The following is a 72,089-nucleotide window of genomic DNA, read 5'->3' on the forward strand; positions in this document are numbered from 1 at the left end:
ATTTATCTCAACTTTTACGTTTTGCAATTAGTTTAGCTAGTTACATTTCAATTCAAACAAACAAGTACTCTTAATACTTGGAATGATAATTGATGTTAAACTGTCCTTGATAACGCACTATTCCCTGTGGAGACGATACACAAATACTTATCTTGTTTGATGCTAAACACGACTTTCATCAGTACCTATTTTTTCTTCCTCCAATAGGGGTCCTCAATGGGGAGAGGTAATTTTTAAGTAAAGTAACCCTTCCACTGGACCTGTCCATTGGTCTAAGGAAAATCAAAATTGTGGATTCAACAAAGAAATTTTTAAAAGTTGGGCAATCGGAAATGAGTTATCTACAATGGTGAAACATTTATGAATATCCAACATTATGGCATGGTGGTAATTGCTGGAATTATTTGCCTACATGCTTGTTTTCGATTCGCCAATGCTCACTTTTTTGCAATTTATGCAAAGTACAAACCCTTCTACTGGACCATTGTAGTTTACATGTCACTAGTCGACGCGGCAAGTATACAATCAATGAAAGAAGCCTTCTAAATTTTTTTTGGCAATAATCTAGTGTGGCTATATGGGTATAGAAACAGTGGATTATTTTGTGTTGGTTAACGGTAATGTTGTTGGTCCGATTATTCTAGGTAGAGGATTGGGACAAGGTGACCCTCTATCGCCTTATATTTTCATTATTTGTGCAGGAGGGTTATCCGGACTTGTTAGGAAGGAGGAAGCAAGAGGTGAGATTAACAGTGTCAAGATTTTTACTAATTCTCCCATTATATATCATTTTCTTTTCGCTGATGACCGTTTCCTATTTTTTCGGGAAAATTCTAATCAAACTTCGAAAATGAAGAGTATTTTGACAATTCATGAGAAAGCATCAATTCAAGCTATAAATCTTCAGAAATCATAGATCTTTTGCAGTAGAAATGTTTCAAGTACTAATCATAATAATATTGCTAATGTTATTGGGGTTCAAGGTGTGTTGGGAACATGTAAGTAAGTATCTAGGATTGCCTTTTATGTTAGGAAGAATTAAGAAGCCAGCATTTAATTCCATCAAGGATGGAGTCTTGAAGAAGATTAGTTGTTGTAGCAGCAAACGTCTCTCGAAAGCAGGTCAAGAAGTATTAATCAAATCAATCCTCCAATCCATCCCCACTTACTTCATGAATTTATTTACTTTACATTCGTCCCTTTGTGATGAGATTAAGAAAGGAATTCATTGGATGTCTTGAGATAAATTATCTATGCACAAGAAAGATAGAAGTATGGGTTTTAAGAGTTTAAGGACTTTCAATTTTGCTATACTGGGCAAACAAGGTTGGAAAATCTTAACTAATCCTGAAACTCTCATTGCTGGAATTTACAAGGCTCGTTATTTTCCAAATTGTAATTTTTTTGAATCTTCCATAGGGCATAAGTTGCGTTTCGTTTGGAGGAGCATTTGTAATGCCAAATTTGTGCTCAAAGCTGACAGTAGGTGGAAAATAGGGGATAAGACTTCAATCCCAATTTGGTATAATAATTGGATCGTAGGCAATACATGCCTTACTCTTGATCATGATGGCACTTTGCCTTTTAATAATTTAAAAGTATCAGATTGTATCTTACCCAGGGAAAAAGCTTAGAATGTGCTATTCTTGCAGTCCATTTTTAATAATCAGACTGTAAATCATGTGATTAATACACCACTATATCCTTTTGTTCAAGAAGACATGCTTATATGAATGAAGGAAAACAATGGCGAATATTGGGTGCGGACCGCTTATCATCTTTGCATGCAATAACTATTTGATGTCCATCACTTTAAAGAACAAGATGCATGTGATTTGACTTGGAAACTTAAGGCCCTCACAATGTGAAGAACTTTATATGGAGATTGTGTCGAAATGTTATACCTATGTGTAAGCACATTAAAGATAAGGGTGTGAACTGTATTTCGAACTGTGTTTTATTTGACGTGAACGAGGAGGACATCTTGCATATTTTCTTCTGTTGTTCGAGTAGTTGTAATATCTGGAATATGTGGGAATCTTACTCTAAAATCTGCAATTTTCTAACTCAGGAACCGAGTAGTGCAGGAATAATTTTCCGGGCTTTGCAGACGCTGTGTGCGGAAGATGCAGCTGAGTTCTGTCGCATTTGGAAGCAAAGAAATAACACAATACGGAATGATGTAAATGCGCAACCTTTTCGTGTTAGCTCGTGCGAAATCCTTACTGCTTGATTGGAGGGCAGCTAAGTTGCTTATGCAGCCGTCTTCTAATTTACAAGGTAATCTGAATAATCTAAAACCATACGGTGGCTCCGTCTCTGTGGCCCGTCCCAACCCATGAAAAGCGTTGTCACTGTTGACCAACATACTATAAACATCGTTTACAACACATAATTTTCTGCTAAAACACAACTCATGTGATTTTTTTTGTCAACATAATAGTACTATTTGATGAACAAGACCAACAGAAAAAAATTGACATTTATGAATGGATATGCAAAATAAAAAGAGAAATGAAATTGACATTGTATTTTTTACATGGATTACATAATTTAAATGAAGTGCCTGGGGAGTTTGAAGGGCAAGAAAATGAACACTCCTTCTAGTCTCGATCTCAATTACATAAACAAAAGTTTACAAGAATCATTAAATAACCAATTTATTTGGTTTGCAAATTACTTGGTTTGTATTACTCCTTCAAGAATATTAAATGAATTTAAAAAGAAATTTTTGTTAATAATTAAGACCGGAGAGGTGAGGAAGTGCTAAAAGAGAAATGCAATCGTGCACTCCATGTCCTCAGCGGGTTTCCATAAAGAATGATTTTAGAGAGTTAAGTATAGGTGAACTATTATTATTTAGCAACGATAATGAAAATGACAGTGCAGCTCATTACACATTTACACAGCAAAGAAACCTACTCATAAACACAAACTCCATCATCACTATCATAACAACATTCCCAAAACTCTTTTGAAAAAAGAAAAAAAAAAAAAACCATGTACGAAAAAGTGATTCTAACATTCATATTCGTCTTCCTTCTCATAATCTCCTACTCAATCTTCATCGGAACACTCGATATCCGATCTTATTTCTACCAATCACCAACCCTTCAACCCGCTTCATGTAAACCCGACCCGCCTCTTCGCGTTTACATGTACGATCTCCCGCCCCGTTTCAATGTCGGAATGATCACTCGCCGGAACACGTCGGAGACTCCCGTCACCGTTAGTGATTTTCCACGGTGGCCGGGGAATTGGGGTTTGAAGAAGCAGCATAGTGTGGAGTATTGGATGATGGGATCGCTTTTACATGCTGGTGATGGTGGTGAAGCTGTGAGGGTTTTGGATCCGGAATTGGCTGATGCCTTTTTTGTTCCGTTTTTTTCTTCGTTGAGTTTTAATACACATGGACATACTATGACGGATCCTGCCACGGAGATTGATCGGAAATTGCAGGTTAGTGATTTTTGTTATAATGTGTCTTGAGATATTGGATGCATTTTAGTGTGATGTAGAAATAGCGGCTATAGCGTAGCAGAATTTGAACAAACCGATACGATATTTAGTAGAAATTGTTGTCAGATAGCTGCTATAAGGGCACTATAACACTTTAGCATAGCGGAATTTGTATAAACCACTATTTTATATGATCTGTGATTGGAAACATTGTTTGAGTATTGGTAATGGTGGGATACTTGCAAATGAACTATAATTTTATAAGCTAATTACGGGTTAGTGAAGTGCCCCAATGTATATCAATATTAAGTTTCATACCTGCAAACAAGGACAGTAGGAAAGTCACCTCTTGGTAACAAGGGGAAGTGGTTGCCTGGTATCTTTGTAGATATGTATTACGAATGAGAATAAGTTTTCCCGAGTAATATTAGGAGAGTTGGATCTCCCAGACAGAGGAAAAGTTATATCTTCATAACCGTTGTTTCTTTATGAGGAAACTCGAGTGTTCATGTATGAGAATGGCGGAGATTATAAATTTAAGTTGGCTAAGCTATGATCTCTACTGATATGGAGTTGCACATTCTGATGCAACAACTCATAACAGATACCTTAAAGTCAGTGTTACACCATAGAGATGTTAAGTGTCACTTAGATTATGAAATTGTTGTGCTCACTATTTGAACTATATGATGTGCAACCCTTGATCTGAAGTGATGGCCCTTTTTCCAGCCTTCTAGATAGTGTTATATTTTTGAATCTCAAGTGGATTGTATAATGAATAACTCTGGACCTGAAAGGGTTGTGAATTGTGATAGCTCAAAACTTTAAAACACTGTCTTAAAATTATGTGGAACCTTAAGGGTGTGTTTGGATTGAGGGTTTAGGAGGGGAAGGGAGGGGAAGGTTTGATTTTCATTTTTAAATTACGGACACAATGAAATGTTTTTTAAAAAGTTAGCATATTAACATGATAAACAATCATATAATACTCCAATCAAACTTACTTTATTTTAGAAAAACATGTTATATAGTCGGTAATTTAAAAAAGAAAATCAAACCCTCCCTTCCCTTCCCCTCCTAAACCCTCAATCCAAACACACCCTAAGAGGTTCTATTTGAATCATTTGTGCGACTTCTGTCCTCACTATTTGTCTTTTGCCTTTTTGTAACAACTAAAATTCTTGGCAAAGATCAATTTAAAATGATGCTGAAGGGCCTTTTTCAAACAAAAAAAGTATAATGCTGAAGGGTACTTACTTCAACCACTTCTTTTCCCTATATATATAACATAATTTTCTTTTACTAATCACAAAACAAATATGTAAGTCCCTTCTTGATGTTCTCAATCCCCTTAAAGTTTGATGAGGAATTTATCCATTGATTTAGCTGATCATTAGGCTAAAGAAATGGTGAGTGAACTAGGGAGTAGACTGTATGATATCAGATGGAGCTCTGCTCGCAAGATTATTTGCTTCATTGACAAAGATTCTTCGGTAAGCAGACTATGTAGTCTCTCAGAGGCTCATGTCATTACTGCTATGCTGTCCTTGTTGTTTTTGCCGGTATTCCTTGCGTTGACCATGATGGTGGGAATAGGACTTAATTAGGCTCACAAATATTAAGCCAATGTTCCTATGTAGAAATTAGGACCTGGGTTCCTTACTTCAGATGGATGTAGAATGTGTCCTGATATTCCCATGCGTTGGCAATCTGCAATCATGAGAAATATTCTCAAAGACAATTTGATACTTAAGCCAATAAGGAGGTATTGAAGTGTGGTCTATAGGGATAGGTGTCATATCCTAAGGGGGCATGCCCCTATGTATATTGATATTGAATGTCACAATAGGATTCCTCCATATAATAATCGAACGAAAGTCTGAAAGTCATATCCTCGTAATAACTAATGAATGAAAATGGTTGGCTGAATTCTTCATGAAGAATGAGTTCCTGAAGACTTTATGCGGAAAGTTGGAATTCCCAAAAATAAATAAAAAGGAAAATTTGTATCTTTATAATGATTTGATCTTTATGAGGAAAGTAGTACCTTAGTAGTCCTAGGAACATGCAGATAATGAAGGTAGTTTGGTTAAGCCAAGATCTCCATGGATCAATATAAAGAAATAGCGTAATCTAGTGTAATGGTCTAGAACATTTTTTGATTAATAGTTTCCTTACAAATTACTAGGGGACTATTACTAAAATGTTTTGGGAGTATGTCTCATTATTGTTTTAATCAGTTTCCCCTTTATCATGAATAGCCCATTAGCTATGATAGAGACTTGGGTATTGTTAAGTCCCACTGTTAAGAGTCCCACATCGGAAGAGACAAGGCCTGAACATGGGTTTACAAGTAGAGGCAGTCTTCACCTTACAAGCCGGTGTTGTAAGGCTGAGTTAGGCCCAACCCAAATTCCAATACCCACATCAAGTAGTATCAGATGTTTGGTGTCAAGGGGGAAGAGCCAAGCTACCTAAGTACTCCACCAAATATTCTGTACTTCTCGATGTGGGACTTAAGAGCCTCATCATTATATCCTAGTCCCCATCAAACTATCCTTTATGATGCATTAGAAATTAGAATGATTGTTTGTTTTTTGTTTTAAAATGTTCTATAAGTTGATTTTATGTAGTATCCTTCTGCACCTGCATTGTGATTTTTTAACAAGTGCAGGGTGTCGTTACTCATACCTGACGCCTATAACTGTATAACTCTTTTGTTTCTATTTTGATGTTATATTGGGCTTGTTTCTGGTGTTAGGTTGATCTGATGGAATTGTTGAAGAAATCCAAATATTGGCAGAGGTCTAAAGGCAGAGACCATGTATTTCCTATGACACACCCCAATGCCTTTAGGTTCCTACGAAATCAATTGAATGATACTATTCAAGTTGTTGTGGATTTTGGCCGCTACCCTAAGGGAATGTCTAATTTGAATAAAGATGTGGTGTCCCCGTATGTTCATGTTGTGGATTCTTATACAGATGATGAACCTCAAGATCCGTACGAGATTCGCTCCACACTGCTTTTCTTTCGAGGGAGGACTTTCAGGAAGGATGTACGTCTCACTGACTGTTAATAAAAGAATGGCACATTTCTTAAAAGGACAAGACTCTTAAAAAGTTTGTCTTTAAAAGTTGGCAAGTAAGGGTGTATCCATCTTTTATTTAATTTGAATTGTGCTGTGATCTCAACTCACCACGATTCAAGGTGGATACATACTTGCTCATTTTAGAGATAATATCACTTTAGAGGAGCTTTTTCCTTCTCAAATTCAATGAAATGTGATTTTGTGGGTTTGTGATGTTTGCAGGAAGGCATTGTCCGTGCTAAACTGATGGGTATATTGAGTGGTTATAGTGACGTTCACTATGAGCGAAGTGTTGCAACAGGAGCAAACATAAAAGCGGTATGCTATGTGGCTATATAATTGATCTTTGATTCATGATGCTTTTTTCCTTTTACTCAAACTATTACTGGTAATTATTTCCTAAAATGGGAAGATTGATTTTTCAAGTATTTTTCTTCCTCTTCATTATCAGTTGACAAAGGTGAGGATCCCTTTAAAAAGAGGAAAATAATTTTGGATAATTTAGATAAGGGACTGAACAGTTGTGTGTGGCGCATCTCTAGTCTAGACTTAATGTTTTCCCATTTGTTCTGAGTCTGAGCATTTGAATGTTGAGATGCATTTTGCTCTTTATGGTCAAATGAATCGTTTCCGAAGGGTTCTTTCCTTTTTATTTTTAGCTGGTAAGATGCAGGATAGATGCACTATGCATAAAAAAAATATTTTTGGTGAAAAAGTACTAGTTTTAGATTATTTTTTTCACTGTCACTTCTCACTAAATACATTGGTATAAAAACTGCTCTATTTCAAGGGTGCAGAGAACCTGAAACTTCCTTTTGGTAATATCAGTTACTATATTTCTTGATGAAGAGAGAGGAGTCATATAATCTACTGATTTTATTTTATTTTTCTTCCTGTTATTCCCCTTTTCTTATCTGCTAAGATCATGATTATAGTATTCATTTATTTACTGCTTATGATACAACAGTCATCTAAAGGAATGCGTTCATCAAAGTTCTGTTTGCATCCAGCAGGAGACACACCATCATCTTGTCGCCTTTTTGATGCCATTGTGAGTCACTGTGTTCCAGTCATTGTGAGTGATCAAATTGAACTCCCTTTTGAGGATGAGATTGATTACTCGCAGTTCTCTTTGTTCTTCTCTTTCAAAGAGGCATTACAGCCTGGCTACATGGTTGACCAGCTTCGTAAAGTTCCAAAACAGAAGTGGACTGAAATGTGGAGGCAGGTTAAAAACATCTCCCATCATTATGAATTCCAGTACCCTCCAAAAAGAGAGGATGCTGTTAATATGCTTTGGAGACAGGTCAAACACAAGCTTCCAGGGGTCAGACTCTCTATTCATAGAACCCGAAGGTTAAAAATCTCAGATTGGTGGCGAAAGAGATGATGGTGTTTGGAGCTTTCGGTATTGATCTTGTACATTCACTCTCTTCAGTTTCCGTTACTATCCCTTAAAGGGAATAGAAGAATATCATTGCCACGTCTTCTCATCTCAGCACCTTAAAATATAGGTCTGTGTAGAAGTTTTAATCCGTGACTTGTTTTGGTCATTTACACCATACCTCACTTGGGAGCACGATTAGCATGAATATTGCAATGGAGATCCAGTGGTATTTTGCAACTGTATTTTGGCAAAGGAAGATATGCTCTCAGGATAAGTTAAAGGAGAGAAGAAAGAAATTTCAGTTGACTTTGTCATTCCCCATTTCACCCAAATTAATGTACACCTCCGTTATTATTACATTCATTTGGATTCATTAACGTTTAAGGAGTTCAATTTACAGTCTCTATCCAATTCCGTGATATTAGTTCTTTGTTGTTTTAATTTCTTTCTTTCATGCTGAAAGCCTGTTATTAGTGAAATTGAAAGTTCTCATATATCTATTTTATTAAAGAACTACCGTAAATCTAATAAAAAACTACTACAGAGAACCATTAGCAATAGCCAATTACACACTACCCGCCAAACGAATTAATACAAAATTTAAAACAAAAAGATTAGACACCACACTACCCGCACCCGCGAATATTTAAAGAACCCACAACCGAGGGACATAGTTCATTCCTTGACGTAATTGTTCGAAGCGCAAAAGGGAGTCACAATTGAGGACTATTAACCGATCACTCAACCAACTTTTAAGTTTCACAACAAATTTGGTACACATGGTGGAATACTACGACCAATATCACTGAAAAGTTGAGTTGGTCAGGTCACAATTAAAATTTGCGTATGCACTTGCGTTATGGTAGAGTAGAAGTCTTAGCACCATAGACCAACTGCTAGCTTGAGCATCAAAGAGGTTAGGCCCCATAGACCAAAAATCCACCACAAATTTTGGGAACGTAAACCTTTGCGGGTCGTCCTAGTGACTCTGGCAATGCACCAGGCGTCCTCCCTGAACAATCAATGCTAATGACCACATCCTTCGTCAAACAACAAATATATATGGGCAAACATGACATCATGTAACAAGTCTCTTAACAACTAGTCCCTCCATTTCAAAATATAAGCAAAATTGATTTTTTAGGTTAATTCAACTAATCTAAAAAGTCAATTTTGCTTACATTTTGAAACGGAAGGACTAGTTGATGTTGTTACACTCATGGTTCATAATGAAGTTCAACAAACTACAAAATTGGAGGCCATACGAGCCAATTTCGATTACAATTTCGCCACTTCCACCATCCAAGAAATCTAAGGGTACCAAGGTTAGACAAACATTGCAACCCAAAGGCAACCAATCATTGCAACAACTTTGCTTTCACAGGGTCAGTCGAATCCTATAAAGCGGGTACCTTTTATTGGTGCTTAATAATTACTCCTCAGTAATCCTGCCAAGGCCGGTCCCAAGCCCGGGTAAAATGGAGAGGGTTGTGTTAGGCCTCGACAGCCAACGTAAAACTTTGTCGAATCTCTATGACATGGACCAAATACGAAATAGTGTGAATGCTAGGTCGTTGCCCGGAAGCAACGCGCTGTATGGCTCGAGTACAGTGTCAAATGAGCAAGGGCCGCTGCATCGCCGCCTGGATGTAGTGAAAAATAAGCAAGGGTTCCCACATCTTCGTGAACGGGTGCGGGTAAAGAAGCTAGTTCATGAGAGTAGGATTCGTTTTGGAACTTGGAATATAGGTACTCTTACGGGTAAATCTATGGAAGTAGTAGACACTATGACTAGGAGGAGGATTAACTTTATGTGCCTACAAGAAACTAAGTGGGTGGGGAAAAAGGCGAGAGAATTAGATAGTTCAGGATTTAAGCTTTGGTACACGGGTGAAGTTAGATCGAGAAATGGGGTAGGCATCATTGTGGATAAGGAGTGGAAGAAAGATATTGTGGATGTTAAAAGGATAGGAGATCGGATTATAGCCTTAAAGTGTGTAGTGGAACAAGACACCTTTAACGTAATTAGCGCTTATGCACCTCAGGTAGGACTAGAAGAACACCTTAAAGTAAAGTTTTGGGAGGAGCTAGAAGGATTAATTCAGGATATTCCATTAGGAGAAAAGATTTTTCTAGGAGGGGATTTGAATGGGCATGTAGGGAGGGTTTCGAGAGGTTTCGAGGGCGTGCATGGGGGGTATGGTCTCGGGGAGGTAAATGCGGAGGGAAATTCCATCTTAGATTTTTCATCGGCTTTTGATCTTACAATAGCAAATACGTGTTTTAGGAAAAGAGAGGAGCATCTCATCACTTACAAGAGTGGGGCCTCTTGTTCTCAGATCGATTTCTTTCTCATTAGGAGAACAGACAGGAAGATCTGTTTAGACTGTAAAGTCATACCGGGAGAGGGCTTAACTACCCAACATAGAGTAATGGTGATGGATGTAAGGGTTAAGAGGAGGGCAAAGAGAAGAGACCGTAGCGGGGCTCCGCGAATCAAGTGGTGGCATTTAAAGGGTGACAAACAAAGGATATTCCAACACAAGATATTAGAGGGAGGTTTCAGGCAACCACATGGAAGCGCTAATGATATGTGGGAGAGGATGGCTCATGAGATTAAGAAGGTGGCAAAAGAGACATTGGGAGAATCTAGAGGTTTCGGACCTAGGGGTAAAGAATCTTGGTGGTGGAATGACAGTGTTCAGAGTAAAGTTCGGATCAAGAGAGATTGTTTTAGAGATTGGTCTAAGTGTAAAAATGCCGAAACTTGGGATAAATATAAGATAGCTAGGAAAGAGGCTAAGAAGGCGGTGAGCGAAGCGAGAACTCAAGCATTTGAAGGATTATACCAATCTTTAGGTACCAAGGAGGGGGAGAAATCTATATACAAGCTTGCGAAGGGACGAGAACGAAAGACAAGAGACCTGGACCAAGTGAAGTGTATTAAGGATGAAGAGGGTATAGTTTTGGTGCAAGAGAGAGATATTAAGGATAGATGGAAGAAGTATTTCCACAACTTATTTAATGAAGGATATGAGATCTTACCAGACTCTAACAGGTTAGACATCAGAGAGGAGGACCGAAACTATAACTATTATCGCCGGATTCAGGAGCACGAGGTGAAAGAAGCGTTGAAAAGGATGAGTAATGGCAAGGCAGTTGGGCCGGACAACATACCTATTGAAGTGTGGAAAAGTCTTGGCGATAGAGGAATTGGGTGGCTCACAAAACTTTTCAACGAGATTATGAGGACGAAGAAAATGCCGGACGAGTGGAGAAGAAGCACCTTAATTCCAATCTATAAGAACAAGGGGGATATACAAGATTGCGCGAATTATAGGGGAATTAAGCTAATGAGTCATACCATGAAGTTATGGGAAAGGGTAATTGAGCGAAGACTAAGAAAAGAGACTCACGTTACGGATAACCAATTTGGTTTTATGCCTGGGAGGTCGACTATGGAAGCGATCTACTTACTTCGACGCGTGATGGAGCGATATCGGACGGATAAAAAAGACTTGCACTTAGTTTTCATTGATTTGGAGAAGGCGTATGATAGAGTACCTAGAGAGATTTTGTGGAAAGCCCTGGAGAAGAAAGGGGTGAGGATTGCCTATATTAGAGCTATCCAGGATATGTATGAGGGGGCTTCGACTAGTGTGAGGACGCAGGATGGGGATACCGGAGATTTTCCCATAACAATAGGACTGCACCAAGGGTCAACCCTAAGTCCTTATCTTTTTACTTTAGTTTTGGATGTACTGACGGAACACATCCAAGAGTTAGCACCGAGATGTATGCTTTTTGCAGATGATGTAGTCTTGCTTGGTGAGTCGAGGGAGGAGTTAAACGGGAGGCTAGAGACTTGGAGGCAAGCCTTAGAAGCGTACGGTTTCCGCCTGAGTAGAAACAAGACGGAATATATGGAATGTAACTTCAGTAAAAGGAGAAGTGGGTCTACCTTAGAGGTGAAAGTTGGAGATCATATCATACCCCAAGTTACACGGTTTAGATATCTTGGGTCCGTAGTACAAAATGACGGAGAAATAGAAGCTGATGTACATCATCGTATTCAAGCTGGGTGGTTGAAATGGAGAAGAGCCTCAGGTGTTTTGTGCGATAAGAAAGTACCACTTAAGCTGAAAGGAAAGTTCTATCGGACAGCAGTCAGACCGGCAATGTTGTATGGTACGGAGTGTTGGGCGATTAAGAGCCAACACGAGAGTAAAGTAAGCGTAGCGGAGATGAGGATGTTGCGTTGGATGAGTGGTAAGACTAGACATGATAGGATTAGGAATGACATCATTAGAGAGAGAGTGGGGGTAGCACCTATAGTAGAAAAGTTGGTAGAAAATAGGCTTAGATGGTTTGGACATGTAGAGAGAAGGCCCGTAGACGCCGTGGTAAGAAGAGTAGATCAAATGGCGGAGAGTCAGGTTAAAAGAGGTAGAGGAAGACCTAAGAAAACTATTAGAGAAACCATTAGAAAAGATTTAGAGGTCAATGAGTTGGATCCAAATATGGTCTTTGATAGAACATTATGGCGGCATTTGATCCATGTAGCCGACCCCACTTAGTGGGATAAGGCGTTGTTGTTGTTGTTGTTGTAATAATTACTCCTCAGTCCCTCAATAGATGATCTAGTTGACAATATACATAATTGACTTAACATACTTTGACCATATTTTTCTACTAATTCACAAAGATAAATAATATCATGTAAGATGTTGTTGGATTCGTCTCGATGAATATTTTTAAAATATTAAATTTTCATAATTTTTTTAATTAGAGAATTGAAGATATCAAAGATAAAACATATGCATTGGTACGTGTGTCGGAGTCAACTAGGTCATCTATTGAGGGACGGCGGAGTAAAATTTTATTCTATTGAATCTATCCATACATTTAAACAAATGTTTTAAATTTTCTTTCATAGATTTCTCCCGAATGTACCGTCACCCCCTTTTCCCATATGCACAGGCAAACCTTTCTTTATCCGTGAATTTTGTATTGAAAAACTGTCTTTGATCGAATCCAAATATAATTGGTCTAGCTTGTGCTTGTGAGTCTCTTTACTATACAAGGTGTAATTAATAATTTGTTATCACATTTAGTCTGTCAGTGCATGCTTTCCTCATCGCTTACTGGACTGTGCACACCAATGATGTGTGAGTTAATGGGGTCTCCAATACTTTGTCTACACAATTTTAATTTTATTCTATCATGAAAGTGGAGCCTTGATTGATAATACAAAATTATATATGAAGAGTAACTGGAATATACTGAGTGTGAGGTAGCCACGCATCATCTTTTTGTTTTTTGATATAAGCCACGCAACTTCTTCAACTATAGGATGGAATTATTTATATAAATATTGCTGAATTTTTTTTAGGGCAAAGGACAGAATGAAGGTACTTATATCCAATAAATTAAGAATTGCAAAGATACACTTTCCTCTGCCAAAATATTATTTCAAAGATCACACCTAATTCGCAGTCTTCGTTCTTTATGGGGCAACAAACAATCTATTTCTTCCTATACTTTTTACTTGTAATCTTTATCTTTATAGAAATTATGTGTTCGTACTTATTGTTTTAAGTGTTTAATACAATATTAATTACTGTTTTCATACCTTAAGGAGACAAAATTCAAGTGAGACAGTTGTAAAATGATCGTTAATGCAACCATTATTAAATAATAGAATGAAATAATAAATATACTATTAAAATAATATAGAGAGAGTAAAACAAGTAACTTCAATAAAAGTATGACATCGTATACGGACTAACACAGTAAAAAAATAGGAGTGTTGCTATTTATCGCGAACTCATCGCCGTATGGATGTGCCTTTGGTCGAATATAAGCATGGTTAGATATATAGATAGTAGGGGTGGCAAAACGGGTACGACCCGCCGGGCAGGCACGGGGCGGGGCGGGGCGCTTAACTCGTTGGAAACGAGACGGGCACGGGGCGTGGCGGGGCGGCCCGCTTAACTCGTTTTTCAATTTGTTATTTTGAGTCTTATTTCATGTTTTTGGATTTATTTTGGTTTTTAGATATATTTTGAGACTTATTTTATGCTTTTGAATTTATCTTGGTTGTTGAGTTTATTTATTTTAAGACTTATTTTATAATTTGTTGTTGGATTTATTTTATGATTTGTTTTATGTTGCGCATTTGCCTTATTTTGCTATTAGTTATGATGTTGAATTCGACAATTTGATAATTATCTTGTTTTTCACAAATTTACTTGCTACCTATTCTTTTATATTTTTTTACGATAAAAGCAACATAGTTTTTTTTTTTGTAACAATTAAGTTGTAAAAAGAAATTAAAAAAAAAAATTTGTTTGGCGGGCCGGCCCGCCAACTCGCAAGCCCGCCACGAAACGGGGCGGGGTGAGATTTTGGACTCGATCACAAAATTAGACTCGTCTCGTTTTTAGCGCTTAGACGGGGCGGGCCTAAATGGGACGGGCCGGCTTGCTTTGCCATCCCTAATAGATAGTAGACTTTGCTACGGTACAAATTGCATGATTGTGAATTCATGGCGATCATATTATTCGCATAAGTAGCATTTCTAAAAAAAATAGCCATAGCTACGATATTAGTAGCAACTCATATTCCAATATTTGAATATGTGCCAATGTGAATATGTGATGATCTCATTGGTGAATTTAAAATTTAAATGCACATGTAAATGTTATTTGTGCTTTGAAACTTTATCCTAGTGAGTATTTGGGACCAACTCATATAATTTATTTTCTATAAAATATCGTATAACACATCTTTCTACCTTTATCCTATTACCAACAAACAACAAATGCAATAGATATTCCTTACTGGGAGAAGCATAACTTAAAAAAAAATATGATTTGCGGGCAACTATAATGGGGAATCTGATTATTTTATACTGATACGTTTTAAAGTTTAATTAATTTATATGCGAGTCGATGTCTCATTTTGGCCAATGGAAATAAAAAAATACAAAGATTCCGCTTTAGAATTTTATAGTAAGCCTTTAATCTGAAGAACAAACGCGGTTTCTTTTCTTGAATGTATAGTGGTTTCAGAAATTCTATTGGATTTGGATACAACACATCTCTGTTCTAGAAATATATTTTTCAAGACCCAATCTTGTTTGACGTAACCAATTAGTGGATTCTACTACTAATTTCTACTGTGCACACATAAACCAGATGATAAATTGCAAAGATTTTCCCAATAACTCAGTCCTTGATAATATTGAATCGATCACATCATTAAAATGGATTCATGTGTCGTCGTTGATGCATGTGGAAAGGATAGCGGAGCCAAATGCATACCTAAGTATGTATGAGCATGACGCGGTGAAGCGCGCGAATGCACACACGTATGTATTATATAGGCGGAGATAGAAGAGAGATCGATAGTGACCATGTCCTTGGATTAATTTATAATCTATCATTGGTAGTTCATATTTTGGGATTTTTTTTTTTGAAATGACAAATATTAGTCGTTAGAATAATGTTTACTTTTTTTATGTCTCATTTGTGGATTGAGTGTTGATCGCATGACCTCTACCTCCTTTAATTCAAATTAGTTGAGCTAAATAGGTTTAGGTGGAGGATTGGTAATAGACTAGGATGCAAGTTTTGTTTTGCTTTACTTGCATTATCTATTGTTGTTGGTGGTTGTTGTATTCTATTGTAGCCTTGAGGAATAGAGGTGGTTATCATTTTGAGCTTAGAAGCTTGTAATCCATATCTATCCATCTAAACACGTCTCAGTATTATTTTGATTTGTTAAAAAAAAAAAAAACACGTCTCAGTATGCATGTTCCTAACTTTGCATCGATTATAAATCTCAATATGCGTATTTTTAGACGCTGAGAATTTTTCAGTATTATGTTTTGTAGCTTTGGTTCCCTTCAAATTCATTTTTTTCCTTTTAATTTTACTGTTTTTATGAGCGATTAAACTGTCCATTATTTTTTATTAATTAACACCATTAATGCCAAATCATAAAGTTAACAATTCACGTGGTTTAGTGAGAGATATAAGTTCAAAGACTATTGGTTAAAGGGACTAAAAATGTTTTTATTTTTTTAGGGACTCCACATTTTGTGTGAAGGACTACGGTGGATCTAAAATACTCTTTCTCATATTAAAATTTGGTTATGTAGAGCAAAGAGATTTCAGTAGTGATTGGTTTCAAAATTCTATAGGTTGCCCTGTTATCTTGATAAGGCACTTTTTTTTTTTGTTGAAAAATGTTTCTTAGACAAGTGTATATGCTTGGAGAGAGATAGAGATAAGAGAGAGTAGTGTGATAGATATAATAGGTTGATGACGGGATAAAAAGATAGATACTCCCATAAGCAAAATGAAATGTTAAATGAATGTAGGAAAATGTAAAATGTTTAAATATCATTATTTTTTTTAAAGGGCTAGAGTACTAGCCGCTTAATAATATAAGTTTGCTTACAAAATGAAGTACTGATCTTTATGCTATAGTAAATCATACTATACACTAGCGCATCTTGAGTAATTCTATTGAAGGTGCCAAAATTGTATGTAATATATATATTAAACCGTTTCAAGATGCAACAAGGAGTGATTCGCTGGTGAAGGGGTTTGTTTCATTTTATTATAGTGTGGGGGAGCCATTTCAACAGGGGCGGATGCTTTCATTAGTAAGGGGTGGCTATGGCTACCCCAAATTGAAAAACAATTATTGAATGAGCAGGCATATATATATAGTTGGCTACCCCTAATATTATGTAGTTGGCTGCCCCAAGTTTGATTTTAGATGGAATGACTCTCTATTTGATTTTACTTACTTTTCAATCGAACTATAGATTATTTGATCTGTCTTCTAAAAATCGGAGGGTTAACACCCAAAAAAGAATAATAACATTCTTTAATTTAACAAAGAAAATATGAGAACAACAAAAATCTATCACAATTAGTCCAAACAAATTTTATATAGACGCACCCAACTTCTTTTTATAGTATTATTAATTTATTAGTAAATTGGGAAAAAGAAAGGAAACAATGCTTTATTATTGTAAAAAAAATTAACTCATTATGTACACTTTTTTTTATAACTTAAAAAAAGTGATTAGTAAATTATAATTCATTCTTGTTGCTTTAAGTGTATTTTATGAAGTACATTTTATAAAATAAATAGTTGTTGTGATTTATTGTTTTGTTTATTGGTAAAATTTACTATTAAAAAAAATATATTTTACTTTACATGTGGCCACCTCATGAAAAAATTTCTAGCTTCGCCGCTGCATTTCAAGTCCCCACATTACGCTGAAAGAATGATAACCATTCCACTGCAGCGAGGAAAACATGTTGTTTATTTATGCCCAATATTATATATATGTATGTGTGTATATATATATATATATATATATATATATATATATATATATATATATATATATATATATATATATATATATATATATATATGGGGTTTGCTAGGATACATCCACTAGCTTTTATTAAGGTGTGTTTTAACAAAGATATAACTAAAAAGTTGTTAAATACACCTTAAGGTGAATGTTGCTAAAATACTCCTTCTAAAAAAATAAGTGGGTGTACGTTAGCAACTCCTACAGACATTTGCTATAATACACTCGCTTATTTTTTTAGAAGGTGTGTTTTAGCAAGTTATAACTAAAAAGTAGTTAAATACACCCTAAGGTGTAGCTTGCTAAAACACTCCCACATAAAAATTAGCGGGTGTGTTCTAGCAAATCCCTATATATATATATATATATATATATATATATAGCAAACTTGGGGATACCATGACACCAAGGGTCCCAACGAGATCCGCCCCTGATCATATACCTCACAGTCCACCATTAGAACCTGCCATGCTTTCGTCCTTAATTCTTTGATATTATTTGTTGTAAAACCTAATTAAGGACTCAATTTATTTCAATAGAAACTTTATCCTAATAAAAAAAAATGAAGGTATTACAAGGTTCATGCTAGATTGAACTAAAATTCATAAAGTAATTATTGTGTGTGGTTTTCATATCTTCTCACTCATATTTTATACTCCATCCGTCCCGGAATATCTGACCCATTTTCTAAAAAAAAATGTTCCAAAATAACTGAGCAATTTCAATTTTCAATACAACTTTCATCATTCCCAATACAATATAACTCTAATTAATACTACTTTTATCATTTCCAATACAATATATTCCACTTTCCCCTTTATTTATACATTTTTTTTAATCTGTGTGAAAAACCAAACTGGCTCAGATAAAACGGGATGGAGGGAGTATATGTTAGATGTCAATTATAGATAGGCAATAGAAAAGCCATGATGATTGTGAGTGTGACATGTTCAGGTTTGAGGTGTACTAAACTAAACAAAACTCACATGGTGCGGGCAAACACGTGAAGTTTATTTCCTCATTCCAAGTGCAAGTGAAATGAGTGGATGTGCTTGGCACCTGGATACATACATACCACTGCATTATTGTTGCCAACTGGGAAAATATCATTCCGTATGATTTTCTGTAACACATGGCGATGAGAATTGAGAAACATGATTTGAGTCATCATATGATTGTAAAGGACTATTGTCCTTTTCATAAAAGAAAAATAGAAGAAAAAAGAAAGTAAAGAAACAGAGAAAAAGCATGCCATAAAAGAAGGATTTATGATCTTAAAAGATAAAGGTGCTTGCATTTTCGCTAAAAAAATAGTAGACGCAGATTAGCATATTCGAATCGGTGTTGATCATCAAGTTTTTGCTACAATGATACAATCACAAGACTAAGAATAGTCTAGCTGAAAAACTCTAAAGGAAACAGAAACAGATTTTAACAAGTTAAGCATCTTATCTATAACTAATATGAAAATAAATGTCCATTGAATTTACCATTTTACCCCCAGGAGGGGCATTTTGGTAAATTAATTATTGGAAGGTTTTTTTTTAGGGTTGGCATTTGAATTTCCATTTTTGCCCCTAACCAAATTTTTTTAATTATTTTCTAATTTTTATATTTTTAATAACTTTTAATTATTTTCCAATTTTTATATTTTTAACTATTTTTCAATTTTTCCTCCCAAATTCAATTGCTTCTACATTGCCGTTGTGGGAGATTAAGGTATCGTTTGACCCGACTTTTTTCAAACTTCTCTACATTTTTAAGGAGAAGTTAGGCCGAATACAATATCAATTAAGTACTTACCAAAAAAAGTACTTTTTTTGAACGCATAAAATTGAATGGAATGAGTTTTGACCAGAAGCTGTTGAATGTTACTTTAAAAAACTACTTCTCGACAATTTATTTCACAAGCACCTCTTTTCAACACACGATGGGAACCTTTTCTTTATTTTTTAATATTATATTTCAATATGTTTTTTTCTTCCATTTAACTTTATTTTTTTTAACCGTTCCATTAATTTTTTAAGGAGGTTCCGTTTAATTTTATTACATTTTTTTTCAAAGGAATTTTATTATCTTTTTATCACTTATATATTTAATTTCAATATCGTTTAATCATCACAATCTCACAAATATTTTTATTCACGCTGTCATTTAATGATCCCAAATATTTTTATCTCCTTTCTTCAACCTCGTGAATATATACACACATTAACGTTTAGAGTAATATTTTATGTTCGTCTGTCTTTTTTTTGTTACGCTAATGCATATAATTTTTTTAGTGTTGCTTGGTTGAGTGCTACCTCACCAATTTTTTTAACTATTTTTCAATTTTTATATTTTTAAAAACTTTTAACTATTTTACAATTTTTTATTTTTAACTATTTAAAATTAAGTTGATGGTTCATGGTTTTTAAGGTTTATATTTTTACCATCTATCCTTTCAATGTAATCTTCCAGTCTGAATATTACTAAGCATATATGAAGAGACTGAATATTGCTCAGCTGATATTACTTTTTTGACGTCAAAGAGATTTTTTATTTTTTAACGGTCAAATTATTAATAACCAAATTCCTACACAAGACGCTAAAGAGTTTAATGTGTTTCTTTCGTTCATTTTGTATCATGTAAATATTGGTGTTAATCCCTTTTTACTAACTCTATGACAGTAGCGCTCACTTTTAAAATTTTAACTAATATGTAATTTATGATGTTTTCCCGCTCTTGATAAAGCTTTAATAAATATTTTAATAAAGATTTATAATTTTTGTGCAATATTCATTAATTGTTCATTTTTCCTTCGGAACAATTTTTTTACAAAATACGTTACTGAACCCCATGCCTTAGACCATGCATCACAAATATTTGGATTATGCGACCTTCATTCTCAAATTTACGAAGAATGGTAATATTCCGTAATTTGAACATCTCTCCTTTAAAATAAGTTTTTTAAAAGTGCCTATAATTCACATGAAAGGACTCGATACTAAATTGTAGTTAATATCTGCCTTTGCTATAGATCATGTGAAATGATTTATATACGTTGAAACTGAAAGGCAAAACGATATAAATCAAGTAGAGAGGCATTCAACCATCTATCTGATTCAGAAGTTTGTTCACCTGAAAGGACTGAATACTAAATTGCAGTTAATATCTACCTTTGTTGTAGATCATGTGAAAGGATTTATATACGTGGTACTAAATTGCAGTTAATACCTGCCTTTGCTAGAGGTGGCAAAAATACCCATGCCCATGGGTACCCGTGGGTAAAATCCGTCACAGGTATGGAGCGGGTAGCTAAACAGGTATCCACGGGTATAATAAATGGGTATTTGACTACCCATTATTATATGGACACAGACACGGATTGGATTGTATCCATACCCACGGGTACCCATATCCGATAATAAATTAAGTAAATTACTAATATATATCATATCTAATTACTTAAAGTTGGTACCTTATTGAAGAAAATTTTACCGCCCACCTAAAAATCCTCAATAATAACCTATTTTTATTTTAAATTTTTTTAATTCATCTTATTAAGTTCACCGTTTCCACTTCATTCACATCATAAAACATATAGATTATATAAGAATCATGAATTTTCTATGAATTATGTATGATTTATGAAATTTTGAGTGGATTATGTATGGATGTTTAAAAGTTGAAGTTTTTTGGTAATTAAAAAAGTTATTATTTGTACCAAAAAATAAATAAATTCAAAACTCCATGGGTACCCATGGATACCTCAATACCCACGGGTATCCGTATAGTGGGTACCCACGAGGATACGGGGCGGACACGAGTATCATATTTATCCAACGGGGCGGGGACATGTATCATATTATCCGTACCCATGGGTATCAATTGACATTTGTTGTAGATCGTGTGAAAAGATTTATATACGTTGAAGCTAAAACACAAAATGATATAAAGTAGGTAGAGAGGCTTTTAGCTATCTGTCTGATGCAGAAGTTTGTTCACCTGAAAGAACTGGATACTAAATTGCAGTTAATATCTGCCTTTGTTGTAGATCATATGAAAGGATTTATATATGTTGAAGCTGAAAGTCAAAATGATATAATCAGGTAGCTTTGGTAATAGGGTTTTCATTGGTTTATAGATAGATATCAATTATTACTGGAAAAGTGTTTCTACCGCTGACTAAATATGTTTTCATTTGTTACTCGTGATCAAGCCATTTTGAAGATTTAATTTTGTAATCTGTAATGCAAGAGTACTCTAAATATTATATTATGGTTTATAATTATCTGTCATTTCCCAATCTATCCTTCCAATATAATATTTTGTCAAATATGTTACTGAACCCCCGTGCGAAGCACGGGTTTGTAACTAGTTAAGGTATGTAAAAGAATATATGCATTTACGGAGAAGACTGATTTTAGGTTAATTCTAACCTATACTTTCTTGATATAAGGATTTATTTGATACTTAATTTTCTGGGGATTTCACTGAAGTATTCAATAATGTCAATAAATACAAAATTATATCATATAATCATATTGTATAAAGATAAATAGAAGAATTGTGAATTTAAGATATATAATTGACCGGTAGAGAGTATGAGAGTATCCTTTTTATCATCTAGATTTTTAGTCATTTATCGACCATCTAATGAGGTAATGATTAAATAGTTGAACGAACAAAGTCAATGACCTAAATAATATGATAATATAATGACTAGATCGATCACATGATGCATTCAAAAATAAAGTTCAACACATAACTCGTCAAATAGTTAGTGCTTAATAATAATTGTCTATACTTTATATTGACAATAATAATATACATTTGCAATTGAACAACATTTGCTAATACTCCGTATTACTTAAGTTGAGACTCTTTTTCTTTTTTGAGGGGTAAGTTGAGGCTCATTAACATCGTAAACTTTTTGACTTCAAGAATTGAGTAGATGACAAGTTTTAAAGGACTCTATAAATTGACAATTGTACTTGAGATGTTCATTTGAACGAAGAGAGATATGGAGAAAAATCAAATTAATGTATCGAATATTTTAATCTCAAAATTAGTTACTCTCTGATTCTATCTAAATGGACTCTCAAAAGAGGACCCAAACTCCAAAATTATAAATGTTCCTTATAAATTTTAATTAATAAAAAAATAAAGAATATTATGTTGAAATGTGTACTCTTTTAAAAGAGTCTATTGCTTTTGTAAAAAAAAAAAAAAAAAGAGTTCATTGCTAGTCCTCTTGTTTAAAATGGCACTCTTGTTCAAGAGTTTTATATGGTTGACCGTTGACTTATAATACTTTACCGATAACACGGGGAGAAATGATATTTTGACAACCACTTTTTGACAACTTTTGGACAACTTTCTCTCTCATACTCACATGATGTTGTTATCCCCTCTCTTCCTTTTTCTCTCTCCATTGTTTTTGACCAATAAGAAGTGAGAAAAACAAGGTTGTCAACAAAGTTGTCATCAAATGGATGTCAAAATATCATTACTCTAACACGGGGAAGTGGAAACTTTACTCAAGCATGTGGCTCCTCTCAGCAAATCTTAGTCTCAGAGTCAATAGATTGCGTGTGCTTATTCTGCCTCCAAAACCACCAGCATAGTCTGTTTTTGAGGGGAACCACCAGCTGAGTCTATAACCTATATTTGCCCATTGGGGATTTTGTACTATATGATCATATGATTAATGCATTTTTCGTTTATAAAGCAGTAATTCTCGTTAGTTGAATTGTTTGGGAGTATTTCGTGATCACAGTGTTTTAAATTGTACATCACATAAATAAGCCTCAAACATTTAATAAGAAATATAAGGGTTACTCCAACTCGTTATAAATGTATAATCACATGAGTAGTTAAAAGCTAGATAATCACAAGAGAAGATTATTCTATTCAAATCATAAATTACATAACTTGCTCTCCTATCTTTTTTACTTAAGAATCATGGTCAAGATATGAATTTAACATTTTTCATAAGTTGTTAGGTATCTAACGCGTATATCAGAACAATCACAAAATTTAGCGCGAACAAGGGCAGGTCGATGCCCACTCAGTCCATAGTTTATTTTTTCTATAGGTGAAATTACAAAACTACCACTGTTTAAAAAAGACTATTTTTAGATTTTAATTGATCTTCTATTTTTTTTTTTTTCATTTTGGTCTCTTAAGTTATAACCATTAGACACTTTGGTTTCTTCATTCTTTTGTGTGTAATTTTTTCATTCTTTTAAGTTACAATTGTTAGCCAATTTAGTTTCTTGAGTTACAAACGTTAATTAGGTCCTCTAAGTTGCAAAATAGACACTGATATAAATGGTCAAAGTTTCTAAAATTGTAACGTGAGGACCACAAAATTCAACTTTGTAATATAAGGGCCACAATCGAATGATAAAAAACTTAAAAACCTATATGTTTAACATTTATTGATGCTAATCAAAGAAAATTAATCCAAATTGTGAATTTACTTACGAAAAATTAAATATAAAAAACAATGTTGCTTCAAATGATTGAATGTTGTGTAATATATACTCAACAAAACACTACACTATAAGGGTGTTTTTTTTTTTTTTTTTTTTTTATGAAATACTATAAGGGTGTTTATTACCTATAATTGTGATAGTCGTAACCATATTACACCTACTTCATTTCTCACAACCGCAATTTAAAATCTTAATTACATTGCTGGATTTACACAATATCAAAATACTGTTTGAATCCTTTAAAAAAAGCTGTTTGAATCTTTGAGATTATCCACTAATCTAGACATTTATGAGCTTAAAGAAACATATAATGATTTCTCCTTGAACTATATTTTTCAACTTATTTTTATAAGTTGTTCAAAGACAATTTATGAAAATATCTTATATAAAAACAATTAAACTTTATTTTATATTTTATTATAAAACTAATTGGATAAAATTTTCATTTTCGTCCTAGAAGGCGTAACGAGTAACCACACTAATCCCCCAATGTATCTATATTTTAAAATAATACATGTACATTTTGCTAGTTAAAATAGTCTCTGACATTAAAATAGTCCTTCAATGTTGACAATAACTCTTTTATTATAGAGACTAATATAAATGTAAGAAAGTATTTATGAGGAATGATATAACTAACAATAAGTATATCAATGGACAAATATGTATTAATAGAACATTTTAACTTCAAATACTATTTTGACTAACATAATGCTTAATCTAAAACATTTTAGAATTTCGATGCATTAAAAGATTATCATGGCTATAAGCTACTCCCTCCGTTTTAAAATACATGTCCAAGTCAACCACTTCACACATGCCAATGCACAATTTTGACCGTTAATATCTTTAATTATTTAAAGTAAAAAATTATAAAAATTTAATATTTTAAAAATATTTGTCGAGACAAATCAAACAGCATCTTACATGCTAATATTTGTATTTATACATTAGTTAAAAAATATGGTCAAAGTAAGTCAAGTGAATAGTGCACATTGCAAAAATTGGACATGTATTTTGAAACGGAGGGAGTATTTGTTACACATTTAGGACATCATTGAGTATTTATCCAAAAATAATTTTATCCACATTTTATAATATACTCCCTCCGTTTCAAAATACATGTCCAAGTCAACCACTTCACATATGCCAATGCACAATTTTGACAGCTAATTTCTTTAATTATCTAAAGTAAAAAATTATAAAAATTTAATATTTTGAAAATATTTGTCGAGACAAATCAAACAACATCTTACATGCCAATATTTGTATTTATACATTAGTTAAAAAATATGGTCAAAGTAAGTCAAATGAATAGTGCACATTGCAAAAATTGGACATGTATTTTGAAACGGAGGGAGTATATATATATATATATATATATATATATATTATAAACGCTTAATTAAGTTATTCATTAGATTAGGATGCTTAAGTGTAAACCACCATAACAATTGTAGATAATTTAAAAACGTTGGAACCACTTTTATGTTTATGTTTATGTTGGTGCTTAAAAGATAGTAAAAATTAAAGAAGGAAAGACATACGTGGTAATGTGGGAGAGGTCATCAGATCCTGACATGTGACAAAAACACAAAGTGACATGTTATGGTGCAATAACTTATTGCTGAGAATATTTAGTATATTTATAGGTATGTATACACGTCTTAACTTCTTTATTTTTGTTGATTAAATCGTCTTAACTTTGCATCTTAGTGTGCAAATAATATGTATATTACTATTACTAAGCATTATAGCTCTATTCAACTGTTGGATTAATGATAATATAAAACACATTAATAGCTAGTAAAAATATATAATTTGGTAAAACTATTTTCTTTATTCTAATTTTTAAGTATGTGCGTAAAAACTTTCAATAATATTTATCTAAAAATGAAGTAAATACTTAATTTGCTTGTTGAGGAGAGATATTTTTTAGCAATATATATCGAACTCTAAATCTCCTTCTAAACATTTTTTTTTAAGAGAAACAACTTTTTTTAACAATTTTTATGATAACTTTCTCTCTTATGCTCACATTATGTTTTTACTTTCTTTTTCTATTGTTTTAGTTTTTATGTCAATACTCATATTTTTTTTTGTATATTTAGGTTGTCCCAATAGTTATGAACAAAAATTACACCTTCAATGTGAGATAGGGGTGTAAGTTGTTAGTTAACCATGGTCACATTCTTAACCAAGGATGTTTAACCTAGCTAATCACTTTCCAAGCCCTATATATACAACCGTTGATCCCCACATGGTGTATATATAGCCTCATGACACACGTCCTTTAACCATTAATTCCACTTCCTCTTCCAAAAACTTCCCCAAACATGAAACCCACGCTAACATTCCTTTGGCTCCTAATCACAACACTTGTCTATCATGTTCTTAGATCAATATTTCTAACCACCCTCTATTGGCCTCTAATAATTAATACTCTCTTTATCTCCACCCTCCTCACTATTTCTCTAATTAATTACTGGCTTGCCCCTGGAGGCTTTGCATGGAGGAACTATAAACAAAGCACAAAACTCATTGGACCTATGGGCTGGCCTATATTGGGAACTTTACCTCAAATGGGATCTTCAGCTCACACAAAACTCGCTTCCTTAGCCACTTCTTTCAAAGCTAAGAGATTAATGGCGCTAAGTCTAGGAGCCACACGAGTTGTTATAAGTAGTCACCCTGAAACTGCAAGAGAAATTCTATTCGGATCGTCTTTTTCTGACCGTCCGATCAAAGATTCGGCACGCTTGCTTATGTTCGAGCGTGCCATCGGTTTTGCTCCTTCCGGAACTTATTGGCGAAAACTAAGAAGGATTGCAGCCTTTAATATGTTCTCTCCAAGGAGAATTCTTGGCTTGGAGAGTCTCCGGCAACGCGTGACGGATGAAATGGTGGTGAAAGTTTTAAAGGATATGGAGGAGAAAGGGGTGGTGGAAGTTAGAGGGATATTGCAAGAAGGATCTCTTAGCAATATTTTGGAGAGTGTGTTTGGTTCCATTAGCAATTATAATTGTTTGAGTTTAAGAGGAAGTGAGGAACTAGGAAACATGGTTAAGGAAGGGTATGAGTTAATTGCTGAGTTTAATTTGGAAGATTATTTTCATTTTAAGTTTTTAGACTTTTATGGTGTGAAGAGAAGGTGTCATAAATTGGCGGCTAAGGTCACTAGTGTGGTTGGTCAAATTGTGGAAGAACGAAAAAGAACTAAAGAGTTGGTTATTGGGGATAATGATTTTCTAAGCACTTTGTTATCTTTACCTAAAGAGGAAAGATTAGGTGATTCCGATATGGTGGCAATTCTATGGGTAAGTTTCTAATTCTTCTCTCATCAAGTGATTATATAATTATATATTATTTATATGATATTTGTTTCTTCTTTTCGGCTTAGTTTATATATATTCTGCATGTAGAGTTAATTAAGTAGTTGATTCTTATATAGCCATGCATGAATATGTTTGCTATTTTGTGTAGGAAATGATATTTCGAGGAACAGACACAGTTGCTATACTCCTTGAATGGACCATGGCAAGGATGGCTTTACACCAAGACATACAGTTGAAAGCCCGTCAAGAGATTGACATTTGTGTTGGCCAAAACAGTCATGTAAGAGACTCAGACATTCCTAATCTCCCTTACCTTCAAGCCATAGTAAAGGAGGTGCTTCGACTGCACCCACCGGGCCCACTATTATCATGGGCCCGCCTTGCAGTCCATGACGTTCATGTAGATAAAACCCTTGTGCCAGCTGGTACAACAGCAATGGTAAACATGTGGGCTATATCTCATGACTCCTCTATTTGGGAAGATCCATTGAGTTTTAAGCCTGAACGATTTCTAAAAGAAGATGTTTCTATTATGGGTTCAGACTTGAGGCTTGCACCTTTTGGTGCAGGTCGTAGGGTTTGTCCGGGAAGAGCCTTAGGCTTAGCCACGGTTCATCTCTGGCTAGCACAACTTCTCCATAATTTTGTGTGGCTTCCAGCACAAGTACCTGTGGATCTTTCAGAAAGTCTTAAGCTTTCTCTTGAAATGAAGAGTCCTCTGAAATGTTCAGTAGTTCGTCGTAAGAGCACGACCATGTGAAATAAGCAACAAGAATATGGATTTATCGTCAATGTACTAATATATATCATGTTTAATATTAAAAGTTGAAAGTATTTTCTCCTTGTTTAATTTAGGACCTTTGATATTACCTTAAAAGTATATAATGCAATATTTGGCGATGAGTTTTCTATAATAATGCTTATTTCACGATTTCTAAGGGTATCAAATTATTGCAATAATAAGTAGTGGGAGTTTACTAACAAATTGTGTCTCTTCCAAATTATAAAATGTAAATTATTGTAATAATCGTAATTGTAATGTAGTGAAATTGCTTGTGATGTTCATTTTGTTTCTCTTTCATCTAATGAATATTTCCCGGTCTATTCTCTCTTTCTCTCTTTATATATCTCCCTCTCTCTCCCTGGTTTTCATGACAGCTTGGTTCATTTTTTATGCTTTTGTTTCATATCAATTATTAATCGGTTGGATTGTATCTCAATTCAAAATTTTGAAACGATTCTCGACTGTACTTTATATATTTCTCTTGGTCATACTTCGAACTAACCCGTGTCTCTTTCCCTTAAAAAACATTATGATTAACACACAACACAACATAAATATGCGGATTAAACAGTCTAATGCTTACTAACCGGTGTATACCAAATACGGAAAATCATGAATATATTTACGATTTTTTACATATTTTATTTCTTCAGGTGTCTACCGATAATTAAAGTTTTATTTTGTGTGTGTGTATATTTACAATTAGTTTTATTTATATCATTATATAGAGACAAACTTCAATGTTAATTACCGTATAACTACTTTTTGGTCGGACCAGACAAATTTTCTCTTAAGAATTCAACTTTATTTTACATTTAAGCTTAAGTTTACATCATAAAACTAGGGGCAAGATTATTTTTGGCATGTGTAAATGTTTTCATTTTGATTTCTAGTAAATTTGGACCTTCAATAAAATTTAATGGTGTTTTGTTTGATTTCTAGTAAATTTGGACTTTCAATAAAATTTAATGGTGTTTTGTTTGAGTTCCATCTGAGACGATCTTAAAGATCAAAATGAAAGATGATTCAACTCTTCTAAAATGAGTATTTCATTTTAGAGTATAAAATAACAAGTAATATAAACTATTAATTAACCTTTAAAAAAAATCAACTATTAGGTAATAAATTAAATATAAATATTATAAATAAAACATATCGAATCCTAAATTGACAAAATTAAAAACATTAATTTAATCCTCATTTTACACTCTAGTAAAAACAACCAAGCAAGAGGGTGACTTCCAAATCAATTGCTTTCGGAATATACATATAAATATAAAAATATATAAAGGGCAAGATCAAGTATTTACTTTTTTGCTGTGGGCATGTCCCACCACTAGGTCACTGGCCAAAGCTTAAGCCTTTATGTCAATTATAATCACGTCTCAAAACCTTTGGGTCTCTCTACTTTTGGTTGTCTATTTGTTTATGATGACCTTGTGTACGTAACTACTATACGCATTCAATTTTAAACCTGTGAAAAACGCATGTCGTTTTTCCTTCCAATAAGCCTAAAAAACAGACAATTAAAAAACTCATGAAGTGTTTATATGAGTGCAAATATCTAAGTTATAATCACGTCTCAAATCTGTGATTTCAAGTGAGTTTTTGTTTGATTTAAAGGCAAATGATTTTATATAATACAAGTAAAAGAAAGAAGAACAATTTAGCTCACTAGAAACTCAATTTTGAGCTTGAGTAGTAAAATGAAATCCCGATATATATTACCGATATGATTTATAATAAAATGATATAAGTTTTCTTCTTTAAAAAAAACTCGAGTAGTTAAAGAAATTATATTAAAAATGAATTATTTAAAAAAATTCAAATTTAAATCCCCATTTGTATTATTTCGGAGACTTTACTTACCTCCGGAGGTATCTAAAATGATCCAATTTTGGTATGTAATACAAGTAAAATATAGAAGCAATCAATATCATTTTGCAACACTACAATTTTTTTAAAAATAAATTATCTGAAATGAAATCACTTTTTTGGTCTAGAAAGGAACTTTTCAGGAATATGGGTTGGGATGCACCGTCTATAGTAGAATGTCAAATATTCGATCTCTATGCTACTGAAATTCTAAGTTCCCCAACAAATTTAACTACAATTATTTGTTTATAAAAAATATCACTATTTTGAGAAGAATGGACGCTAATAGCATTAATCCACTTCTTTCTTGGTGAGTGGAATTTTGGAGTCTTATTTTTTTAGCTAGGATTCTCTATATTTCTTAAAAGAAATGATTGTCTCATTTAAAGAGAGATATATAGAAAGAAGTTTGGAAAGAAAAGAAAAAAAAAAGATTTGAAGATTGTGGAATCGGTTATCTTTTTATTTTATTTCTTTAAACGGAGAGGATCACATTTGAAAGGCTTCTCTACATTTCTTAAAAGAAGTTGAGATATCCATTTGGAACAAGTTTAATACTTAAAATTTGAAGAATTTTTTTTGAATGATAATTTTTTTTTTAATGGTGGCGACATCCATAATCTACTTTGTGTATATAATTTTTTTTATAAAGAAATGCTAGATGTTAGTATATTGTTAGTATCAAACTCTGAATGTCGTTCTTATATTCCGTCAATGCTTCAAGTCTTTAGAGAAATGTTAGAAGAAAAATAACTAATATTTTTCTAAATGGATGCGTGCTATTCATTTTATAATTGTCAAATAGTATGAATCCATGATATCTTTATTGTTTTTGAGAGGTAGCATGACGTCTTCTATAAAACCAGATTCTTTAAACTAATTAAAGTAATTAAAGATAGTTAAGTCACGTCCCCAAAGTTTTTGGCTTTTCCAGTATCAAATATCTATATGAATCATTGTCATATTCTCGTATTATTTTCTTATGAACAAAGGCAAATCCCTTTATATTCCTCCTTTTGAAGAAGGAGTACATACATACTCACACTTCCAATAACCGTGCTAATGCTCCACAAATCTTTTGTCCTATTGAATTGGGGCCCCAAGTAGCATGAACTTAAAGTTAACATATTCTTTTTCAGTCCTTGTACCATTATTTCATAGTTTTATATGCAAAATTTTACGAAGATTCTGCATTATCCGTTCACCAGGAATGTTATTGATTAATTGATATTAATAAATTTGAGATTATATATACATTTGTTTCTTTGCCCCTTTGAAATGTCCAAGACTGCCATGCCATAAATTATCAGATTTTCATTTTAGAATTCTTCAGACATTTGTTTAACCTCAATGGCCAATAAGTAAGATATCAGACCCATGTATTTCAAATTGAGTCGTAATCCTTGAATTCAGCTAATAATTTGGAGTTGTTGCCAATGAAGATTAAGTCATATCTATAAACACACCAACAATATTTCAATGCTTGTTGTTTTTGACATTTAAGTGTTGGGTTCAAGTGTGAGCGGTTAATATCACGTCGATTATCAATGAACTAAATGTTGAATATATAAGAGATGTGACTTATTTACCTAATGCTTTAAGGCTTTGATTAAAGATATGTTATCTAAATCTCTTTTCGACTTTTGATTTTTTTTCTTTTTCTGTTGGCTCAACAAAATCATTATCTAAAATGTATCCATAGCCACTAGATTTTAAGCATAGTTCCAGTAACCGTTTCCACATAGCAAAGTTGTTCTTCCATCAGACTTGTAAAACGTTGATTGCACTTGTTGAAATTGAACTTGATGTCATCTTAATTCAACTTTGGCTCTTGATACTAGGTTGGCAATTTAAACAGAACACTGAACTCCCAAACATGATTTTTTATTTAGCAGCACCAATGCTTTGCATATAGAACTCCTTGGAGCTGCAAGTAATATTATTACAAGTGAGTGGCAAATGAGGTTTGAAGAGTAGAAAGTGAAAATATGGTGTTTTAGTCCCATATTGCTAGCAAAGAAACTAACATATGCGAACTTGTTCCATATAACATCACATGTGAAACTTTAACAAGTGAATTTGCATGAAGGTCCAAGAAGGTGGCTTGTTACAAGCTCTCTAATGGAGATTAGGAACAGAATTCCAGTTGTATTGTGTTATTTTTTATGATTAACTTTTTTTTGTGGGAATTTTTTATGATTAACTTGTCGTTGATAGTGTTAACTCCAAAAGAATAGATGCATTTAGAAATTTTTAATGAGTGTTAGGACATCTTATTTTTTGAACCAAACAGTAATGTTTATTTTTGTAAGACGAACAAGTGTGGTTGTCTGTTCTCTTATAAGGATTGTAACATCTTAATCTCCATTTTTATGAGACTTTACTAAGTTGTATTTTAGACATTATTTTTAGTGGGATGTTGATGTTACTCAAGCAAGAAAAATCAAATACGTAATATTACTTATAAAATTATTTTTTTCTAAATTATTTTTGCTAAAATTCATTTATCACAAATTTTGTTGTCGAGTTCGTAGTTTTTTTTTTTGCAAAGTTGTGATGTATTAAAGTTGAGTTCATAACTCTACTATGAACAAATGCCAAACGCAAGGAAGAATATAATACAAAATTCGCAGCTGCTCTTTAGACCCTCTAAAAAAGAAAGAACGGTGTTTAATTGTCATTTAGCACCGAATAAGAGTTAATTGTCGTTAGAGCTCTTTTTAAATCAAGTAAATCACCTTTAAAATCGGTTTGACTGATTTATAAAATGTTTTAAGGGCAATTAACCATCATTCAATTTTTTTTGTGTTTGTGAGCAATTGTTAAGTGTAGATTTTTGGTCTTGGTTAAAAAAAAAACTTATGACTATTACTTTTTCCACCCTATGCTATTCTCGCGCGCCCTGTGTTTTTTTTCCAAAAATGTCCCTGTGATTTTTCAGATTTTAGAATCCGAACTGAGTTTTTCCTTTGTTATAGGCTGAAAAAAAATGAGTTTTTCCACCAATTTGGATTTTATAATCTGAAAACTTCAAAAAATAGGGCGCGCGCTCCTTGATTTTTTCGGATTATATAGAATCCGAACACCCCCTAAACACATTTTTTGAAGGGTAATCCGAACTGTATCAACACAAATTTTAAACATGTTTGTAACATGGATAGTCATTTTAAGGACAATATTAATCTTTTTAACTCTCATCCTTCTGTTTTGGGTCATTGTTAGCTGTTCTTAGTCAAACATCCAGTTTTCGGGCTACTTGAACAAATTGCTCTGAAATTTCCTTCGAAAATCAGAAGGAAAAAAAAATCAACGATATAGACACCCTTAGAAGGAACTTCTTATGGGACTCCGTCCCTCAAAATCCAAAATTCCATCGTTTAGACCAATTTTTCATTTTTGTTTTAATTTTTCATATTCTCAGAAAAATCCAAAAAAAAATTGCATTAGTTTTATTTGATTTTTAGAATTTTTTGGTGGTATTTTGAGGTTAGATTTGTCATTTCATGGTGTTTATTAGCATTGTGTGAAGTGTGAAAGACAATTTTCACATAAAAATAAGCAATTGTTAGATTACATATTCATAAATCAACAATGCATTGGTCTAAGTGGTAAGAGACTTAGGCTCATTAAACAGATGGTCAATGATTTGATTTCTGACTCATGCATATGAACAAAATACGGTCGAAAGGGCATCTCTTGTGCGCCTAGTTCATCGATTGAGATACTTTTTGATAATCTTACTTAATATATTCTTTGTCAATTGTTGTTTTCTTTGTACTCATCTATCAATGATTGTATTGCGCTCGATATCATTACTTTCTTTCAGTCTGCAACAAATTTATCTTGAACATCCATCATGTCCCCAACACACGGGGATAATCGCTTGAGCCAATCTTTTTTGTTGAATGGTGGATTCAATAATAGAGAATTTTCTTTTTTTCATCCCATTTAATTCAAGAATTCCCATCAACAGGTAATTCTCTCCGTAAAAGAAAGTTAACGGAAAATTAACGATATTAATAGAGAAGAGATATGTTTATCCATTTGATAAAAAATTGAAGGAGAAAAGTGTAAGTTTTAAAACTAGAAAGGATGACGACATTATTTTAGTAAACCTAACGAGAAATGAACTTAATTTTCCCAATAATTTATCATGTCTATTATTTGTGTGCATCAAACATTTTTTTTATGTTTGTGTGCATCAAACATATAAGTATTTATTATGTCTATATTTTATTTTATCATCATCTTGTTTTATATTCATATTTGAACCCTCTCTATCATACATGCACATCAAAAGTGCCCTAAAAGTATTTAATGAAAGAAAAGAAAGTCCAAAAAATAGTAAGAGTGAAGTGTTATTTTTCGGTAAAAAAAAAAAAAAAAGAAAGAAAGAAAAGAAAAGAGTAAAGTGTCTGCAATCTGCATACATTTTTTTTTAACAAAAAGTGTCTGTATTCATGGAACCCGATTCCACGACATATGATGGAGTACCATGCAATATTAATTTTTTTTTGGTTTATTTATTGAGGGCATAGGAATCAACGTCAAGACGTACAATATAGAGGGAGTGGATCCTCTCCAGTGGAGATACCTCCAGTTTTCTACAGTGTTTAACTATCCACCTTTGATTATACATTTTAGTATTTCAAGATTAATACATTGGCCCCTATTTCATTGCTTTTTTGTTTTGATTCCAATTTCCACCTCTATATATCACATTCCAACCGTGTCTTCCTCCTTATAACCAGTAACAACTGACGAGAAAAACATAAGCTCCAACACAAAGAAAGGAAGCAATGACCACCACCAAACAGGTTAATTTACATTGCATGAATGCACATATATTATTATAATATAGATCTAATCTAATAATTTATTATATATTGAATTTGTGCAGATGGATGTAGAGAGAAATGATCATGAAAAACTGAAGCATCTTGGATTTGTGAGAATTGCTGCCATTCATGCTTTTGTTTGCATGTCGAGTCTGTATGACTATGCAAAACAAAACTCAGGACCTTTGAGATCTGCTGTTGGAACCGTTGAAGGTACTGTCACTACCGTTCTCGGTCCTGTTTACAACAAATTCAAGCCTCTCCCTCAAGATCTCCTTGTTTTTTTCGACAACAAGGTCTCTTTCTATCTCAGTACTCTCTTTTTTGTTTCTTTTATGAAAATTCTCAACAAAAGGTCCTTCATAATTTGTGTTTCTATTGATGTTATTTCTGATGATGATCATTTGTAATTGAATTCGGATCAGATCTGTTTGTTACGTTCTGCCATGAATATCAGGGAAAAACAACAACCTCTTTTTGTATACATGAACCTGTTATTTGCATGCATCTATAGTAACAATGTTTGTTTTTTATTCTGATTTTTGGACATTATTATAAGAACATGTACTCCCTCCGGTCACATTTATAAGAAAAAAAACACTTTTTTAGATTCATTCAATACTTAATGTATTTGGTCAATATATAGACCAAATACATTATGTATTCAATAAACCTAAAAAGTAAATTTTTGCTTATAAATGTGACCGAAGGGAGTAACTAATAAGTTCTCTTTCAACAGAAGAAAGCCTTGAAACTTGACATGCATGCAATATGATTCTAATGTTACTTCATTCTCTAGTTTTGTTAAAAATTCTATGGATATGTATTTTGTGTCCTTTTATTCTCTTTGATTGAATGCATGTTTGGTATCACGGTGATTTTGTCACAATCATGATAGTCACCACAATGATTTTGAAAAGGCTACAAAGTGTAGCCTTTGAAAATCTGACAACACTTGGGTGACATTGTGATGTCAATGTCATATTGGCCCTACAATGTCACCCAAGTGCTGTCCTTGAAAATCACGGTGACTCACCGCGTGGTTTTGACAAACAAATTATGATACCAAACATGTATGTAATTTCCCAACGCACTTTTAGATATAAAGCAAAAACAAAAATTGGTAATCAACAAGCTAGTGATAACATTTTTTTGTACAAACTCATTGGGAATTTATGCTTTACATTAGTATTTATGCATAACCTACCATCCCACACCTAACTCATTGAGAATTGAGGCACTATAATAGAATTTATGTATAACCTATCAACGATAAGATGTTGAATTTGAACCCAAGTCACGTCGCATGTGAACGGATGATCTTCCAACCATATGTACCAACTGCAGTTTGTTGGTGATAACATTTTATAAATACCATTAATAAGTGTTGTTTTATGACAATGTTAAACATTTTTTTGTTAAAACTGTTGTTTTATGATTGTGACAGGTGGATGAAGCAACCAACAAATTTGAAGAGCATGCTCCTACTTTTGTAAAGCAAGTAGCAAATCAAGCTAAAAGTTTGATTCAAGAAGCGACACACAAAGCTGAGAAAGTAGTGAATGAGGCTCAATCTGGTGGGGCAAAAGCAGCTGCAAATTATGTAGCTACAGAATCTAAACAAATTGTGCTTACTGGTTCAGTAAAACTATGGTCAGGTCTCAACCACTATCCACCATTCCATGCAGTGGCAGAGATGGCAGTTCCAACAGCTGCACATTGGTCAGAAAAGTACAACCATGTTGTTAAGGACATTACTGGAAAGGGATACACACTGTTTGGATATTTGCCTTTGATTCCTATTGATGAAATAGCCAAGGCATTTAAACAAGGAGAAGTTAATGTGAGTGCAGATCATGAAACATCTTCTGTTGAAGATTTTTCTGATTGAGTACTAGTACTACTACTAGCTATTTTCTTCACATAATGTGGTTGAGAAAGATGTAGAGGGTGTGTAGGTATGAATGGAAATGTAAGAAATTATGAGAACAGACTATGTAGCTTAATATTAACAAAGTCTGTGGAACATATAATGATCATGCCAATTCTGAGTTAAATATGAAGCTTGTTTTGTTTTTTTCTTGCATAAAATATTGTTTTCATTATGTTTTGGCCGTATTGATTATACTTTGGGACCAATTGAGTATTGGTCCAGGATGGACACCTCCTGAACCTTTCATAACAGGAAAAAGGAAAAAAACTAATTTGAATATTTTCACACTATACATCTTCAATTTGTTTTACATGTTTTGGTTTCTTATCAGTTACTTCCTATTATTTTTACTTCTTGCACACTTGAAATTATTTTAAACATGATGCACATTTGTGCTTCCTTTTCTTTTATTCCAAGATTTAAGAAATGAAAAAGTCTGTTGATATTTGTTGACAGAACTTGGCAAATTTAACATAACTTTTGTTTAGAACAGATAATTTTAACATAACTTCATCACGTGAAAATTTCAGAATTCACATGGAAAAGTTCACATCTGACACTTTCTCCTAACTTCATGATCTTCTCTAACACTATCTCTTCTTTACACTTAGGATCTTGCCTAATTGCCTAACATAGTCAGCCTCTTCTTAGCTTTTTCCCATTTACTTCACCCATTTTTATTTATGAGAAATAGCAACACAAACCCTGTAAAACTTTTTGAATTGTTTGATGGATTTATCTCATGAAATCTAAGTAAGATCCATTAAATCACAAGTCCTAATAGTTGCTATTTGATGAGAGCCACTATGGAACCCCCACATAAATTTTACTACTTGGACCAAATGACTTTTGGATCGAGTATTGATTCAGGATGGACACCTAAAGTCCTATACATTTCATAACAGGAAAAAGTAATAATTAATTTGAACATAATACATGTTAGACAAAGTCTTAACAAATACTCCCTCAACAAAAAAAAAAAAAAAAAAAAAAAAGCCTTAACACATACTCTAATAAATTTGTGATAATTTTTGTTTTTAGTTACATTGTTTAGTCTTGGCTTTGTTCTTTATTCGGAATTAGTTGTCTTGACCTTTGAATGATGTAAAAATAGTTTTTGCACAATGACAATAACAACACGTAGAATTAATCAAAAAGTCAGACTCATCTTTTGGCTTTCTCACACCATACAACTTCGTTTTCCATTTTATGTGTCATATACCAGTTATTGCCTTTTATTGCAGACTTGTTTTAAAGCTCATGCCCAGTTATGCTTCATTGTCTTTTATTTCAAGATATAAATAAGAAATGAAAATGTTTGTTGAAATTTGTTGACATATTAAATATTCACCTATATACAGCAACTTATTCAATTTGAAGGACAAAAACATACAATTTTAACATAATTTCATCACGTGAAAATTCCAGTTTTCACATGAAAAGTTCATTCTCCCAGTAAACACCCATCCTTATTATAGCAACAAAAGATGGGCAACCTTGGAGGCAACATCATCCCTTACTTTTCCCCCACATTACTTTGTCATCACCTACTATGCATGTCCACCTCCATCTTTAACAACTCCTTACACTTTCTTCTAACTTTATCATCTTCAATACTACGAGATATAGGAACACACACTTTGTAACACTTTTTGATATTATTTGATGGATTTCTTTCATGAAATCCAAGTAAGATCTATTAAATTATCATTCCTACTTGTTATTTGATGAGAGCCACTATGAAACCCATATATATTTTCCATCCACTACACAAATAAGGGGAGGGAGGTAATGCAACCTAAGAGAATGAGAATGAGAGGAAGATGCAATGCATCTCATAATAAGGTTTATAATGATACGAGGGAAACCAAAATTCCAAAAGGGTTAGCCTTAGAAAATCTCAATACACTCTATCACAAACTTTCTCGAAGTCAACTTTAAGCATCAAAAGGTTTTCTTACCTCTCTTCTTGTGCATGTAATATAATGAACAATTTCTTGAGCGATTATTACATTATGAGACGCACCTCTATTAGGACTAAAGGAGATTTGAAGAGGGGCAATGAACTCGATTATTATTAATATTATCCCTCCTACTTAATTTTCAAAGTATCTTTTTAATCTATTAAGTATAAATATATAAAAATAATAAGAAGTCTATGAAGTATGCCATAATTTATTCGTCAACCTTTGTTGTTAAGATGTTAGAGAATGTGATTTAAATATTTTAGAAACTTCTTATTACGTTATAAAATTTAAGAACTAAATAGGAAAATATTGGTATTTAAAAAACTAAATCGACTTTACTCTTTTTTTTTACAAGAAATCGAGAGTTTACTTCTTTTTTTTTGAAGGAAAAACCGAGAGTTTACTTTGATTGTCATATTCACAGACAAGAGTACTAACAAAAATAAATTGAAATATTTCGGTCTATATCTCAATATTGATATAAACGGATTTTTTTCCCTAAAAAATATATATACACGGATTTTTTTTCCAGAAAAAAAAACTTTTTTTTTGTGGAAACAAAAATTACTTTTTTGATAGAGAGAAAAAAAATTACGATTACTACTTATTTTTTGAGAAATGTCAAATTGAGACTTTTTTTTAAACCGTGTCTGTTAGGAGTATACTCCCTCCGGTCCTATTTATAAGAGAAATTTTGATCAACAAAAGTTAATGTATCTAGTTAAAAAATTGGACCAAATACATCCACTTTTGTTGACCCTAGTTTCTCATATAAACAGGACCTGGGAGTATTATGGAATGTGGTCAACACTTACTGAATTAAAGCAATGATCGTTAGCATGTAAATGTACATTATGGAATATGGTCAAATGAAGAAAATCAAAGCAAGGATCATTATGCTAATGAATGGCAGATTATGGAATTAAAGAAGAAAATCATGACACATTCCTTATACAGTAGTCAACTTATGTAATGATTTAATAGTTTTAATGTTATAGTCAAATTATAGGCTAGGCTTTATTACATAGATCCATATACACTTGTATATTAACATGTTACATGAATAAGAAAAATATTATTCCATATCAATTCACGTATATACATCTTTTCCTTATAGTGTCATTAAAGATGATAATAAGTGTTAACTAAAAAAATATTTTTATATTATAAAAAAGGTTTTATAAAAAATTATGATGATTAAAATTTGACATGATCAGAAACTGCAAAGTCATGATTTGCTAGAACAAGCTATGGCAAACACTGGTCTATAGCCGAATATAATTGTTTTTTCTTGTTGGTCAACGATATTTTATCCCATTTCAAAAGTATTTACAAATTTTTTTCTAAAATCCACAAACACTCAGAAGTAAAATATTCAATGAACTTTTTAGAAAATCATAACCCAAGGAAGTTTAAACATAGTTAAACGATCTTATCATTTATTTGGATCTACAATACATTTTGATATATTAAACACAAAATTTTATTTCTATATGATCATATAATAAGCAACATTTAATACTTTAAGCATGAATAAGTTTGAAGAAGGTGAGGTAAAAGGTCTCATTTGGCTTCTCCAAAACATGAGCTTCATACTTGTTAGAAGCAGAACCATTGTTGGCAGAAAGGGTGAGGTGGTAGCTAGTCCCTTCATCATCAATTAGGGATACATAATTGATGATTTTCTCCAACTTCAGTTCCACCTTAGGATTTTCCGCGTTCTGCTCATTAATAGCATACTCAGCGATACGAATTATATGTGGATCCTTTATGTTGATGGGGATTGAATCACCGGGTGGTATAGCTTGATTTGTGGCCCCCAAGGAAAATAGAACAATGAGGATAAAAACAAGAGATTGAAATCTCATGATTCTTGTATTGTAATTGTTATCTTTTCAAGCTTAACAAATTTTGTTGTTGTGAGTAAGCCTTAGCTAGTTAGGTTGTTATATTTATAGCACACAAATTATATCAAGTTCGTAAAAAAAATAAAAAAAATTGTGAAAATAAATATAATTAAGTTAAATATATTTTTTTATTCAACCTAAGTCAAATATGTTACATAAAAAAGATTACATAAAAATTTAATATTAATTCATTTAATTATTGTAATACAAATTATATTATCCATTCTCTTTTTTATCTATATTTTCACACACATTATATCAAGTTAGGAAATTTTTTCAGTAGTGGAAATAACTATAATCAAGTCAATTGTTCAAAAAAAAACTATAATCGAGTCAAATCTATTGAACCTCTAAAAAAAGTAAAATATATTGTTTTGACTCAATTGAGTCAAATCTGTTATATTATATCATATTATATTATTTCAAATTTAATAATAATTATGAAAAAAATTATTTATTATTTTATCTAAATTTATTTTATAGATATAGTTTTGGACTGATCAAATGCTCAAAAAACTCATTTACATAGGCCCAATACAAACTGACCCAATCCTGCATTTGGGCAACTTTACTCGCAGCACACCTCCTCCCCAGGGGGGCATACAACGGCTCCTGCATTCCTCCCCTCTATATAAAGGGGACTCTCAACAGTTCTCGAGGTTAGGATCTCTTAACTCTCTCAACCCCCTTAATGACTCAATACTGACTTGAGCGTCAGAGTGTCTGCAGGTAGACACACCATCGCCGTTCCAGTCAACCAGCAAAAACTCACAACCACCACATTCAATTGGACCGGTAGTCACCTTCTGATCACGTATGATCATATACTATTATTTTATCAAACTATTTAATTATAATATAAAGCATTTCTTTATTATGTTTTTTTCTCAAAGTAATAAATTACCAAAAATAATTAATTTATTTATTGGAACATTAAGTGTGACTTATCTTGTGGCCTCATTAATCATAAGAACATTATTCTTAAAAGTATTTGCAGTCAACCTTTGTTTTAAAGTGGGAGATAGCAAATGCATAGAGATTATTATATAAGTAGACTGATTGTCACATCTTACGGGTCATTAATATGAGATGTCATGTTTTCACATATGTATAAATATCAGGGCTAATATTTATATTGGATTGATCCACCATGCGAATGCTAAATAGTGTGTCAAGTAAGTGTCATAGTTATAGTGGTGTATATCGTCACTCGACTTGAAACCACGATGATCCACAAATATGGAGTTAACTGTTTGTTGTCGCTCTAATGTTGTATGTAACAAGATGATTATAAAGTCGATTGACCAGAACTTCCACGACTCAAGTTGGAGGACAAAAGTGACTGTTGTTTTTCGATTTAAAAATTATACCGAACGAAATTACTGGGTGAGTCACGACCAGGTCGCTTTCTTCAAGACGTTTCGCGGCACTACCCTAGTTTGTGCAAGGTAGACTATCAACCACGCCGTCTCCAGGATAAAACAGCCCAGATCACTGTTACGAGTATATACTGCACAGTATATAGTCGCTCGAGAATTACACCTCAAAGTATGGTTCAATCGTATGATCGAAGCCACTCGATACGGTACGTAGCCGCTCTATTTGAAACCGATGGGACAGAAAGGAGTAGAAGAAGAAGAACGATTTAAAATCGAAGGGAGAAGAGAGAAAATCGCACAGGAAGCATCAACTGTGAGATTTTGGTGTGAAGAATGAGTGGGGGGAGCTCTCCTTTTATAGGCAGAGTTCGCGAGAATTACTTGGGGATTAAGTTTGCTTAATCCTTAAGCAAACGCGTTTTACGCGTGACTTGGGGATTAAGTTTGCTTAATCCTTAAGCAATGCAAACGCGTTTTCTTTAATTGGAAATATCCGGAAGTTTCTGGATACTGGTTTGGATCGGGTCGAAATGTAACACATCAATTTGTTACGCGAACGCTTTCGTATAATGAAAAATTAATTAATTAATTTAACATTTTCAAGTGACAAAAAAATATATATCAATTTTCCAACCCACGACCCAAGCCCAAGCCCGGCCCGGCCGGTCGGACGGACGGCGGCGTCGTCGCCGCGCGTGTGATATATGTATTTTGTAAGCGTTCACCCGTTCACAAAAATGGGTACCCCAAGGGCACACCCTTGGAGGTCACCCCACCCTTATATAAACACTTACTAGTTGGGGTGACTCTCCAATGTGGGACATTTTTAAGTCACATACCCACACACTAGTTTCTCATAGTGTTTTCTTTCTTTCCAATTTTTTCACTAGACTTTAACTAGTGTTCCAACAATCCCCCACTTGACTTCAAAATGGTTTCGAGAAATAACGTAAAACGTTTCCATAAGATTTGCTAATATACAAAGGTGTTGTTAACAACTTGAACCTTTGCATAGTGGAAGGTATTCTGATTTAACAAGAGTTGCTTACAGCATTGAACTCTATCTCAGACATAGAATCCACACACAAACCTTTTCATAGGTGTATTCTAAAAGCTCGTGCGTTTTAAGGCCCTGCACGTGTATCCCGGTTTTAACGAATGCTCTAGAAATTCTGCCTCAAAATTCCATAGGACCGGCCTAAGTTCCACATTCGTATAGGTGAGTCTATCAAGGGTACTCCTGTAGCTGTGTACCCCACTCAATTAGAGTATAGATCTCATTAAGAGTTACTATTAACTCATCCTTCTTTCGCTGCAGGATCATGCTTTCTATATTCTTTCTCTCATAGCATGTTCTACCACTTCATGACTTGTTTTTACCCATTGAACCTAAATCTTGGGATCTCCAGTCATATAGGTCGGGTTACCATCATTTAGTGGGCTATAGACATTAGTCCCATCCTACTGGATGTTTCTCGGACTTTCTCTCTATTAAGTCCTTTCGTCAAAGGATCAGCTAAGTTTTCATTCGTACGTACAAAATCAACTCTAACCGCTCCATTAGAGATACACTCTCTAATCGTGCTGTGTTTTCGCCTTATCTGTCGTCTCTTACCATTGTAATAACGATTCTTAATCTTTGCAATAGCCGCGGTACTATCACAATGAATTAACACAGCTGGTAACGGTTTCTCCCATAAAGGGATTTCAGCTAGCAAGGATCTTAGCCAACTTGCTTCTTCACTAGCAGTAGCTAGTGCTATCATCTCAGATTCCATTGTGGACTGAGCCAGAATGGTCTGCTTCTTAGACTTCCAAGAAACAGCTCCTCCAGCTATGCTAAATATATAGCCGCTGGTCGCTTTGGAATCATCCGACAAGGTGTTCCAATCTGCATCACTGTACCCTTCAAGTACAGCAGGATATTTTTGATAATGCAGTCCTAATGTCATAGTCCCTTTCAGGTATCTCATGACTCTCTCAATAGCATGCCAATGCTCCTTGCTTGGCCTACTTGTAAATCTGCATAAGAGTCCCACGACATAGGCAATGTCGGGTCTAGTACAATCAGTGGCATATCTGAGACTGCCAATGATGCTCGCATATTCAGTTTGTCTAACATCATCTCCAGTGTTCTTAAAAAGTTTTACACTTGGATCATAAGGTGTGCTTGCAGGTTTACAATCAATGTAGTTGTATTTCCTTAATATCTTCTCAACATAATGAGACTGATCCAAGGAAATTCCTTTATCTGATCTAGTAATCTTGATGCCAAGAATTACATCAGCTTCTCCTAGGTCCTTCATATCAAAGTTGTTACTCAACAGTGATTTCACAGAATTTATGGCAGGAATGTTTGACCCAAATATGAGTAGATCGTCTACATATAGACATATGATAGTGCAAATGTTTTTATCATACTTGTAGTAGATACATTTGTCACTTTCATTCACTTTGAACTCATTCGAAATCATTAAGTTGTCAAATTTTTCATGCCATTGCTTAGGGGCTTGTTTTAGACCATACAGAGATTTGTCTAACTTACATACTTTGCTTTCCTGTCCATGGACTACAAAACCTTCAGGTTGTTCCATATAGATTTCTTCTTCCAACTCACCATTCAAAAAAGCAGTTTTCACATCCATTTGGTGTACTATCAAGTTATAAACAGCAGCCAAGGAAATTAGTACCCTTATGGATGTGATTCGAGTAACTGGTGAGTAGGTATCGAAAAAATCTATATTTTCTCTTTGTCTGAAACCTTTGGCTACAAGGCGTGCCTTGTATTTGTCAACAGTTCCATCAGGTTTCAGTTTCTTTTTCAAAATCCATTTACAACCTATTGGTTTGCAGCCTGGAGGCAGTTCAGTCAAGTGCCAAGTATCGTTAGACTGTAGAGAATCCATTTCATCATTTATGGCTTCTTGCCATAAGTCTGCATCCAAGGAAGACAAAGCTTCTTTGAGATTTGATGGATCCTCTTCTAATGTATTGACCACATATTCAGGTCCATACTCTTTAGCAGTTCTTGCTCTCTTACTTCTTCGAAGTTCTGTAACATCAGTTATGATGTTTTCATCACTATTTCTGATTACTGGATTGTGATCAGGTGTAGTGTTCATGTTTCCGCCCCCACTATTACCCCCACTATCTCTTGATAGAAAGGGAAATTTCGTTTCATAGAAATCGGCGTCATTTGATTCTATGATCACCTTAGCCTTTAGGTCATAAAACCTATATGCTTTACTGTTCAAGGCATACCCAATGAATACACATTCATAGGCTCTACTTGCAAGTTTGACTCTCTTGGGATTAGGAATCCTTACATAGGCTAAACAGCCCCATGTTCGAATGTAAGACAAATTAGGTTGTCTTTTCTTCAAAATTTCATAAGGAGAAATTTTGTTCTTAGTTTTAGGTACTCTATTTAGCACGTAGCTAACAGTTAATAAAATTTCCCCCCACCAATGAGGCGCTGCACCAGAATTAAGCATGATGGCAACTACTAATTCGGTAAAGGTTCTATTTTTTCTTTCCGCTTTACCGTTCATCTCAGGAGAGTAAGGTGCAGTTGTTTCATGAATGATTCCGTGCTCTTTATAATACTCATTGGATGTGTGTGATAAATATTCAGTGCCTCTGTCACTACGATAGCGCTTGATTCTTTTATTGAATTGAGTTTCAATTTCTTTGACAAAAATTTTAAACATATCAAGCGCATCACTTTTGTTTTTCATTAAATACACATAAGTGTAATCAGAGCAATCATCGATAAAAGTTATAAAGTATCTTTGCCCGTTTCTAGTCAAGTTACCATCAAGTTCGCATATATCAGAATGTACTAATTCAAATGGTTCGGTTTCTCTTATTACAGATTTATGAGATCCTTTTGTTATTTTTGCTTGACTACAAAATTGACATTTTTCAAATTCATTCAAAGATAACTTAGGAATTAAACCGAGATTGCTCATATTAGAAATGATTCGTTTATTAACGTGACAGAGTCGTGCATGCCAAATATTAAAATCACACAACATATAAGCAGAAGGAGAAATTTTATTCATAAGATTCAACTTAAACATACCATCAGTAGCATACCCTTTCCCAACAAAAACCATATCCTTAGTAATAGAGTACATATCACATGCTATGATTTGTTCAAAACCAGCCTTATTCAGTAAAAAACCAGAAACTAAATTCTTCCTAATTCTAGGAGTGTGCAGCACATCCTTCAATATGAGAGTCTTCCCGGAGGTGAATTTCAGCTCCACATCTCCGGTTCCAGCAACTTCAGTGGTGTGAGAATCTCCCAACAGCACCTTCTGATCTTCAGCAGCAGTGTATGTCTTGAACATAGCACGTTCATAACAGACATGGCGAGATGCACCAGTGTCTATCCACCAACCATCAGATCCACCCACCATGTTGATTTCAGTTATCATTGCAGTATACGGCTGCTCCTCATTTGTTGTCAAGTGAGCCTGAGCTTGAGCCGGTCGAGTGGATGGGTTTCTACACTTTCGTGCCATATGACCTGGTTGTCCGCAATTGTAGCAATTAAACGGTTGAGCAGGGTCATTCTTTGATGGTTGAGCTCTTGGGACCTTTTGTGGGTTCCCATTCTTATTCCGATTGGAATTCTTATTTGCAGGACGGTTCTGATTCTTAAATTGTTTGCCAGCAGGCTTCAGAACAGCACCCACAGATTTCTTTTTAGTGTTGCTGTTCGAGACAGCAAACACCTCTTCATTCAGTTCTTGTTTTCTTGCCTCTTCTTCAATACGAAGTCGAGTAATCAGACTTTCAAGAGAAAACTCCTTAGTCTTATGCCTAAGGGCATTCTTGAAGTCCTTCCAAGCAGGGGGCAGTTTATCAATTATCACAGCAATCTGAAACTGCTCAGGTAATTGAATTCCTTCAACAAAAATCTCATGAGCTATATTCTGAAGCTCCTGAGATTGTTCTTCGACAGATTTCTCGTCGTTCATCTTATAATTTAGGTACCGGCTCACAGCAAATTTCTTTGAGCCAGCCTCTTCAGTGTTATATTTATTCTGAAGAGCATCCCAAACATCCTTAGCTGTCTTATGAATCAGATGCAGATCATATAGATGATCCGCAAGACAGTTCAATATGTAATTCTTGCACAGGTAATCCTCTTCCTTCCAGAGGAGTATATCCTTTTCAGCCTGTTTCACCTTTTCAGCATGTTCGGCAGTAAGCCTTTCCAACTCAGCATTTGCTGCAGATATAGAAGCATCTGTAGCCACTACTGTCTTACCGTTACTAGTCGTTTCCATAGGAACCGACATCGATGGTATCACGGGTATGTTATCCTTCAAGACGTGGGCAACCTTTTTCGTAGTTAGAAAAAACATCATCTTTGTTTGCCAACGCTTGAAGTTACTACCGTGAAACTTAAACGGTTTGTTGAAATCGACAGCTGTTCCAGATACAGTAATTTCGTTGTTGGTATTCATGGTTTCAGAAACCTCTTAAAATTGTTGTTTTTCGATTTAAAAATTATACCGAACGAAATTACTGGGTGAGTCACGACCAGGTCGCTTTCTTCAAGACGTTTCGCGGCACTACCCTAGTTTGTGCAAGGTAGACTATCAACCACGCCGTCTCCAGGATAAAACAGCCCAGATCACTGTTACGAGTATATACTGCACAGTATATAGTCGCTCGAGAATTACACCTCAAAGTATGGTTCAATCGTATGATCGAAGCCACTCGATACGGTACGTAGCCGCTCTATTTGAAACCGATGGGACAGAAAGGAGTAGAAGAAGAAGAACGATTTAAAATCGAAGGGAGAAGAGAGAAAATCGCACAGGAAGCATCAACTGTGAGATTTTGGTGTGAAGAATGAGTGGGGGGAGCTCTCCTTTTATAGGCAGAGTTCGCGAGAATTACTTGGGGATTAAGTTTGCTTAATCCTTAAGCAAACGCGTTTTACGCGTGACTTGGGGATTAAGTTTGCTTAATCCTTAAGCAATGCAAACGCGTTTTCTTTAATTGGAAATATCCGGAAGTTTCTGGATACTGGTTTGGATCGGGTCGAAATGTAACACATCAATTTGTTACGCGAACGCTTTCGTATAATGAAAAATTAATTAATTAATTTAACATTTTCAAGTGACAAAAAAATATATATCAATTTTCCAACCCACGACCCAAGCCCAAGCCCGGCCCGGCCGGTCGGACGGACGGCGGCGTCGTCGCCGCGCGTGTGATATATGTATTTTGTAAGCGTTCACCCGTTCACAAAAATGGGTACCCCAAGGGCACACCCTTGGAGGTCACCCCACCCTTATATAAACACTTACTAGTTGGGGTGACTCTCCAATGTGGGACATTTTTAAGTCACATACCCACACACTAGTTTCTCATAGTGTTTTCTTTCTTTCCAATTTTTTCACTAGACTTTAACTAGTGTTCCAACAGTGACCTAGATGGAATTTGTCTCTTATGCACAACATGAGTAATGTACTAATGTATCTGACCCCCTTAATAGAGTGTCGCAGTGGATATGTATGATCATGCTAAAATAAGTCAATTTGAGATGTTAACCTTATTTGTTGCTACTAAGTTAACTCAGGTGTCAAAAAATATACCATTATCATCACTTGAGTAACATTGAAGTGCTTACAAATATCATTTAGTGCTTATAATAGCCTCCTGAGTTTTTTATTTTATTTTAAAAATACATGATTAGCCTTTCTTTCGCTTATTGGTATCAATAATTTTTCTTTGAAAAACAATATTACTAAACCTAAGAATTCCTTAGTTTGGGACTTTTGGTATTGTATGATTCTAACATAAAGGAAACGGGGAGGGAATAAGACAATCCATATACAACTTAGCAACAACCATCAAAAATCATAATTTGTGAGAATAAATGGATAGCAACAACCATCAAAAATCATAATTTGTGAGAATAAATGGATAATGCTATTTAGTGAGAGATGGATACATAAAAAAATGAAGTGGGTCCTACAACTAAGTGGGTCTCACTACTATTAATTAATTTCAAACTTTTTTGTGATTTTATCTCTTCAAATGAAAGAAATGGAGAGACTAATAAATAAAAAGGATATTGACTCAAAGAAAAAGTTAAGATCCTCTCCATTTGTTTTGAAAGAAAGAGATATATAAAAGGCACTAATCTAAAACATAACTAAGGTACTTTTTCAGCGTTTTCCGGATTAGATATATAAAAGATTATTGTTCGTGTAATACATAATAATTATTAAAAATGTGTGTATCTCAAAAATAATAAAAGAAAAAAAAAATACTCATGTTAGAACTCGTAATTAGTATTTGCATAAAATATAAAATTAAATAAAGGCTAAAATATGGTATTGGTCCCTGCAAAATGGACCAGTTTTGGTTTTAGTCCCTGCAAATTTTTTTTATAGTTTTTGGTCCCTGCAAAAATAGGTCAGTTTTGGTTTTAGTCCCTGCAAATTTTTTTTTTATAGTTTTTGGTCCCTGCAAAAATAGGTCAGTTTTGGTTTTAGTCCCTGCAAATTTTTTTTTATAGTTTTTGGTCCCTGCAAAAATTTTTGTTTTTGGAAATAGTCCCTGACCCCAATTATGTGATGATTTGTCACTTTTGTACATATGTGTTTACTTAATAAAAAGAATATTATTTTTTATAATTTATATAACAATAATTATTTTTTAATTAAAAAATAATAATAAAACAGATACAGTAATTATTTTTTAATTTATAAAAGTGACAAATCATCACATAACTGGGGTCAGGGACTATTTCCAAAAAGAAATTTTTTTGCAGGGACCAAAAACTATAAAAAAAAAATTGCAGGGACTAAAACCAAAACTGGCCTATTTTTGCAGGACCAAAAACTATAAAAAAAAATTTGTAGGGACTAAAACCAAAACTGGTCCATTTTGCAGGGACCAATACCATATTTTAGCCTTAAATAAATCTAGTGTTTTAAGTTGAAATATAAATCAAGAGTATTTATTTTGAATTGGTAGAAGTAGGTTTTGAGCTTTCTCAAATTTCAATTTATGTCCTCTTTCTACAAGTTCATGTTCAAGATCTCGGTTCGATTAAAGCTCCGAATTTGTTTATGTTTGTTGGTTGGTTCCTGATGTTTAGTTTGTTTGTTGTGTTGTTCTGCTCCGATTTATGGGTTGCAATTTCAATTTGATTTCACAATATGTTTTCTTGAAGCTGTTTAGTTTTGTTATTGTAATTTAGTCCATGTTTCCGTCACAGGTTATCTCTGCGAGTGAGAATTTTTGTGCTTAGCTCTTGGATCATCGTGTTGCACCACTTAAGTGTCGGTTCTCGTTGGTTTGCAACCAATTATGTCTGCTCCCGTTGTGGCGTTTGTCTGTCATTGGCTTTGTGTTGCCTTCACTCCACTAAAACCTTATGTGACCCCTCTCTAGGACATGAACTGCAGCTTTGTGAAGGTTCTCCTCAACAAAATTTATGTTTCTTTGAATCAATTCCAAAAATCTTGTTAGAAAAGTAAGTCACTTTCAGTCAAAATTTCTAAAGATGTTTATCAAGCTGGTCTAGCTAATTGCAAGAATTACCTCCATGGTAGAAATGTGTTGTCTCAAGGAGATAAGCCATTTTCCATTAAATAATATGAAGAAGGGGCATTGGAAACCTGCAATCTCACTAATGAAGGTTTCCAACTCGAGGCACAGACGAATCTTCGATCTTTTTACAAAGTTCTCTATGAATAATGTTGTCTTCCAAAATTTCTAAGCCTGATGGATCTAGCAGTGTTTGCGAGACTTTCTTCCAAAGGAAATAGGGTTAGACATCAAGCGAGGAAATTGAAGCTTACGCCTAAGATCTTGACAACTTCGACTGGTGATGTATGTCATGAGGCAGACAGTTATTGGTTTTGTTTTATTTTCAATGTATGCTTGTTTTTTTTTTTTTTTTTGGTACAAACGTATGCTTGTTTTTTATGTTAATAAAAGAGGCGATTCTTGTTTACACTTGTTCATGGGATAAATCGAGGATATGCAAAATTCTAAAACGCCTATATAGAATTTAGGGTTAAATATGATTTTAGTCACCGTAAATATGTTACATTTTCGTTTTAGTCCCTCTAAAAAAATTCTTCAACTTTTAGTCCCTCAAAAAATTTCATCTTCACTTTTGGTCCCTCTTTTAAGTAAACTCATATGTGGAATTCATATTTTTTGAATAAAATTTTGTAGAAAAATTCATAATATTATAAGAATGTTTCCAAAAATTTAATATGAATTTAATATGAATTTTTATATTTTTGACGGTTAAAAATTCATATTTAATATATGTTTTGTTAAAAAATTCTATTTTTTGACAATATTCTACACAATTTCATTAAAAAATACAAAAAATAACTTAAAAATAGGGACCAAAAGAAGTGATTGAAAATTTTATAGAGACTAAAAGTTGAAGGAAAATTTTAGAGGGACTAGAACGAAAAGTTGATAAATTCATAGTGATCAAAACATATTTAACCCTAGAATTTTTCATGTTATCAGCTCGCCTCTGTCAGAAGTCATCGGCAAACGAGTGCCGAGAATGAAAATATGGAAAACCAGCATTACCCGTCAAAGGGAATTTCAATATAAACATTGAGTCACCCTACTTTGTCACTTCCACTCCAACACACCTACCCCCATTTACTTAATCCATTATCTGTTTCTCAACAAGTTCCCTTATCAATCCTACTTGTTTGATGGATTTATTTCATGAAATCCAAGTAAGATCTATTAAATTATCAATCCTACTTGTTATTTGGTGAGAGCCACTATGGAACCCACATATATTTTACCTGGAAATGAAAACATGTTACGAATAAATATCAATGGCTGAAAATCCCCAAATGGGTTCATTTAAACGTTTGAAAATCCTCAGTTACATTGTGCAGCAGTGGCACATAATACCCAGTACCAACACCAAGTTGTAATAAAGAAGTGCTAGTCAGTGCTGATTCTTAAAGAGCTACTACATGCAAGTCTTAGCAAAAAATCCAGCACCATAATGCTAAAAAATAAAGAAACTGTTTTGGACAATGTATAGTCAAATTGTTAGAAGATAGTGATAATTGAAAGAAGAAAAGAAAAAAAATCACCATTACTCTCTAAAATATCAATGGCTGCTCAATGTACCTAGCAAACTAGCATTTCATATGAAGAAAGTGACCAACCCAGAGGAGACTGATATCTCCCATTAATCTTAGAAGACCACTCCCTCAAATAAGGACAGGTTGCGGTAACAAATCAATCAGGTGTTCATGCATAGACTATTCTACGGGGATTACATATAAGTTGACAACAACTTATGAACATCTCATAAGTTTATTTGAGCACTGATATAAGTGGAAAATAAGTTCTTCCAAACATCTCATAAATGTCAAACTAATTTATTAGGTCCATACGGTCCATATAGTTAATCCAAGCCTCCAGGGTTTCTTTTGAAAATGCATGGTTATCCTCTCTTGTGCTTAACTGGTATCAATAATTTTTCTTTGAAAAGTAGTATTACTGAACCTAAGAGTTCCTTAGTTTGGCTCTAGTATAATTCTAACACAAAGAAAAGGGAGGGAATACGGCCATAATTTTTCTTTCAGAAGCGGTATTACTAAACCTAAGAGTTCCTTAGTTTGGGTATGGTATAATTCTAACACAGAGGAAAGGGGCGGAATAAGGCGATCCTTCATGAAACCTAGCAACAACCATCAGAGTTCAAAATTTGGGAGAATAGTGCCCTAATCTAAAACAAAATTTCCAAAAGGCGCATGACTATATCTACGTTCACAACCATCCTCTCATTATGATAAGCTAAACTTAGCTCCGCAGTAGCTATGTCTCAACTTCAAAGGCTGCCATATAATATAGGAAGCATTGAACATCTATGAAAAAGTTAAATATCATTAGGTAAAAAAAACCAAGACAAAAATTGAATTAAATCTATAATATCCAGAACAGTTAAATCTTAAACAAGACTGAAACAAAAACTCTGCCCAACTATGTAAATAAAGAGATTAGACACCCATAAAACAGACAAACAGCCAGGAAGCACAATTGGCCACTAATTTATATTCCCAATGGAGAAACACCTAATATAACACCATAGTTCTATGAAAATTTATTAGAAACACCAAAATGGTTCATTACAGACCCGGTGTAGTCAATGTAACATGCAACAGAACAGGAGATTAAAAAAGAAAATAAGACAACTTCATTACAAACCCAATATAGTTCCAGTTTTTCACAAAGAACACTTGTGAGTTAAGACAACTTCAGCATCACTGCAATAAAAAACAAACAAAAAAAAAATGAGTACAAAAGACAGTGCATTAGCAAAACAAAGGTATTGCAATTCTGACTAAAACTACATCAAACTTTCAACAATCTATGATTGGAAGAGATTTATAAATTAAGGAAAAAGATGGGAAAAAATGGTGGTTCTCAAAATGCATTGCATGATATGATAGGCAGCTTTTGTTTTCAAGCAATACAATAAAGGAACAATAGCAAGCATTATTAAGTAACCATACATGTTTATCATCAGTTAATAGGAAAAAAAGGTTAGAGAAATTAAGAAAACAATGTTGAACTCCAGTAACTCAGCCATTGTTGTTAAATACGGTTATAGTGGCGCTATAACACTATTGAATGGAGAAATCTGAACAAATTGTTATTGTTCTGCATTAGCTATTTGGTACAAAATATTCTGAAATAGCAGCTATAGTGGCGCTACAGCACTGTTGCATTGCGGATTTGAAAAGGCCACTATTACCCACAATCCGCAATTGACAACACTGAATTCAGCTCATGCCACATTAAAGATTAAGTTTCTCATATAGGTCCCCGAAGGAGTAGCTCGGTGGTTTGGCTTGGGACACCAAAGGAGTTGTATGCAAGAAGTCCAAGGTTCAACCCCTACTACCAACATTTCCCCCTCCCTCTAACAAATTATTACTAATTATTAACATTTGCCTATAAAAAAAAAACGTTTATCATAGAGTAAATGACGGATAGACATAACACAACACAACAAAGTTTCACCATCGACTCTAATCTTAGCCAAGTCCACAATCCCATCCCAACCAAACCCTTCTAGCAATGTAGCACCGGAACTTCATATCGAACGTGCATCCAATGTCCGACACCAACACATCTAGTTACACACAATCATTCAAATTTTCTTAAATTACTAGAAGTATCAACATGTCAGTATCAGTATCGTGTCGAGAGTGTCCATGTCAGTGCTTCTTACCAACATATAGCCATCAAATAAAAATAACATGTTAGGGATTTGAAGAGCAAAAACCTCATTTCGACGACGAGGCAGGGTAATGTGAAAGGATTTCATCATAAGGATCCCTACGACCGGCAACTTGACTAATCTGAGCATCCCAAGCAAGCTGAGAGTTATGGCGTTCAAATGTCCAGAACCCATAAGGTCGCATAGGGTAACTCCACATCTCCTTCGTCTTCGCGCATCTATCTTTCGTCTTATACACATGTTCCCTGAATCTACGATCCCTTTCATTTGGATCTTCCATCAATTTCAGAACCAGATTCTCAGCGAATTCCATTATGAAAGCCATTTTCACTTCTGTGACGATGAAAATCCCCAAATTAGATCGGTTATATAAACCCTAAATTGTGAAATTAAATTGAAGATGAAATTGAGAAATGAGAGTGGAAATGTTTTTACCTTTTTCTTAACGGTGCAGCAGTGTCTCTGGAATCGGATTTCACCTTCTCCTCGATGAGTTTTCGTTCAACCTAGACAAAAGCTACATAAAATGATAAAATGATTTTTTTTAATAAATAAAATGAAATTGAGGGATAAAATTAGGGAAAATTAGATTGACCTCCCCTAAGGTACATCAAAATGACACTCACACCCCCTCTATTTTAAAACTTGACATTCTCCTCCCCTGACTTTGACACTGTTAACCACCGTTAAAGAACAGAAGCTCTAATGACTGTAATATTTTCCTCATAATAATTGTTTGACAATAAAATGAAGTGAAAACGTAATCGATGGGAAAAATGGTAAAGGCGAAGTAGATAAAGAAGAGGAGGTGTCTTGTTTTAGTATACTATTGTTTCCACTCAGAGATGAGGTGGAAGAGAGGAAAAATTGAGTACGATTGTCACCTAATGATATAGAACCCATTCTCTCATTCTTCTTCTCCAACAACTCTTTTATTTTTCTCTTTCTATCCCTCATCCTCTCTTCCCAGATAAATTTAAATCAGTTTGCAAGTTCATCTCTATTTACCAAAACATAAACCAAAACCTCACTTCCTGCGCCGCCACTTTCTGCGACGGCAACTCCGGCAACACATATTCAGTTGCGGAGGAAATTTTTGCGATTTTTTATGGCCGTATATCCTCTAATTTCCTCTCTCAAGGCTTAGATCCTCTGTTCCATGTTTTTTTGGGATCCATGACCATGCTTCTTGTCGTGCTGCTCAACACAAATATGTAAATCTTAATTTTTTTTTAAATAGCTAAGTGTGCTATGTTAATTATGACAGAAAAGAATAAGGAATTTCAGAGTAGCTACATCAACATGTGTGTAGATGTGTGAGAAGTTGCAGAAAAAAAGGGAATTTTACATTTGTTAGTTTTAAGTAACAGACCTAAACACCGTTAACTAAAAAGGGAGGTATTTGTCACATGTAATACTAAGTAGGGGAGGTCAGTGTCATTTTAAAAAATAGAAGGGGTGTGAGTGACATTTCAACAAACCTTAGGGGAGGTTATTGTAATTTTCCCATAAAATTATTAAGATTATTTTCCACTTTTTATTTTTATTTTTATTTTTATTTTTTCCTCTTCTCGTTTTACTTTTTTTTAATAATAACAAATTTTCTATAATAATTCAGCTCATTAAGTATATAAAAATAATCTTCTTAAAAAAAGTATATAAAAATATTCTTCAAAAAAAGTATATAAAAATAAAAAAATTGCTTAAAAATGTATATAAAATTGCTTAAAATTGCTTAAAAAATTTATATAAAAATGTATATATACAAAAATTGCACAAAAATTGCTTAATGAACAATTTGTTAAAATTTATGAAATTTGTTTATTTATTTCATAAAGTATAAAAAATATCACTTATTTTGTTTCTTAAATCTTAGGTTTGATTGCAATTTTTGTCCTCCTATTTTGTTAATTTTTAGATTTTGGCATCCTTATTTTTAATTTAACACATTTTTTGAACAAACCAAAATAAAGGTGCTAATAAACCAAAAGGCCTTCTTAGCATAAAACTTACACGAGGAGAGCTCTTGACTTAGAGTCAACAAAATGATGCAAACACACGAAAGGTAACACAACAGGAAGAAAAAAAGAAAAAATAAATAAAGGTGCTAGATCACCCCATATACAATAAAAGAATTGTCCATCATTGATTAATATCACAAATAAAAGCAAGATTTTTGGCTTTAATCCACTAAAACAATAGTAATTTAACCTTGTTGAACAACCTGGCCAAAGTCGTCCTTTTGTTGGAAAAAAAAACCAGAATTTCTCTCTTTCCAAATAAGTCATCCATACAATATGCCTTGGAGTGCCTTATTTTCTTTAAAGGTATCGTTAATTTGTGCCCTTAGGGTACACGTTAAGAAACTTAAAAGAATAAATTTTTTCTAAAATTTTGTGCATTTAAATGATAAAAAAGTTAAATATTAAATGCAATGCACACATTCCAATTACTAGTTTTTTCTATATTTGAATCATTAACTTATGCTTTAAGGGCACAAGTTAACATTTCTCTTTCTTTAAAAATCCACAAAGTTAAAATGCAAAACATGCTCAGAGAACTATAATGAAGTCACGTATGATATATCCAACCAGTGTCTAACTAACTCCCATAAATTTCCCAAAAAGTTACATCCAAAAACAAAACAAAAAAGACAAATGTTAACTTGTGCCCTCAAGGGCACATGTTAAGAAACTCATTATAGAAATATACGTATCAAAAGTCGTTCATTCAATTTCTTAAAAGTTAAAATATCATGTTTTCCAATGCAAAGTTGCTCTTTTTGGGTTCCTTAACATGTGCCCTAAGGGCACAAGTTAACATGACCCAACAAAAAACAAACGTTTTAAGAACCATTGTCGGTAAAGTTGGAACATCTTTTGAGCCCTGCCTTGTTTTCACAACCATTTGGAAGACAATTGCTCGTTAGACAACTTAGATTCGCTCTTGAACAAGTACCTAGTAACTTCCGTTCAACTATTTTTGTGTGTAAAACTTGATTGGATCCTAACTCTCGACCGATTATTTTTAGCAAGATGAACAATTTTGAGGTGTCTAATAAGCAATTATCCATTTACAAATGTTTTAAGCCCAGCCCATTTTTTGCATAAAGTTTGGCCAAGCTTTCTGCTAATAAAACAAAAGTTGGTCCAATACATTTAGAAGATTGCTCTTTAGGCCCCTAGCATTTGCTTATAAACACGTACAAACCGACAATTAATTGTCACTCACTTTATAATGATAGTTAATCATCACTCAACACTTTTTAAAGCGGTTAAATCACGTTTTAACCCAGTTTAATTGATTCAAAAGTGTATGAACGACAATTGACTACCATTCGACGTGTCTTAGATACATGTGAGCAATTGTTGGGTGCTTAAAGATCAATTTTCATATATTTAAAGGAGATGAATTTACAAAGGATATTTTTTACATTTTTGTTAGAGGAAGGAAATTTTTATCATATTTTTCAAAATAGTAATTTTCATAATAATCCGTCTCTAGTCGGAAAAATCTATTTTTTTTCATCTTATATTTTAACGTTTTAAACATGTTTGAAAAACATCATGAAAAATATGTCATTTTTTTCAACTATGCTTATATTTTATGGTCACAAATCAGAAGAATCTCAAATTACAGAGTTAAAATACATGTTTTATTTTATAAGGTTATTCTTCAGACATTGCGTATATTAGAGGGTTGATTTGAACAATTAACTAAACAAATTATATCGACATCCTTATTTATTAATTTTGTTACGTCTGCAGCAACTTAACCTAATTTTTTCCCGCTCATTTGCTTTATTAGGTTTGCAATTATTTAACCTAACAAATTTCATCTAAAAAAATGCATTGCACACCAATTTCATTCCTATCCGCTTGCTTTTTTTTTTGAAGAAAATACTTTCTACCATATCAATGATCACGTATGATCCTTCTATTTTATACTTTTTTTTGGTCAAGAATTTTACACTTTTTTTTTGGATTTTTTTTTAATTTCATGCCTTTTTTTTACATCCTTATTTATTAATTTTGTTACATCTGCAGCAACTTAACCTAATTTTTTCCCGCTCATTTGCTTTATTAGGTTTGCAATTATTTAACCTAACAAATTCCATCTAAAAAAATGCATTGCACACCAATTTCATTCTTATCCGCTTGCCTTTTTTTTTGAAGAAAATATTTTCTACCATATCAATGATCTTACGGGTTAAAGATTATTTATTGGTCTCTATTATAGTCGAGAAAACCCGTACGACGCACAGGTCAAAAGTCTAGTGCATTATAAAACTTTCAAACATATTTTTAATTAATACCCAATCCGTATTTTAATATATATCACTTTATAAAAATACTTTAATTTTGATAATAACATTACACCGTGATTTGAGCAATCATATACGTGATTTGAACATCACATTTTAACCCAAAACCTTGCGACATTAAGTTTATGGGTCCTCTCACTTATAAATTGTTCAACATCCACTTTTTCATCCAATGTGCGACTCTTACTCACGTTTGATATGCTATTCCAATGTGAGTTCATCATTTCCTTATTCATATGCTTCCTCTCCAATGGAAGTTTTTTTTTCGTTCACCCATATCTGCTTTCATCGCCCTTGCCTAAACACCTTTTCAAAAAAAAAAAAAATCGATGCAAGAATCTCATTCAAGCATCGACTTTAATATCACTATTGGGTCGCCAGGAACTCCTAGAAATCATCACATTAGACTTTAAGCAATCGTATAAATGGGTTAGACACAACAATTTAACAATTTAACCCAAAAACTTAAGTCATTATATTTATAAATCTTCTTACCTATAAAATGTGATTATCGTCCACTTTCAACAAAAATATTTTATACCAACTATGCAACCTCACTAATCGCTCTTTGTGGGAGAAAGACAAGGGTCCGAGATCTAATCTAATTAAATCTAAACTATAAATTGATAAATCAAAACAAAGCGAGAAAAGTAATCAAAGGCGATGCTATAACAAAGTTGGTTTTTTTTTTGGTAACATATAACAAAGTTGGTTTGTTCTACCAAACTTTCTCTACAATTTTTCCTCTATGTTAAAAAATTAAATCAAGCATAATCTAGAAGATTTTAGAAGTATGATGTGGCTTATGAGATAAGATTGCCACTTAAGTTGCAAAGTTAGAATTGAACACTAATACTTAGCTATTAGTAACTTACTTGTCCATTAAGTTTACTTAACAAATTAAGAGTTGCATAAAAGAGCAACACATGGATACTAGGTGTCTTATGTTTGTATAATTACTTGGAAGCTAAGTATGCTTAGTCATTAAGAATAGTCTTAGTATTTTGCCTATAAAAGGCCATGCTTGTACCATTGTGATATATCAAGTTTTCATGAATAAAATTAGTGTGTTAAAAGAATTCCTCTTCTTTGTTTCTCTTAATACTTTGTGAGTTTGTGTGTTATATGTCCCACTGATATCAAATTGGTATCAGAGCAGGTTAGGTCCTGCAAAGTGTCGGCGTCAAAAATAGTTTGAGTGTGTGAGGAACAAAATAGTTCTCACTCTGTCAAAGTCAGTGTCAAAAATAGTCCGAGTGTGTGAGGAACAAAAGAGTTCTCATTGTGTCAAAGTTATTGTGAGCATATTTTGAAAAAGATATGGCAAACAATTTCAATATCGTTTGGTCCGGTCCCAAATTGAATTCTGAATTAGATTTCAATTATTGGGAATTTATGATGACAACACATCTTAAAGCTCACAACATCTGGAGCTATGTGGAGTCTGGTTTGCAACAAGGAGCTGATGAACTTGCTCGTAGAAGGGACCAGCTGGCACTATCTCAAATTCTTCAAGGAATAAATTACTCAATTTTCGGCAAAATAGCAAATGCGAAGACTTCAAAAGAGGCGTGGGACATATTGAAGCTGTCACACAAAGGAGTTGAGAAAGCTCATAAATCGAAGCTGCAGTCTCTGCGTAGAGAATATGAAAGGTACGAAATGTCCAGTTCTGAAACAGTGGAACAATATTTTACTCGTGTTATTAATCTTGTCAACAAGATGAGGGTGTATGGAGAAGATATTCCGGATAGCAAGGTGGTGGAGAAAATTCTACGCACCATGCCGATGAAGTTTGATCATGTGGTGACTACGATATTAGAGTCCCACGATACTGATACCTTGTCGGTAGCAGAGTTGCAGGGGAGTATTGAAAGTCATGTCAATCGAATATTAGAGAAGACTGAAAAAGTGAAGGAGGAAGCCTTGAAAAGCCAGGTGAACCTCAACAACGCTGCTGAATCCAGTCAGATGGGTGAAGCCAGAGCACGTGACAATTTCAACAATGGAGGAAGAGGAAATTTCAGAGGTAGAGGTCGAGGAACCTTTAGAGGAAGAGGACGCGGCAACTTCAACCAATGGAGAGACAACAATTACAACAATTTCAATCCATCTCATCAAGGAAGAGGTGGAAACAATTTTGGCTCCAACAACCGTGGCAGAGGAAGAGGTTATTCCAACCAAGAGAACACAAATAATGGTTGCTTTAATTGTGGAAAGTACGGGCACAAAGCAGTTGATTGCAGATATAAACATCAGGCAAACATGGTAGAGAATTCATATCAATCCTCTGGTGAGTCTTCCCAAAATCAACACAGTTTATTTTTAGCAAGCAATACACTTTCAGAAGAAGAAAATATTTGGTATTTGGACACCGGATGTAGTAATCATATGTGTGGGAAAAAGGAATTATTTTCTTCTCTGAACGAAACGGTAAAATCTACCGTGAAGTTTGGAAATAATTCAAATATTCCAATTGAGGGGAAAGGCCAAATTGCTATCAAATTGAAAGATGGATCGCAAAATTTTATTAGTGATGTTTTCTATGCTCCTGGTCTTCATCACAACCTCTTGAGCATGGGACAACTGTCAGAGAAAGGTTACAACATGCAGATTCACAAAGGCTATTGCACTTTGATCGATAGAAATGGAAGATTCATCACGAAGGTAAAAATGTCATCTAACCGCCTATTCCCTCTGAAAATTCAACATGATCAATTTCCTTGCTTGAGTTCAATAATTCCAAATGATGATTGGTTGTGGCACATGAGATTTGGTCACTTTTATTTTTCTGGCTTGAATTATCTGTCACGAAAAGAATATGTTTCTGGTTTGCCTGTTGTGAACATTCCAAGTGGTGTATGCGAGACATGTCAAATTGGAAAGAAGCATAGAGAATCATTTCCAACCGGAAAGTCTTGGAGAGCAAAGAAACTCCTGGAGATCGTTCACTCAGATTTGTGCTCGGTTGAAATACCAACACCTGGTGGATGCAAATATTTTATTACTTTCATTGATGATTTTAGCAGAAAGGCTTGGGTGTATTTTCTAAAGCAGAAATCAGAAGCTATTGATGCCTTCAAGACATTCAAAGCGTTCGTAGAAAAACAAAGTGGTTGTTCAATGAAAGCACTCAGAACAGACAGAGGCCAAGAATACCTCGTCGGCACAAATTTCTTTGAGCAACATGGAATCCAACATCAGTTAACCACCAGATACACTCCTCAACAAAATGGAGTAGCTGAAAGAAAGAACAGAACAATCATGGATATGGTGAGATGCATGTTGAAAGCCAAACAAATGCCAAAGGAATTTTGGGCAGAAGCAGTTGCTACTGCAGTTTATATTTTGAACAGGTGTCCAACAAAAAGTGTTCAAGAGAAGACTCCCGAAGAAGCATGGAGTGGAAGGAGGCCCTCAATTAGACACCTTCGAGTTTTTGGATGTATTGCATATGTTCATGTACCAGATCAAATTAGAAAGAAGTTAGATGATAAAGGCGAGAAATGTATCTTTATTGGATACAGTTCAAATTCAAAGGCCTACAAGCTTTACAATCCGGAAACAAAGAAGGTGATCATCAGCAGAGATGTGACGTTTGATGAAGGAGGAATGTGGAATTGGTCATCAAAGTCACAAAAGGAGCTGATAGTAACTCCAAATGATTATGAAGAGGAGGCTGAGAATATAGATACAACACCTGATGAACCGGACGAACCTGATGAGCCAGAAACATCAAACAGAGCACAAAGAAATCGAAGAGTACCAGCTCGACTGCAAGATTGTGTTTTGGGTACTGATAATGACCCATCTGATGAAGAGATTATCAATTTTGCTTTATTTGCAGATTGTGAGCCAATTACTTTTGAAGAAGCTGCTGGTAATGAAAATTGGATAAAAGCTATGGATGAAGAAATCAATGCAATTGAGAAGAATAAAACATGGGAGCTGACTGAATTACCAGCAGACAAGAAGCCGATAGGAGTGAAGTGGGTGTATAAGACAAAGTACAAACCCAGTGGTGAAATTGATCGCTATAAAGCGAGGTTGGTGGCTAAAGGCTACAAACAAAAACCAGGTATTGATTATTTTGAAGTATTTGCTCCCGTTGCGAGATTAGATACGATTCGCATGCTTATGTCACTCTCAGCTCAGAATAATTGGAAAATACATCAAATGGATGTTAAGTCTGCATTTCTTAATGGTACTTTGGAAGAAGAAGTGTATGTTGAGCAGCCTGCAGGATATGTAGTTAGAGGAAAGGAAGATAAAGTTTATAGATTGAAGAAAGCATTGTATGGCTTGAAGCAGGCGCCAAGAGCATGGTACAAAAAGATTGATTCTTATTTCATTCAAAACGGCTTTCAGAGATGTCCATTTGAGCACACACTCTACATCAAATTCATTGATCCTGGAGATGTTCTTATTGTGTGCCTCTATGTCGATGATCTGATATTCACCGGCAACAATTCAAAGATGATTGTTGAATTCAGGGAGGCTATGATAAGATGTTTTGAAATGACAGACTTGGGCCTAATGTCCTATTTTCTCGGCATTGAGGTCGTTCAACAGAAGGATGGAATCTTTATCTCTCAGAAGAAGTATGCAAGTGATATTTTGAAGAAATTCAAGATGGAGCAATCAAAGCCAATTTCCACACCCGTTGAAGAAAAATTGAAGCTGACAAGAGAAAGAGATGGTAAAAGGGTAGACCCAACTCATTATAAAAGTTTGATTGGAAGCTTGAGATATTTGACTGCAACAAGGCCAGATATAGTATATGGAGTTGGTTTACTTAGCAGATACATGGAGGAGCCGCGTGTTAGTCACTTGCAAGGAGTCAAAAGGATTCTTCGTTATATTAAAGGTACTCTGACCGAAGGAATTTTTTATGGTAATAATAATGATGTGAAGCTTGTTGGATATACAGATAGTGATTGGGCAGGAGATATAGAAACAAGAAAAAGCACGTCAGGGTACGCGTTTCATCTGGGAACTGGTGCAATATCATGGTCTTCAAAGAAACAGCCAGTTGTCGCACTTTCTACAGCTGAAGCAGAATATATAGCAGCAACCAGTTGTGCTACTCAAACAGTGTGGCTGAGAAAAATTTTAGAAGTGATGCATCAGAAGCAGAATACTCCTACGGAGATATATTGTGATAACAAATCAGCAATTGCATTAAGCAAAAATCCAGTTTTTCATGGACGGTCCAAGCATATTGATATTCGATTTCACAAGATCCGAGAACTAATTGATGAGAAAGAAGTGGTGATCGAGTACTGCCCCACTGAAGAGCAGATTGCAGATATTTTTACAAAACCGTTGAAGACCGAGTCATTTTACAAAATAAAGAAAATGCTTGGAATGATGCAAGCTTGATTTAAGGGAGGCAATGTTAAAAAATTAAATCAAGCATAATCTAGAAGATTTTAGAAGTATGATGTGGCTTATGAGATAAGATTGCCACTTAAGTTGCAAAGTTAGAATTGAACACTAATACTTAGCTATTAGTAACTTACTTGTCCATTAAGTTTACTTAACAAATTAAGAGTTGCATAAAAGAGCAACACATGGATACTAGGTGTCTTATGTTTGTATAATTACTTGGAAGCTAAGTATGCTTAGTCATTAAGAATAGTCTTAGTATTTTGCCTATAAAAGGCCATGCTTGTACCATTGTGATATATCAAGTTTTCATGAATAAAATTAGTGTGTTAAAAGAATTCCTCTTCTTTGTTTCTCTTAATACTTTGTGAGTTTGTGTGTTATATGTCCCACTGATATCACTCTACCTCTTATTTTGACATCAAATCTTTATTTGAAAAAAGAAGGTATAAGATGGTGGCAATCGACGTGGCAATTACTACATGACATCCAAATTGGAAAGATACCAAAAGTAAGGAACAGAAAAGTTGAAAGGGAAGAAAGGAAAAACAAGAAAACAATGAAGTTGCTAAAAAAAATTACAGCAATAAAGTTGCTCAAATAAAGGAACTAATTTTCAATTTAAAGGCATATGTTAAGAACTATGTCTGCCACCTATGGTTGAAGCGGTAGTTAGCACATAACAAGTAAACCTGTCTTCATACCTGACCCATTAAGCTAATTTGTTTTGTTATGCTTGAATCTTATTGTACCCAACGTTCATGTTCCTTCATTCTGTCTTTTTTCCTTCTTTTCATATCATTTTTTAGTTCTTAAGTCCACTTTAAATGTTAGGCTAACTTTTGCTTTTAAGCTAAATTATTATTTTAACAATCATTTTTAGTTTTTTGGCTCAATCCTAAGTTCACATCACAAATGCCTAATTTGTTCGCCTCTGGGACAAGAGATGTAGCATACCTCTTTTATTTAGGTTTATTGATGAATCATTAATAAAAATTAAATAAAATAAATAAATTTCTAACATATCAAACTATATTATTTTCTATTATTCTTTATACATTATTTTCTGTAAAAAATTTGTTCATAAATTCGTCTCTATTATTTGATAAGAATAATTCCAAACGATGGGCCTAATTATTCTATTGGGCCAGCATCACCCATATATTCACACATCTAGGGTTTTAATACAACTGAATTGAATAATAACATTCTGGAAAGAATAAGTGCGCCCCCACCACCATCCCATTACCTTCTCCCTAAACCAATTAGATTAATTAATTTGTCTCCCCCATTTGACATAAATAATCTATAATCCATGTAAAATCGAATCTGCTATTTTTCAAACTTATATATGGTCATGACTCCAGCAAGATAGGCTGTTGCAAAACAACTCTATGACATCCACTTATGCTAATCCCAAACCAACACTCTCTCAATTTACAAATGGCATGTTTCTTGTTATATATTTTTCCAGTACTTCCTTAGGTAGTCACTAAATATGCCTGATTCCTTTCGACCATAAAAAAACACAATGATAATTAAAACAAATCCTGGAATATCTAATTGCCTATAATTGAATGGGATCATGTCTATAATTGAATTGTCTATAATTGTCTTTTTTGTTTTTTGGTGATATGTCTATAATTGTCTATAATCCTGGAAGAGACATTTTTGTGAATTGTCATATACTAGCATAGTATAAAATATCATGTATTAATTTTGCTATTAACGAACATATCTGGGTTAATTCTTACCCTAAAAAAAAAATATGATTTTATTATTCTTTAAAGGGTCATGTTAACTTGTGCCCTTAGGCCACATGTTAAGCATTAATGTCATTCCATTAATGGTAAAAATTTATTGAAAAAAGATTATACCAATAAACATTTTGACCAATAAATTAACACAATTTCCGATACATTATTTCTATTAGTGGAATTCTTAACATGTGCCATTAGGGCACAAGTTAAGTTTGTTACCCTGGTTTTAATCAAAACCTTCCCAAAACAATTGCATAAATGAATAAGATCATGACGTATTTAATGATAGAGTCAAAATGCACTGGCATATAGTACCTCTGATTATTTTATAGGGAGTTTTAATATACCATTGACATTCTTTACATAAACGACATTCTTTATATGAATAATACCTGAAAGGGGTTTACCGAATATTAGCCGATAAAGCTTTTTAGGCACCGTATAGCAAAGTTTAAAGCTTGTGAGGTATATTTCGAATCGATCAAACAATTATTAATTCGAGACATCTTGTTAATAGGTCTAACAAATGTCTAGATGAAGGATATATATACTTTTTTTTAGGGAAAGGATATATATACTTGTATATTTGTTTTATTGAACACCCGTATTATCCAAATAATTAGTACCATTAAAAAATTATAAATTTAAATTAAATCAACTAAACTAAGCAGAAGTACAGTAATATATTCTGCTAATCTTTATATACTTGTTGAAACTACAGCAAGATACATGCAACTATGCAAGCACATCTCATAATACAGGTATTGATAGACTCTGGAACTGGAAACTGTTTTTGTTATTAACACATTTTATTTCTTAAGTTATGGTGAAATTGTTTTGAATCAGATGGATCATGACCTGAAACCTTTATTACTAGTCCTTGTTTGTTTTGATAGTAATGAAAAGGGATCCCTGTTATGTGTATTGAGATTTGAGAGGACACAGTCACACTTTACCAAACACATTCAAATTTATCACTTTTCATAAGACAGATTTATGATAACAATTTGTTTAAATAAGTAGAATTTTATTTAAAATTTTGTTCGAAAGACATTTCATTTAGCAGTTTATAGCTTAATCATCTAACTGGTAAACTTTTTTTGGGGTGTAAATCTGCAAGCATTTTTTTAAAAGCTGTGATTTGCAAGCTTGTTCAGCCAGAATATTAGTTTATACTCTCTCCGTTTTAAAATGAGTGTCGTTTTAGGTGTTTACATACATATTAAGAAATGCAATGATTAAAAGAAAAAGAATGATTATTTTACCAAATTATCCTTATTAACTATTGGTTAGTTTTAAAAGTAGTACTTTGGAAGTAGTGTGCAGAGTATTAATTGGAGGGTACAATTGAAACGAAAAAGTTATTATTGCATTGAAAACTGAAAGTAACATTCATTTTGAAACAATTTTTTTTGGCTAAAACGACACTCATTTTAAAACGGAGGTAGTACTTTTTTAACTACTACATAAGGCAACGGTCGAACTTGAAATCAATTTGTTTTATCTTTTACTTTATAAATTTCTTTCATTTTTAACTAACATATACTCAACTGTTTTTTAATATTAAAAGTTAGTCAACTTTTCACATTTTAGTACAAGCTAAAGAAATATATTTTCAAAACCTATCTAAAAATTCAACCCAATACACCTGATTAAATTTTCAAGGCAGATATTTCATCAGCATAAGAAGTTCTTTATAAATTATAATAATAAAGTGTAAAAGTTGAAAAATTGTGTGAATGTCACTTTATCATAGAACATTATTATTATTATATTATACTATTGATCCTATAATTTCTTCAGTTCTGATTAACAATTACATAATCAAACTAAAAACATTTTTTATAAAAAAACTAAAAACAAATTAGAACTTTTAGAAATGAAATTCTGATAAACATTCGAGTCTATTTGGCACAAAAAATTTAAGGAAATAAAAAAGAAAATAATCTCCCTTCATTTTTCGGGAGAATTTTCCAACTATACAAGAAAAGAAAAAAGGAAGACATGTACTCAAGTACGATTGTACGTATACAAATACAAGTCTCTACTTTTTAATACGGCCAAATAAATCACGTATAGTTTTCGCAGACACCTCACCAAAAATGGATTCATTCGCCGTTAGAACCGTTAAAATAAACTTCCGTTACCGTCACCTTTACGGTTATCTCTATTCTGAAAATTTTCTAACTATCTTCCATAAATATAACTTCACGGTCACCGTCATCTTCGCCGTCGTCTTCACCATCCTCCTCAAGCCACCGCTCCACCGGAGCACACTCCGCCTTATGGCGAAACTTCCAATCAAGCGCTTGACAAGCACGTGAGCAATAATTCACCGCACCACAAACCGAACACCTTCGAAACTCATGCTTCCGCGTCTCCGGTCTACCACATCCCGCATGTGAACAGAGCCTCAAACCCGGTCCAGGAGAACCGCCTCGAACCGAAAACCACTCCGTCATGAATTTACTCGCCGGATGTGGCTCCGGCGCCGGGACATTACATCCAAAATCGCTCAAAAGAGGACAGCCTGAAACCGCGACATGTCGGAGTTGTGACTGGAAATTTGTGCTAACTAACTGACGCGCGGCGGGTGCGGCGGCGCCGGTGGATAACACGGCGGCGAGTTCCCGTGCGTTGGCTTGGATGAGAAAACGTCTTCCCTCGGCGATATTCTGTTTAACACCGTAACCGTCTTGTAAACAGTGTCCAAGCTCACGAAGTGCGTCGATGTGGCCGAGAAAAGCGGCTCTAGCGCAGAGTGCAACACCGGCACGGAGGTCTTTGTCGCTTTTGGTGCCACCGCTGCCGTTGAATTGTATAACGGCAAGAGAGTACAGAGCACGCGCATGTGAGTTCATTGCAGCTTTCGCCATAAGCGATGCACCGCTCCCTCTGTTTTGCAAACAGTAGAATCGAATCTGCAAAATAAAATGAAAATAAATTAAAACCGTTTCATTCCAATAAATAAATTCGTAGATCTCTAATATTTTGATGTTAGAGTGATTTAGTTTTTTAATACTAACCATGCCTAAAGTATAACATGCTTCAACATTCCCTGCCTCTGCACACTGTTTGAGAAATTTCTGTGCAGATTCACACCAGTTTTTGGCTCTAATGGAGAAAGTTCTTGGAGACGCTTTGGATAACACAAGAGAATGAAGTGCTAATGTTTTTAATCTCTTAGACCTGTTCCACAAAAATCATCAAATTAATCAATTCATTTATTATGTGAAACAACCAAACAAACGTAGAAACGAGAGAAGTTAAGAATACGAACGTTAATAAAACGCTGACAAAATCTGAAGGAGAAGTGGCTGTAGAACTAAGCCTGCAGAAGATAGAAATAACAATATCATCTGGTAGAGACTCAAAAAAATCATGATCTGTTGTGGTTTTTTTCTCGGAACATTTCTTATGCCTCTTTGCACAAAAAACAGTGTCTCTGGGTTTTCTCTTCCCAAATGAACACATCTTTGTAACTATTCCAGGGTCTGGATAACAAGCCCCTGTTCTTGTTCTCATATTTTATCCCTTTGTGTGTATTTTTCTTTCTCTCTTGTTTGAGAGATAATAAAATGGGGAAAATAACTAAAGCAAAGAGTTATATATATAAGAGAGGGTAATGAGTAATGAATCTCCTAACCCAACAAAAGGTAATGTTGACCCCAGACAACAACAACAGCAACGACACAGCCGAACTCACAACCTTTTTAAAACATATTGGAAATATTAAAATAATGTAATAATTTTAATTAATTATGGGACACAATAAAATATTTAGGTGTGGTGGCAGAACTGCACAAGTACTTATTTACATAAACAGCCCTAAAGTTGTCGTATATTTGGGTCAAACATTGTTGACCAAGATGCGCATAATCTTTGGTGTGAATGAATGTTAAATTGGCTCCTCTTTTGTACTGCAAAAATGCTTCTCCCCTGTCGACACGCATTTGATTTTGAACACTCTTCTCTTCTTTTCTTTGTCTTTGTTTTTGTCCTTTTATTTTTACCATAAAAAATTTAAGAGAGAGCAATGAATTTGAAGGGTGAAAAAGAAGAGTAAAGTGAATTGTCCTCCATCTACTCTTCTAAATATACTTGAGTTAGTTTCAAAAGCGGTTAAATTTGTTACTTCTCAAAATTCAACTTCACCCCATGTTTCAAACAACGTACGTGATTCATGGGTGCGCGTGAAGCCCACTTCCGGATTATCGTGCGTGCAGACAGTGGCATTGAAGTGGGCAAATAGCGAATCCTGGGCACTCGTTTAAGACCAAAACATAGTTTCAGGGTCAAAACTACGATTCAGCAAACTGGTTCAGTTACACTAGTTTGTTTGTTTTCACTTGCGTGTTTTTCTGTTTCAATTGAAATTTTTATATTTGCTTTTTCTACTCTATATTTATCACTCACATCCAATTATGTAAGAAACGTGATGTAGAGAACAAATGTGTAATGAATAGTATATATTTTTCATCTAGAAAACAAACATTGTCACGAAACTGGTGCTGACATACCTAAAATAGAAAAAACAATTGATGACATAACAATGTCTTTTAGCATGAACCTTAAAATGAATCCATAATAGAGCTATATAGTAACTATAGTTGGTGTGTACTTAGTTGATTGAATAAGATTTGAGGTTCAAATCCCGACCACCACAAAAAAATAATTGATTTTTGAATTAAAATTTGAGTTGAAATAAAAGTGATTTATATTTAGATATGTTTATATAAAACGAAAGAATATTCATACATATCAAAAATCAATTTTACACCTCTATAATCAATATATTCTACTAATCTACAATAATTAAAAAGGTTACATAAGTTCCTATAGTTTAACAAGTAGAAGATTTTCCTTCAACTCAGTTTTGTCCACCATAACACCAGTCTTAAAACCCTATAGCAACTCAACTCCCAAAAATGGACATCAAATATGCATCTTAATAGTTAATACCTTGTAACATCCAAATCTCGTTAAAATGAAAATGGACATCAAATATGCATCTTAATAGTCAATACCTTGTAAAACTTATTTAGTTGGTCAAACTAAATAATTTTCATTCACATCCCCCAACCTCAAATTCTATAGCTCAAATTTAACGTGCAAATTTTGACTAGCTAATGATGCATGACAAATAATTGTTGAACGAGCTAATACGTCCAACCCCCTTATTTCGTTACCTTTACCTATTTTTTTCTGCATCATGCAGAATTTCTAGTATCCCAAGCAAAATTATAATTTCATAGCCTACTCCATCAAATATTCTTATCGATAAAAAAACTTTAAGTAAGTTCAGGAACATACTTCATATCTTGTAAAAAGAACTCGTGGTCATCAAACATCGTAAGATAAATTGAAACCCATATGCTGAACCTTACAAGATTCTCCCTCTCTAAGCTGAACAACTCTTCATTCATAAAGATCCAAAGTCTCAAAGTATTCCTTTAATGAACACATGTGATAAGAGCATCTAGACAATCAAGTCTTCCAAATTTTCTCCTTCTTCAAGTCTTTAAGCATGATTAGATCTTTGGTCATAATCGCCTATTGGCCCTTTTGCACGAACGAGTGAATCTTTGAAATGCCCAAAAACATTTGGAAAATGAACTCATCAGTAGTAAAGCTTTATCCTTTGTCATCAAGCTTCACTTCAATATTATGAAAATCATCAATGATTTTGTTGAGTTCTCAAAAAAAAAAAAAATTCACTATTGTTTTTGCCTTTAGCATCTTACATGAATAAATTTATTATTTCAAAGATAATCGATGCGTTGATGACTTGGACTTGGTCATGTATAACGATTTTAGCTTGGTCCCATCGTTGCCACGATTTTCTACATTAGTGCCTTCAACAATTTTTCTCCGAAGTACAAGATAATGAAATTTCTTATCTTATTTATCAACTCAATTATCTCTTAATATATTAGAGTGACCGGTATCAACGTCTCACCCTTCATCGCATCTACACAGTTCAGTTGAATTAAGATCGCTTCAACCTTTACTTTCCATAACTCGAAATCATTGTTTCTAAAAGAAATTTGATATCCATATTTAGTACCCATGATACACACTTGAAAGATTTGTTCTCTACCCCGTAAACAACGCCACTTGTTGTGAATTTAACAAAAAATTTTGGAGCAAATAACATTGACAACAAAACTAAAAAGTTCAAGCTAATAACAATTCAACACAATCAAACTGAATGCAATGATAAATAACATAGAGAGAGAGAGAGAGAGAGAGAGAGAGAGAGATAGATAGATAGAGAGTTAGAGTTAGAGAGAGACCAAGATAGTTAACTAGTTCAATAACACTCGAGGCTGACAATGACGAGGAATGATTGTCGGTGCACGAGGCATGACAAGGGGCGACTCCTGACAGCTTACAGTAAAAAATAAAGAACCGTTTCACATCGAAAAGAGAGAGATCCTGAGGTCGTGCATGTATGAGATTGCATGGTTGAAGGAAGGCTTATAAGAATTGT

General features: G+C 33.8%; 6 protein-coding genes across 6 annotated transcripts; 3 read left to right on the forward strand and 3 right to left on the reverse strand.

Annotated features, from left to right (window-relative positions):
* Positions 1–2,951: 2,951 nt before the first annotated feature.
* On the forward strand, positions 2,952–8,356 carry LOC146933150 (Exostosin family protein). The gene is made up of 4 exons (XM_085704876.1): positions 2,952–3,459; positions 6,221–6,517; positions 6,773–6,868; positions 7,518–8,356. Exons 1-4 carry the CDS (start codon positions 3,001–3,003, stop codon positions 7,938–7,940), a joined length of 1,275 nt encoding a protein of 424 aa, XP_085561002.1. The 5' UTR covers positions 2,952–3,000; the 3' UTR covers positions 7,941–8,356.
* Positions 8,357–26,090: 17,734 nt separating this feature from the next.
* On the forward strand, positions 26,091–28,089 carry LOC146933151 (cytochrome P450 78A5-like). The gene is made up of 2 exons (XM_085704877.1): positions 26,091–27,140; positions 27,307–28,089. Exons 1-2 carry the CDS (start codon positions 26,160–26,162, stop codon positions 27,916–27,918), a joined length of 1,593 nt encoding a protein of 530 aa, XP_085561003.1. The 5' UTR covers positions 26,091–26,159; the 3' UTR covers positions 27,919–28,089.
* Positions 28,090–34,462: 6,373 nt separating this feature from the next.
* LOC146933152 (REF/SRPP-like protein At1g67360) lies at positions 34,463–36,712 on the forward strand. Its single transcript, XM_085704878.1, has 3 exons — positions 34,463–34,634; positions 34,718–34,951; positions 36,103–36,712. Exons 1-3 carry the CDS (start codon positions 34,617–34,619, stop codon positions 36,544–36,546), a joined length of 696 nt encoding a protein of 231 aa, XP_085561004.1. The 5' UTR covers positions 34,463–34,616; the 3' UTR covers positions 36,547–36,712.
* A 3,366-nt stretch (positions 36,713–40,078) lies between these two features.
* Positions 40,079–40,423, reverse strand: LOC146933153 (cysteine proteinase inhibitor 4-like). Its single transcript, XM_085707814.1, has one exon. The coding sequence runs from the start codon at positions 40,421–40,423 to the stop codon at positions 40,079–40,081; it is 345 nt and encodes a 114-aa protein (XP_085563940.1).
* Positions 40,424–52,890: 12,467 nt separating this feature from the next.
* Positions 52,891–54,647, reverse strand: LOC146933154 (NADH-ubiquinone oxidoreductase). The gene is made up of 3 exons (XM_085704880.1): positions 54,560–54,647; positions 54,170–54,457; positions 52,891–53,144 (listed from the first exon to the last, which is right to left on the reverse strand). The coding sequence occupies exon 2, from the start codon at positions 54,447–54,449 to the stop codon at positions 54,171–54,173; it is 279 nt and encodes a 92-aa protein (XP_085561006.1). The 5' UTR covers positions 54,450–54,457; positions 54,560–54,647; the 3' UTR covers positions 52,891–53,144; position 54,170.
* Positions 54,648–67,467: 12,820 nt separating this feature from the next.
* On the reverse strand, positions 67,468–69,176 carry LOC146933155 (F-box protein At1g67340-like). The gene is made up of 3 exons (XM_085704881.1): positions 68,877–69,176; positions 68,623–68,785; positions 67,468–68,517 (listed from the first exon to the last, which is right to left on the reverse strand). Exons 1-3 carry the CDS (start codon positions 69,119–69,121, stop codon positions 67,780–67,782), a joined length of 1,146 nt encoding a protein of 381 aa, XP_085561007.1. The 5' UTR covers positions 69,122–69,176; the 3' UTR covers positions 67,468–67,779.
* Between the last annotated feature and the right edge of the window lie 2,913 nt (positions 69,177–72,089).

The sequence above is a fragment of the Medicago sativa genome, chromosome 4 (assembly GCF_051527215.1).
Source record: "Medicago sativa cultivar Bolivia chromosome 4, Bolivia_mono, whole genome shotgun sequence".
In the NCBI taxonomy this organism is placed as follows: Eukaryota; Viridiplantae; Streptophyta; class Magnoliopsida; order Fabales; family Fabaceae; genus Medicago; species Medicago sativa.

Excerpts from the sequence above, each read along its gene's own strand:
- LOC146933150 (XM_085704876.1), top strand. The coding sequence starts at position 3,001 with ATGTACGAAAAAGTGATTCTAACATTCATATTCGTCTTCCTTCTCATA. Across the intron at positions 3,460-6,220 it reads AGATTGATCGGAAATTGCAG|GTTGATCTGATGGAATTGTT; the intron begins GTTAGTGATTTT and ends TTCTGGTGTTAG. Across the intron at positions 6,869-7,517 it reads CAGGAGCAAACATAAAAGCG|TCATCTAAAGGAATGCGTTC; the intron begins GTATGCTATGTG and ends ATGATACAACAG.
- LOC146933151 (XM_085704877.1), top strand. The coding sequence starts at position 26,160 with ATGAAACCCACGCTAACATTCCTTTGGCTCCTAATCACAACACTTGTC. Across the intron at positions 27,141-27,306 it reads ATATGGTGGCAATTCTATGG|GAAATGATATTTCGAGGAAC; the intron begins GTAAGTTTCTAA and ends TATTTTGTGTAG.
- LOC146933152 (XM_085704878.1), top strand. Across the intron at positions 34,952-36,102 it reads TTGTTTTTTTCGACAACAAG|GTGGATGAAGCAACCAACAA; the intron begins GTCTCTTTCTAT and ends TGATTGTGACAG.
- LOC146933153 (XM_085707814.1), bottom strand. The coding sequence starts at position 40,423 with ATGAGATTTCAATCTCTTGTTTTTATCCTCATTGTTCTATTTTCCTTG.
- LOC146933154 (XM_085704880.1), bottom strand. The coding sequence starts at position 54,449 with ATGGCTTTCATAATGGAATTCGCTGAGAATCTGGTTCTGAAATTGATG.
- LOC146933155 (XM_085704881.1), bottom strand. The coding sequence starts at position 69,121 with ATGAGAACAAGAACAGGGGCTTGTTATCCAGACCCTGGAATAGTTACA. Across the intron at positions 68,786-68,876 it reads TTTGTCAGCGTTTTATTAAC|GTCTAAGAGATTAAAAACAT; the intron begins GTTCGTATTCTT and ends TTTGTGGAACAG. Across the intron at positions 68,518-68,622 it reads CATGTTATACTTTAGGCATG|ATTCGATTCTACTGTTTGCA; the intron begins GTTAGTATTAAA and ends TTTATTTTGCAG.